Raw genomic sequence first — 72,089 nt, forward strand, 5'->3', positions numbered from 1 at the left:
TCCAAGCATTCTGGATGCATAAATCATATGGAGCTAGTTAAGAAAATACATCTAAGGTGGTACTTAACGCCATCCAGGTTTTCCCACTTTGGGGGGGGGGGGGTGCGTAGCTCTAATCGGGCGTAACTAGGAAAGACTGGGCCCCATAGCAAACTTTTGACTGGGGCCCCCCCCTCCACTGGGTGTCACACAACCCCCCCTTGTAGATAGTAGATAGTGCCTTTTTTACAGCCCCCCCCTGTAGATAACGCCATACAGCCCCCTCTGTAGATAACGCCATACAGCCCCCTCTATAGATAACGCCATACAGCCTCCCCTGTAGATGACGCCATACAACCCCCCCTGTAGATAACGCCATACAGCCCCCTCTGTAGATAACGCAATACATCCCCCCTGTAGAGAACGCCATACATCCCCCTGTAGAGAACGCCATACAACCCCCCCCTGTAGATAACGCCATACAACCCCCCCTGTAGATAACGCCATACAGCCCCCTCTCTAGATAACGCCATACAGCCCCCTTGTTAGGGATCTGCCAGGTACTACGTCTAGGTATACTCCTGGGATTAATCAATCCACACCTGAGGCCAGACCTGTTCGACTGACACCATCTCCCACCAACCAGGGTGGCAGGCTCAGGAGTGGGAGAGCCTATCGCGGCCTGGTCAGTCGGAGTTAGCTCCGCCCCCTGTCCTTTATTACCTGCTGTGTTCTCTTCCTCAGTGCTTGTAATTCTTCTGAATTCCTGGCCTCACTGCTGCTTGCTCCAGCCTGCTTCTGCCGTGCTTCTGCCTTGCTGCAGTTCCGCTTAACCTGCTTTGCTTTGCCCCTGGCTTGCTTCCTTCTCCGTGCTCACTTTGGTATACTCCACTTCATCCTGGTCCTGACTACTCATTCACCGCTCCGTTTCCTCGCGGCGTTCCGTGGCTACTGCCCCTTCCCTTGCGTGTTCCCTGTTTGTTCTCCCGTGCACTTAGACAGCGTAGGGACCGCCGCCCAGTTGTACCCCGTCGCCTAGGGCGAGTCGTTGCAAGTAGGCAGGGACAGGGCGGTGGGTAGATTAGGGCTCACTTTCCCTTCACCTCCTTCCTGCCATTACACCCCTCTATAGATAATGCCATACAGCCCCCCTGTAGATAACGCCATACAACCCCCCCTGTAGATAACGCCATACAGCCCCTTCTGTAGATAACGCCATACATCCCCACCTGTAGAGAACGCCATACAGTCCCCTCTGTAGATAACGCCATACAGCCCCCTCTGTAGATAGCGCCATACAGTCCCCCTGTAGATAACGCCATACAGCCCCCTGTAGATAACGCCATACAGACCCCCCTGTAGATAACGCCATACAGACCCCCTGTAGATAACGCCATACAGCCCCCTTTGTAGATATCTACAGAGGGGGCTGTATGGTGTTATCTACAAGGGGGTCTGTATGGCGTTATCTACAGGGGGGGCTGTATGGCGTTATCTATAGAGGGGGCTGTATGGCATTATCTACAGAGGGGGCTGTATGGCGTTATCTACAGAGGGGGCTGTATGGCGTTATCTACAGGGGGGTCTGTATGGCGTTATCTACAGAGGGGACTGTATGGCGCTATCTACAGGGGGGGGTCTGTATGGCGTTCTCTACAGGGGGCTGTATGGCGTTATATACAGGGGGGACTGTATGGGGTTATCTACAGGGGGGGCTGTATGGCGTTATCTACAGGGGGGCTGTATGGCGTTATCTACAGGGGGGTCTGAATGGCGTTATCTACAGGGGGGTCTGTATGGTGTTCCCTAGAGGGGGGCTGTATGGGGTTCCCTAGAGGGGGGGCTGTATGGCGTTCCCTACAGGTTGAAGACTAATTTTCAAACCGTGTTGTTTACTGATGAGTGCCATGCAACCCTGGATGGTCCAGATGGATGGAGTAGTGGATGGTTGGTGAATGGCCACCATGTCCCAACAAGGCTGCGACGTCAGCAAGGAGGTGGCGGAGTCATGTTTTGGGCTGGAATCATGGGGAGAGAGCTGGTAGGCCCCTTTAGGATCCCTGATGGTGTGAAAATGACCTCTGCAAAGTACGTAGAGTTTATGACTGACCACTTTCTTCCATGGTACAAAAAGAAGAACCGTGCCTTCCGTAGCAAAATTATCTTCATGCATGACAATGCACCATCTCATGCTGCAAAGAATACCTCTGTGTCATTGGCTGCTATGGGCATAAAAGGAGAGAAACTCATGGTGTGGCCTCCATGTTCCCCTGACCTCAACCCTATTGAGAACCTTTGGAGCATCCTCAAGCAAAATATCTATGAGGGTGGGAGGCAGTTGACATCAAAACAGAAGCTCTGGGAGGCTATTCTGACATCCTGCAAAGATATTCAAGCAGAAACTGTCCAAATACTCACAAATTCAATGGATGCAAGAATTGTGAAGGTGATATCAAAGAAGGGGTCCTATGTTAACATGTAACCTGGCCTGTTAAGTTTTTTTTGATTGAAAGAGCTTTTGATTTCTGTAAATATTACCTCCTGATGCTGCAAATTCAACAAATTACCATTTTAGTTCTCTTTACAACCTTTAAAATGTTTTGATCATAATAATTTGAAACAGTGCATTTTGAGTTTTTTACTTCTAAAAAAAAAATCTGTTGTCATTAGGAGATTTGTTCAATAAAATTTGCATTATACTCCAACGGTTGATGGCTTGAAGATTATACTGACTGTCATTTGTATCAACTATTTAGGAAAATCAGCAAAAAATAACATTTGCATAATAATTTGGAATGCGGTGTATATATATATATTAATAAATATGCATTACTGCTACATTTACTTACAAAAGTGAGGTTCTTTGCGCACACACATTATGGCACATGCTATATTTGCGCAATAGATTGTGACTTTTTGCTGTTTTATGCCACCCGTACCACAAAAGTGGGTGGGCTTAGTGTAAAGGGCAGGGCCACCTGCTTCACAACATATCCACTATAACTTACATCAGAAACTCGTGTTAATTATAGGGCATGTCTACATCGACAGTTCATACCTGGCGTAGATTTCCCTTTTTGGCACATGGATATCAAAAGATGAAACAAAATGATTGAGGCGTGTGCCTCTTATTAAATTAGTTGCATCTTACTCCTTCATACAACACTCTTGGTGTATACACACCGCACCAATTTATTAGTGTGGTTTTTGTCCACACAGAAAAAAACACTGCAAAACCACACCGCGTGAATACACCCTAAGGCCCCATGCACACGACCGTATTTTTTCCATCCCCTAAAAACTGTCCGTAAATACAGGTCCTTTGTCACACGTTTTTAACCCCTATTTACGGACCAGTGCCAGTAAATACGGGTTTGTTGTCACCCGTAAAAAAATGGGGGCTGGAAATTATGTCACAATCAGGTCCAAACCCCTTAAAAGGGTCACATGAGCGCTCAGACGCCATTTTATCTGCTTCTCTTTATTAAAAAATTGAAATCCCCAGACATCGCCTAGCAACGCTCCCGTAATTAGGGGTGCACACACGTAGCCACCCATAATTACGGGAGCCCCGTAGACTTCTATGGGCATGCCCGTGCCGCAATTACGGCTTGATATAGGACATGTTCTATATTTTTCAACGGCCCGGGCACCTTCCTGTACGCAAACGGGAACGTCCCCGTGGCCAATAGAAGTCTATGGGCCCGTAATTACGGGCGTTTTTACGTCGTGTGCATGGGGCCTTAGTAAATCTGCCCCAATATGTTTCAAAGTAAGGTAGAAGTTAACACTTTACAGATGGCTCAGTTTAGAAGGAATTCAATGCAGCTAAATTTCACATACTCTAGATCAGTGGTACCATACAGTTTATCTACCGCTAAACCTCAGAGCAGGGACTGGTATATTTTGCTGTTAGGTCCCCAGGCTATTGTCTTTTTAGTTTTGGCACAGAAGTAGGAAAAACGGCCTCCTTGCAGGTTTGTGTTCCACCCTCTAATGAATTGTGACTTACGAGTTTCGACCAGTGCTATTAGCTAATTCTTGGCCACGCTATGATGGCTATTATACACTAGCAAAGAACAGGACAGAGAGGAGGAGCAGCACATTTATGTATAAAAAAATGGCTTTGGGGCAACTGCTATAAGTAACTGACTGTGGTTTTGACCATTGATTTCCCCAACGGCAGATTTTGGCCGTCAATAGCCCTCCCTTTACTGTCTGCTTAATTTTACTCTTTGACTCCCTGCCTCTTTTGCTGAACGCCCACACAGTGATGTCATCTACAATATGGCACACACTCAAAAGAATATGAAGTCCATTGACTAATTGCTGTTTTCTAACAATAGAACAGAAAGAGATCCTCCATTTTCAACTCCCTAAAAGGCGGACTGAACACCACTAATTAAAGTTGATCTGTTTCTGGCAGAAGAATAAAGCTAAAAACTTATAGGAGTTGTCCTACTATTAAATTCCTCTGTTAGATCACAGAAAATATAACAATTTATTTCAATTGGATAAAAAAAATAAGAAAAAGATCCTTTGTCTTGATATTGCTTTTTTTTTATACTTGTTATGGCGCCCCCTGGTGTTGTTTTGATTCTCTTTCATCAGTGTTCAGTTGTCACAATCTGGTGGCAGCAGGTTGATAGACTGTTGCAATCCTTACATGTATGCTACTGTAGACAATAAAAAGAGAGAAAATGGACTAAACTAGATCTGTCACTTTTAATTTTAAAGAAAACCTGTCACGTGAAACATGCAGTCCGATCTGCAGGCAGAAAGTTATAGAGCAGGAGGAGCTGAACAGATTGACACATAGATGTGTGCGAAAAGATACAGGATAACCTGTAATTTATTCATAAATCCCTCCTAAACCTGTTCTTGAGTCCAGTGGGCGATCCTACTCAGTGATTGACAACTATTTATGTGTTTACGCTCATACAGGGAAGGCTGCCTGTCAATGGTTGAGACCGCACACTAGAATATTTAACTGACTGTAAGCAGGAATTTAAATGAATAAATTACAGGTAATCCTGAATCTTTTTGTACCAATGTATATATTAATTTGCTCAGCTCCTTCTTCTCGATTACATGATGTGACGGGTTCCCTTTAACCCCTTAGCGCACCAGGACGCACAGGTACGTCCTGGTGCGGGGCGTGATATTTGGAGCGCGCTCCATATGCTGAGGGTGTCAGCTGTGTTTTACAGCCGACACCCAGGACTAACAGCCAGGAGCAGCGGTCGCACTGTTTCTGGCTGTTTAACCCCTCAAATGCTGGGGTCAATCGCGACCGCAGCATCTGAGGCGTTGAAGAGGGGGTGGCCCGCTCCAACAGCTCATCGCCACACCTGCAATGAGATCAGGGGGGGGGGCTGACGACGGCTGTTACTGCAGCCCAGAGGCCTAATGAAGGCACCCAGGGCTGCCTTCACTCTGCCTCTGTTAAGCCCTTACATTAATATTGCAGTATAATGTACCAGCGATCTAATTATCGGTGGTTCAAGTCCCCTAGGGGATTAATAAAATTAGTAAAAAGAAGTGAAATAAAGTTTTTAGTCAGCGGACAACAATAGATAACCTCGCCCCAGACAAGTCATATTTAAGCTGCTGGATTATAATGACAAGGTGGCACTCATGAAGGCATATCGCCGTAGATCTCGACCCTTGGAGATTATGGGAATGAGGGTGCTGCTTTTCGAGGACTATTCTATGGAGGTCGCGAAACGACACCGCTCTTTTAGTAAGATCTGCACTGCCTTATTCCAAGCTAAAGTACGCTTTAACCTACAATACCCAGCCATCCTACGGGTGTTTCAAGCGAACGGACGTACCAAGGCGTTTACTTCAGCGAACGAAGCCGAGGAAGCACTTGCGGAGTTATGTAGGGGCGCCCCCCACAGGATGGGCAACGTAGTCCAGAGCACAGTCAACGTCGCAAGTCAAGAGATGTCGGAAGGAGTCGTTCGGATTTGGAGCGGACCTGGTCGGAAGCTCTCCCTTCCACACCTGGAAGGGATAATGGAGGAAGATCAAGGAACAAAGCGGACTCTCCGAAACTGCAGAGACGGCCGCGAGACCGGACTCGTTCTCCTGATTGAAGATCCAACAGGGCCATTCTATCTTACGGGGTAGTTCTGTGGACGCTGTAGGCCAACTACTCGGTTAAGTCTTTTACAGGTACCTCTGGGTCGTTATCTATGTGTGCCTTGTAGCGATGCACTTTTTCTATTTTCATATGATCTAATTCTATACTGTCTGCTTTATGATATAATATCGTATATCTACTGCAAGGGGTCCTTGATATGGTCTGTTATATCTCTATTTATATTCCTGATTGAAGATTCTACAGGGCCATTCTATCTTACGGGGTAGTTCTGAGGACGCTGTAGGCCAACTACTCGGTTAACTCCTTTACAGGTACCTCTGGGTCGTTATCCACGTGTGCCCTGTAGCGATGCACTTTTCCTATTTTCATATGATCTAATTCTATACTGTCTGCTTTATGATATGATGTCATATATCTACTGCAAGAGGTCCTTGATATGGTCTGTTATATCTCTATTTATATACGTAGTATATATTTTGTTCTGCAGGTCTGGGAGGGAGGGGGAGAGAGGGATATGTTTTGCACGCCAGAAAAAAGTGAAGTCCATTATGCCAATGGGTACTAGGGTTATGAATGCCCTTTACACCGGCGTTCTTTTTCTTTATTTCTGTCAAAGTCTGTTGATTTTGTGTTTGTTCTTGTTCTTCATGCCTGATTTGGGTATGTATTTAGTGTTTAGCCCTAGCTTTTATGTAAAGATGGATCCGACTTCCCGAACCGCTCACGGCTTTTTGACACCTTATCTCATCTTATGCATAGTCCAATTACATGAAAAAAGTTGCATGGAATGTCAAAGGGCTTAGATCCCCACAGAAAAGGACCAAACTGTTGAGGCACATGAAAAGATTACACCCGGATGTAGTCCTGTTGCAGGAAACTCACCTTACTGAACCAGAATTTAAATATTTACAAAAGTTCTGGGTGGGTCAAGTTTTTGGCTCGGCTGCTAGAGATGGTAAGGCGGGAGTCATAATACTGATGCACAAAAATGTTGCCTTTACGGTAGTGACCCAGGAACGTGACGGTGAGGGCCGTTGGATTAATCTAGTGGTGGAACATGCAGTAGAAACTTTCAGTATCTATAATGTTTATGGTCCTAATACGGCCAATGCCCGTTTTTTCCGTCAGTTGGAAACTCAGCTTCAATAAGATCGTAACAAATTGTTAGTGCTAGGGGGAGAACTCAATACTGTAAGGTCGCCTAGGGAGGATAGGTGTGTAATATCTATTTTGCATAGGCATAGGGATTTGATCTTGCCAGTATTTTTGGGACACACTGGCCTTACAGACGCTTGGAGGTGTTTACATCTTGATGCGCGGAAATTCACACATTATTCACACGTCCATCAATCGTGGTCTCGTATTGAACTTATTGGTGAGCGATACCTTTTCCCTCCGTTTACGTGACACGACAATTGAGGACCTAGTCATTTCTGATCACTCCCCGGCTACAATTACACTAGCCGACACAGTTGCTAAGGGGACAGACTTCATATGGAGATTCCCTTCTTTTCTGGTGAAGGATGAGGGTTTCTTACAGAAGCCAAGGGGTTGGTGGACAGAATTTGATGGGGATAATGCGGTGCATCGTTCGGACCCAACGTTGTATTGGCGTACCGCTAAAATGATGATTCGTGGGAAAATTACGCAATTTATGTCTCTCCTTAAACGTAAGACTACTGAAGGGTATCAGAATGCGAGCGAGAGATTGAGGTGTGCATACACCGCATTCCTACAATCCCCGACAACGACTCTGGGGGATGAATGGAGGGAAGCCAAGCTGCAATTTGACGAGTGGCTAGATAAAAGAGAAAATATTTATCGGTCCCAATTTGACGCTGATCTTATGCGGTTCGGCAATAAAGCGGGCAAATTACTGGCACAACTAGCTAGGGGCAGGTATACACCGTCACACATTTTAACCCTTAAAGACAAAAACAGAGTTCCTACATCGGATCCCAAAAAAATGAACACTATTTTACGCGCATATTACCAAGCTCTTTATTCAGACACGCCCATTGACTTACAAAAAGGTAGGGAATTCCTGGAGAAGGTAAACTTGCCTAGACTCACTCAGGAGCAGAGCGATTTCTTGAACGCAGAGGTCACATTGGAGGAAATTACGAGTACCATTCGGACCCTATTTAATGGGAAAGCCCCAGGACCGGATGGGTTTACGGGAGAATTTTTTAAGTCCTTGAGAGAGGAAGTTAGCCCCATCTTGGTGGAATACTATAAGGGTATGTGCACACACACTAATCACGTCCGTAATTGACGGACGTATTTCGGCCGCAAGTACCGGACCGAACACAGTGCAGGGAGCCGGGCTCCTAGCATCATACTTATGTACGATGCTAGGAGTCCCTGCCTCGCTGCAGGACAACTGTCCCGTACTGTAATCATGTTTTCAGTACTAGACAGTTGTCCTGCAGCGAGGCAGGGACTCCTAGCATCGTACATAAGTATGATGCTAGGAGCCCGGCTCCCTGCACTGTGTTCGGTCCGGTACTTGCGGCCGAAATACGTCCGTCAATTACGGACGTAATTAGTGTGTGTGCACATACCCTTACGCTTTACTTAGGACAGGGCTTTTCCCAGCTGAGGCCAAAATAGCGGATATAAAAGGTGTTGCCCAAGAAAGGGAAGGATCCCCTTGACCCGGGCTCATATCGCCCTATATCATTGATAGACCAAGACCAGAAGTTACTCTCAAAAATTTTAGCAAATCGCTTGGCTTTATATTTACCTACATTGGTGGAAAGATCCCAAGTGGGCTTTGTCAGGGGTAGAGCAGCAGTGGCAAATCTGCGAAAGTTGTTGACGGTATTAGAAACAGTCAGGCATGATCCCCAGCCAGGTACCTGACCGGCGCTCCTGGCGTTGGACGCAGAGAAAGCTTTCGATAACATACAGTGGGAATGGCTGGGGATGGTGCTGGATAGGATGCATATCCAGGAAGCCTTTAAGATCTTTCTGAAGGGGGTTTACGCTAATCCGCAAGCTCGAATCCATTCCTCAGGATTTCTTTTGGCCCCCTTTCAACTGTATAAAGGGACCTGTCAGGGATGTCCCTTGTTGCCACTATTATTTAATTTAGCACTGGAACCTATGGCGAGGTTTCTGGAGGAGACCGCAGTGTTTAAAGGTATTCAGGTGGGGTCCTCGGCAGTCAAGATAGCCTTGTTTGCTGACGATGTTATACTTTTTATGTCAAATCCTCAGGAGCATTTATTGCCTGTTTTTCATTTTTTACATGACTTTGGGCAATGCCCGGGGTACAGAGTCTATGTCGCTAAAAGTGAACTGCTGGAGTTAGGTTAACCATTACCTAGGGCCTTCTGGCAATCCTTTGGGTGCGGGATATACCCAGTTAAACAATGTATTACTTATTTAGGCATTAAGATAGGGAAGGTACCTGAGACCCTGTACGGCCTGAATTATCCGCCGCTCCTTACAAAAATACAGGCGGAACTCATGATGTGGCGTCAGTTGCCCTTATCCCTTCTGGGGAGATGCCATTTGATCAAGATGGTCGGTTTCCCTAGACTTTTATACCCCTTCCAAACGCTCCCGCTTTTGCTTAAGCATGTTGATGTGTCCAAATTGAATTCCGCATTTACAAAATTCATATGGGCAGGCAAGAGGCATCGCATTGCACTCCCTAAGCTTATGCTAGGTAAACATGAGGGGGGGCTGAAGTTCCCTAATGTCAGGAGTTATAATGTGATATGTCTCTTTCGCCATGTAGTAGATTGGCTCCATGACTCTAGTCCTTATTCCAATTTAGACCTGGAAGGGGCGTATGCCTCACCCTGGAATTTGAAAGTCTTGCTGAATTGTAGAGTTGCTTCACTTCCGTGCCGCCTCAAAATCTCCATTGTCTTAAGAGATACAGTCCTAGCCTGGAAAGTGGTTCGTAAATTCTTTGATCTGCCTCACTTACTTTCTAAACATATGCCTTTGTGGGGACATCTGGAATTCTTACCAGGAGTAGAAAGAGGGGGTAGTTTTACCTCTTGGGGGGATGCAGGGATTAAATGCGCAGGTTACATTATGCAAGAAGAGGACAGTAGATGGCTGACCGCGTCGGAAATCAAAACCAAACTCAGGCCCTCAGAGGGTAATTTTCTCCAAGTGCGTTCATTTTGTACATTTCGGTTAAGGGATTTGAATAAAGAAGCCACCACACATACCCTGGATGAGGTCATTGGTCCATTGTCTCATAGGGTGTCTATTTCGATGTTGTATAGAGCACTTGGGGAACGTTTTATTCTAACGCGTCCTCGATCTATGTTCAAAGTTTGGGAAAGGTGGACTCAGGATCCGGATATAGGGGAGACCATATTGGAAGGTTGGGAGACGGTACGGAAGGTTATCTTGAGTGAGAGCTGGAGGGAAACCTATTTTAAGTTAATGCATGCAATACATGGCTTTAATATTTTACCTTCACAGTCCTTCCCCGATCGTATCACTGTTTGTCCCAAGTGTAGCATCCCATTGACGAATCTTTGGTATGGAGTATGGAGTTCTGCTCATACTAAACGTTACTGGTTGGTGGTACACAAATATATTTTAGATCATTGGAAGGCGAAACTTCCAATGACACCTCAGGCGCTGCTGTTCCACCAGGCGCGACCGCCAGAGGAGGAAAGTAGTCGGGAGACGAGATCTCCTCCCCCCTTGATACACACAATTTTACTGGTGGCCTTAAGGTGCCTTCTCTGTAGATGGCTGGAAGCGGACACGCCGGGTCTTGACATGATCGTGTTATATTTGAAAAAGTTATTAGCTCTTGAACGAGTGGAGGTGGAAAGACGGAAAGAAGCGGGAGCTAAGAAGCTATTTGCTAAATGGCGAATCTTTATTGAATCGCAATACACAGCTGCCGAGGTGGCGGAGATTGTTACGCCTTTTCGGCACACTGCTTGGTATCATACACAGCTTCTGGCAGGCACTTTAGGTGGTTTACAAATCCGGTCTTGATAGAAAATGGTAAGGGGGAAATCTCTGGCTCTCGTAAGCTCTGGCTTATTATAATTATATTCTCTGCACTGTTTACTGTTGCTAACCCAAGTCGTGATCGGGGGTAGGGGAAGTACTGTTTTTTCATTTACTATGTGAACCTGGTCATATGCCATGATTGTATTGTATTTTATTTTATTCTGTTTTGCAAATTGCGTGTTGTTCAATTATGACGCAAATACTATGTGATATGTTTAAAACAAAATGTGAAAAATTGTCAATAAAAATGATGTTTAAAAAAAAAAAAAAATCACCCTTGGGCAGAATGGGATGAGTGCAAAACCAAAAATGGAGGCAGTCACCACCCCCATATACAACATGTAATACAAAAATGGCCAGCACATTCTATCAAAATGGAAAATGTGAAGGTGCAAGTACGCTGTGACTGCAGACATTACACATACCTCCCAGCCATCCTGGATTCAGCAGGACAGTCCCGGGTTCCAGCCGGTGTCCCGCTGCCCCGGGTGGCAGGTGGTATGTCCCGGTGTCAACTACACCGTGTTCCAAATTATTATGCACATTGGATTTAAGTGTCATAAACATTTAATTAAACTCATGGATGGTATTGTGTCTTAGGGCTCTTTGGATCATTGTAATCAATCTCAGACACCTGTGATAATTAGTTTGCCAGGTGTGCCCAATCAAAGGAAAACTACTTAAGAAGGACGTTCCACCTTATTAAGCAGGCCACAGGTGTCAAGCAATATGGGAAAGAAAAAGGATCTCTCTGCTGCCGAAAAGCGTGAAATAGTGCAATACCTTGGACAAGGTATGAAAACATTGGATATTTCAAGAAAACTTAAGCGTGATCATCATACATGAAAAGATTTGTGGCTGATTAAGAGCACAGACGGGTTCGTTCAGATAAAGGCATAATGAGGAAGGTTTCTGCCAGACAAATTAATAGGATTAGGAGAGCAGCTGCTAAAATGCCATTGCAAAGCAGCAAACAGGTATTTGAAGCCGCTGGTGCCTCTGGAGTCCCGCGAACCTCAAGGTGTAGGATCCTCCAGAGGTTTGCAAGTGTGCATAAAGCTATTGTTCGGCCACCCCTCAACAATGCTCACAAGCAGAAACGGTTGCAGTGGGCTCAGAAATACATGAAGACTAATTTTCAAACCGTGTTGTTTACTGATGAGTGCTGTGCAACCCTGGATGGTCCAGATGGATGGAGTAGTGCATGGTTGGTGAATGGCCACCATGTCCCAACAAGGCTGCGACATCAGCAAGGAGGTAGCAGAGTTATGTTTTGCGCTGGAATCATGGGGAGAGAGCTGGTAGGCTCCTTTAGGGTCCCTGACGGTGTGAAAATGACCTCTGCAAAGTACGTAGAGTTTATGACTGACCACTTTCTTCCGTGGTACAAAAAGAAGAACCGTGCCTTCCGTAGCAAAATTATCTTCATGCATGACAATGCACCATCTCATGCTGCAAAGAATACCTCTGTGTCATTGGCTGCTATGGGCATAAAAGGAGAGAAACTCATGGTGTGGCCCCCATGTTCCCCTGACCTCAACCCTATTGAGAACTTTTGGAGCATCCTCAAGCAAAATATCTATGAGGGTGGGAGGCAGTTGACATCAAAACAGAAGCTCTGGGAGGCTATTCTGACATCCTGCAAAAATATTGAAGCAGAAACTGTCCAAATACTCACAAATTCAATGGATGCAAGAATTGTGAAGGTGATATCAAAGAAGGGGTCCTATGTTAACATGTAACTTGGCCTGCTAAGTTTTTTTTGATTGAAAGAGCTTTTGATTTCTGTAAATATGTCCTCCTGATGCTGCAAATTCAACAAATTACCATTTTAGTTCTCTTTACAACCTTTAAAATGTTTTGAGCTCTGTTGTGAATAATAATTTGAAATAGTGCATTTTGAGTTTTTTACTTCTAAAAAAAACCATCAGTTATCATTAGGAGATTTGTTCAATAAAATTTGCATTATACTCCAACGGTTGATGGCTTGAAGATTATACTGACTGTCATTTGCATCGACTATTTAGGAAAATCAGCAAAAAATAACATTTGCATAATAATTTGGAATGCGGTATATATATATATATATATATATATATATATATATATATATATATATTAATAAATATGCATTACTGCTACATTTACTTACAAAAGTGAGGTTCTTTGCGCACACACATTATGGCACATGCTATATTTGCGCAATGGATTGTGACTTTTTGCTGTTTTATGCCATCCGTACCACAAAAGTGGGTGGGGCTTAGTGTAAAGGGCAGGGCCACCCGCATCACAACATATTCACTATAGCTTACATCAGAACCTCGTGTTAATTATAGGACATGTCTACATCGACAGTTCATACCCGGCGTAGATTTCCCTTTTTGGCACATGGATATCAAAAGATGAGACAAAATTATTGAGGCGTGTGCCTCTTATTAAATTAGTTGCGTCTTACTCCTTCATACAACACTCTTGGTGTATACACACCGCACCAATTTATTAGTGTGGTTTTTGTCCACGCAGAAAAAAACACTGCAAAACCACACCGTGTGAATACACCCTAAGGCCCCATGAACACGACCGTATTTTTTCCATCCCGTAAAAATTGGCCGTAAATACAGGTCCTTTGTCACACGTTTTTAACCCCTATTTAACCCGTATTTACGGACCTCTGCCCGTAAATACGGTTTTGTTGTCATCCGTATTCCACCCGTATTTACGGACCCGTAAGAAAAGTGGGTCTGGAAATGATGTCACAATCATGTACAAACCCCTTAAAAGGGTCACATGATCGCTCAGACGCCATTTTCTCTGCTTCTCTTTATAAAAAAATTGAAATCCCTGGACGTCGCCTAGCAACGCTCCCGTAATTACGGGTGCACACATGTAGCCACCCATAATTACGGGAGCCCCGTAGACTTCTATGGGCCTGCCCGTGTCGTAATTACGGCCTGAAATAGGACATGTTCTATATTTTTCAATGGCCCGGGCACCTTCCTGTACGCAAACGGGAATGTCCCCGTGGCCAAAAGAAGCCTATGGGCCCGTAATTACAGGCGTTTTTACGGTCGTGTGCATGGGGCCTTAGTAAATCTGCCCCAATATGTTTCAAAGTAAGGTTAACACTTTACAGATGGCTCAGTTTAGAAGGAATTCAATGCAGCTAAATTTCACATACTCTAGATCAGTGGTACCATACAGTTTATCTACCGGTAAACCTCAGAGCAGGGACTGGTATATTTTGCTGTTAGGTCCCCAGGCTATTGTCTTTTTAGTTTTGGCACAGAAGTAGGAAAAACGGCCTCCTTGCAGGTTTGTGTTCCACCCTCTAATGAATTGTGACTTACGAGTTTCGACCAGTGCTATTAGCTAATTCTTGGCCACGCTATGATGGCTAATATACACTAGCAAAGAACAGGACAGAGAGGAGGAGCAGCACATTTATGTATAAAAAAATGGCTTTGGGGCAACTGCAATAAGTAACTGACTGTGGTTTTGACCATTGATTTCCCCAACGGCAGATTTTGGCCGTCAATAGCCCTCCCTTTACTGTCTGCTTAATTTTACTCTTTGACTCCCTGCCTCTTTTGCTGAACGCCCACACAGTGATGTCATCTACAATATGGCACACACTCAAAAGAATATGAAGTCAATTGACTAATTGCTGTTTTCTAACAATAGAACAGAAAGAGATCCTCCATTTTCAACTCCCGAAAAGGCGGACTGAACACCACTAATTAAAGTTGATCTGTTTCTGGCAGAAGAATAAAGCTAAAAACTTATAGGAGTTGTCCTACTATTAAATTCCTCTGTTAGATCACAGAAAATATAACAATTTATTTCAATTGGATAAAAAAAATAAGAAAAAGATCCTTTGTCTTGATATTGCTTTTTTTATACTTGTTATGGCGCCCCCTGGTGTTGTTTTGATTCTCTCTCATCAGTGTTCAGTTGTCACAATCTGGTGGCAGCAGGTTGATAGACTGTTGCAATCCTGACATGTATGCTACTGTAGACAATAAAAAGAGAGAAAATGGACTAAACTAGATCTGTCACTTTTAATTTTAAAGAAAACCTGTCACGTGAAACATGCAGTCCGATCTGCAGGCAGAAAGTTATAGAGCAGGAGGAGCTGAACAGATTGACACATAGATGTGTGCGAAAAGATACAGGATAACCTGTAATTTATTCATAAATCCCTCCTAAACCTGTTCTTGAGTCCAGTGGACGATCCTACTCAGTGATTGACAACTATTTATGTATTTACGCTCATACAGGGAACGCTGCCTGTCAATGGTTGAGACCGCACACTAGAATATTTAACTGACTGTAAGCAGGAATTTAAATGAATAAATTACAGGTAATCCTGAATCTTTTTGTACCAATCTATATATTAATCTGCTCAGCTCCTTCTTCTCGATTACATGATGTGACCGGTTCCCTTTAACCCCTTAGCGCACCAGGACGCACAGGTACGTCCTGGTGCGGGGCGTGATGTTTGGAGCGCGCTCCATATGTTTTACAGCCGACACCCAGGACTAACAGCCAGGAGCAGCGGTCGCACTGTTTCTGGCCGTTTAACCCCTCAAATGCTGTGGTCAATCGCGACCGCAGCATCTGAGGCGTTGAAAAGAGGGGGTGGCCCGCTCCAACAGCTCATCGGCCCATCTGCAATGAGATCGGGGGGTGACGATGGCTGTTATGGCAGCCCAGGGGCCTAATGAAGGCACCCAGGGTTGCCTTCACTCTGCCTCAGTTAAGCCCTTACATTAATATTGCAGTATATTGTACCAGCGATCTAACGATCAGTGGTTCAAGTCCCCTAGGGGGACTAATAAAATGAGTAAAAAGAAGTGAAATAAAGTTTTTAGTAGTGCAAAAAAAAAAAAAGTTCAAAAAAAAACATTTTTCCTCTAAAGTAATGTAAAAAAGAAAAAAGTAAAACAAAATTGGTATTGCTGCGTCCGTAAGTCTGACCTATTACAATATAGCATTATTTAATGCGCACAGTGAACGCCGTGAAAAATAAAAATTGTAAACCGCCAAAATTGCAGTTTTTTTGTCATATTAGCTCCCAAAAAAAATTCCATAAAAAGTGATCAAAAAGTCATATGTACCAGCTAAAAAACGTGCCTGCAGTAGTATACAATTTAAATTGTCATTTGTTTTATGCAATTGTCATTCATATTATTTTTTGTTACTCTGTGCAAATATCTGTATGTACCAAGCTTTTGAATAAATAGAAAGAGTTTATACGAAAAAAAGTCATATGTACCAACAAATGTTGCCAATAAAAACTACAGCTCATCGCGCAAAAAATAAGCCCTCACACCGCTTAATGCACGGAAAAATAAAAAAGTTATGGCTCTCAGAATGTGGTGAAACAAAACAATTTATTTTTTAACAAAAAGTTTTTTGTTTTTTTCAAGTAGTAAAATACAAAAAAAAAAATATAAATGTGATATCACCGTAATCATATTGAGCCACAGAATAAAGTTAAGTTGTTGTTTTTACCACACGGTGAAAGACGTAAAAACAGAACACAAAAAATAAGAGAGGAATCGCAGTTTTTTGCAATTTCAGCCCGCAAAATTTTTTTTTCAGCTTCCGAGTACATTATATGGTACTTTAAATGCTACCAATAGAAACTACAACTCCCCCCGCAAAATATAAGCCCTCACACCACTCTATTGACGGAAACATAAAGACATTATGGCTCTTGGAATGCGGGAAGTGAAAAACGAAAATGAAAAATCAAAAAATGTCTGTGTCCGTAAGGGGTTAAGTTAGCCATGTCTTAGGCTGTACTAATGTTGAATGTTGCAGGACAAGTATGCTGTAATATGAGGCACATACTTTTTCTATACCCCTGATAATTCACATGTTAGGCTCTGTTAACACTGCAGTAAGAGGTCCCATTAGGCCTCAAGCACACTTCAGTGATTTTCTTCATTGTGCTTTCTGTTTTTATAACGGATAAAACACTGACCCTTTCATTACTATGGGGCTATGCACACTCCCGTTATTTTTTGCGGATCCTTGTGTCCATTCCGCAAATTATAGAACAGGTCCTATTCCTGTCTGTTTTTGCGGTTCGGTCTTGCCCATTGTAGCCCATGGGTCTGTCAAAACAACGGACTGCACACGGAAGGACATTTTTTGCGGATCCGTTGCCAAGCAACGTTGGGGCGGGCCAATTTTCCTAACATTCAATACAACATGGATTTAGAGAGGCTGGTCAGTATTGTGCATGACCATCCTGAATTGTGGGATACATGCTCAGAATCTCCTACCATGACCGCTACAAAAAGGATGCTGCGTGGGAGGAAATAGCAAAGGAGCTATTGCAGCTTCATTGGGAGCAGGGGAACCGTGCACAGAGTTTAACTGACAACGATCAGAAATGTATGGCCTAGTCTCTGGATAGTCCATATACTCTCCAGATTAATAACACTCTTTTTTTTTTATTTGTAGTTCGAGAAATAAACTATGTAATTCTAGTCGTGACCAACTCCGACGTGAGCAATCCCAGCTTGGAAAAAGCGGTGAGGGTCCATCTAAAAAGCGGGCCCATATGTTTACACAGCAGCTCATGTTCCTCAATGATGTTATGGAACTTCGTTCGTATTATTATTTTTTTTATTTTTGTGCATTTTTTTTCATAAATTCTTTTATTTTCATTTTGAACATTGGCAGAAGATAATGAAATGCATACAGGAGAAAGCACACACATCGGCACGCAGACCAACATAAAGCATCAGTGCAAAAAGTGAATAACAGCGTCGAGCAACTGAAAAAAGTACAAGAAAATTTGCCAGTTACACACTGGCACCCGCAGACTTTTAATCGTTTTTTAACAGTATTGTAATTCCATTACTATTAAAAAATGTAAAAACAATGTAACAGTGACTGCAATATCCAAATTAACCATATCAAACTATGGTCATGATGTATTGCAGGCCTAGTAGAATTATGTTAAAATATTTTAAATACAAAAGAATGTTATGATCATTACCACATTTCCTGATCCAACTATAGACAAGGGATTGTCCAGTCATAAGAAATGGATGGCCTATCCTCTGCAGATTTCCTTTTTTTTAGCGGATGTGGCGCTTGTACGAGGCCTGCTTTCCCTTCATTCTTTTTACCTGCTCGTAATGTCAATCGCACACACACTTGTAGCCACGATTCACAGTACAGCCTTCTTGTATTCAAGTGAACAGGAGAATACTGTGAACCGCCACTTCCAAGTGTGTGTCAGCGATTCACAGTAGAAGAAGGTAAAAACAATGAATGGGAAGGGGGAAGAAGCGGAAGCAGCATTCGTACGACCGTCGCGGCACCTTCGATACAGCTAATCGGTGTTGATGCATGTAGTTCCATCGCCACCAATCGGATATGGATGGCCTATCCTGAGGATATCAATTTCTTATGACGCCTAGTATGTTCAACATATTTTTATTGTACAAAATCTAATTTCATATTTTATTTTCTGAACCAAGACAAGGGACAATTTAGAAGAGGCAAGGGCATTGGACTCTGATGCCACCCAACTTGAGGAGCCAGAAGCAGAGACTCAATCGAATACAAGTAGCATCTCTCCTCAGATGACAACCGAGGACACTACGCAGCCATCCGCTTCGGCCAGGGTTGCATCGTATGTAGCTCCAAGAACCACTTCCTGTTGCAGCCGCGTGGCTGCTGCTCCCACTGCGCTACAGGACAACATGGTTCTAATTGATTCTCGAGTGCTGGAGTACCGCAACAGGAGCACGACTGAGAATACAGAAGAGACCTTCCTACATAGCCTCACCCCGCATCTGACCAGGCAACCTCCAGAACGTCGCATTCGGGTTCAGGGAGCCATAATAGTGATGCTGCAGGCAGCAATGCCACCGAATGATCCAAGGGCCATCATCCGGGCAGTTGACTTGTGGCATCTACACAATGAAGAGCCCCTAGATAGTGGAGCGCCACAACCTACCCCGGTCACTCCTGGTCTTCCACCTACCCAGGCACCACAATACAGGCAGCAATAGGAGTCATCACCTAACCTTTCCAGCCAGGATAGGGGGATGAATGTTCATCCTGATTATTATGGCCCCTCAGCAAGCGGGCTATGTTATCCGGGGCAGATGGCACACCCCTACCAAGGACATTGGCAGGGACACAATCCGGCTGACAGACCTTCCACAGGTCCACCTCCTCAGTAGGACCATAAGTTTATGATATGTTTGATCTGTACTTCTTTCAATTTATTATTGTATTTTTCTTAACTTTTTTTGGGCACATATTTCAGCAGACCATGTTGGATTTTTGATATTTTCCAATAAATATTTTATTGAGTAAAACTGATTGTGTTAGGGTGCTTGGGTGTTTATTACTTTAGAAGTCAGATGGCTTGATTTGGGTAGTGTTGATATCCTATGACCACATGGTCCGAGTACCGACACAATATGGCCGATCATCTGTTGTTTATTAGCTCTGTTGTCTACTAAACAGTGGACGTAACTATGTAGTTATGGTACCTGTATCTGACACCATAGCTACTTGGTCAGACCCCCCCCCCCCCCATGTGAGATTGATAAATTCATGTCATTTAAATTGAAACTACACTTTTATCAAACTTTTGATATATCATAGAGACAAAGCAAAAGCTTGTCAGGGAACGTCGATAATAGTTGACGGTATATGGTGCTTATCTAACACAAGGTATTTGTTTGTATTTTTGCAAAGATGTGTTTTTTGCTGTACCAAAATAGGCAGTCAAAACCACGTACTATATTTTTTTAACAAATAAATGACCAACAAAGCATAGATAATTTTGACAAAAATATATAAGCTCGCAAGCCCTCGTCGAGGGTCCTCATTCTCTTGTGAGTCCCTACACTAACTAACAAAACAGGAATAACTAATTAACTGAATCAAATAAAAACTATAAACATTTCCAGAAAATAAAATATTCAATGAGCAGCACGCATAGAGTCCTGCTTCCATGGTAGTGCTCCCTCAGGGGTCTGGAAACAGTCTGCATAAAGTTCCCGGATTGCCAGTCCTAACGATCCAGGTCTTCAGTGTAGTGTCTGATCGAGAGAGACCGCTGCAGTACTGTATTGTTCTGAGACCCGTTTCCAAAAAGCATTGTGAATCCTGGTGAAATTGTGTAGCATCGGACACTCTTGGGTCACATTGTCTGGATGGCAGACATAAGCACTCTCCATTTATGTGATAAAATCCCAAAGGCGCGCTGTACATACCGACGTGCACGTGTGAGCCGATAATTAAAAATGCGCCTCGCCTGGGGAATGGACGGATGAAGTGGGGTGAGAGTGCAAAGCCTTAGTCAGCCCCAATGACAAATGGAGCTGGCGGTCCAGATGATCCTGTTAGTGGTCTGTGTTCCCGGGAGGGAGAGCTGATTGGATTGAAGTCGTTCACCCATTCTGGAAGCCCTGAAGATGCAAACATGCGCAGTGCTCCAATACGCCCCAATATCCACGATTTTAAACCTGTAGTTGCTGTCAGACAAGGCTAACAGCACTACAGAGAAAAACTGCTTATAATTTATAGTAGCGGGACCCTGAGCGAGGCGGCTTCCTTACACGAATGTGCTTTCCATCTGGTGCCCCGATGCAGTTTGGAAACTGTGTAGAATCCAGATAGCCGTCAGTAAATTTGAGCCAGTTTTCTGCCAATGGCTGTGGCATCACCATCTCTCTGAGTAGACGCCAGATTGCCTCGCAGGTCACCCGGATAATCCGTGAGATGGTGGTGCTCCCCAGCAGGAACTCAAAGCGGGGAGACGCAAAGGAGTTCCCTGTTGTCAGGAAGTAAAAAATAAAACTAAGAAAAAAAGACATGGCGAGGATTTTGCAAAGGGGGCATTTACGTTTATGCTAGCTCTATCAGGGTGACATGGCGGGATTTTGCAAAGGGGGCATTTCCGTTTATGCTCGCTCTATCTTGGTGACATGGCGAGATTTTGCAAAGGGGGCATTTAAGTTTATGCTAGTTCTATCCGACTGACATGGCGGGATTTTGCAAAGGAGGCATTTATTCTAGCTCTATCAGGGGGCTCTAGGTGTTCTTACCTTATGGTGACGATCAGTCGTTCCTACGGAGAAATGCAGCCCCTCATATATTTGTCCTGGAAAGTAATCCCAGGATGAACTGCCACCAGCAGATAGTCGAACGTGTTGATGGACATACGGCAAAATATTTGAAATTTTTCAGGGGCTGCCGCAGGTCATGATAGAGGGTATGGAAATGCCCTTTAGAAGCCCCTTGAGAGACAATAGCTTGAACTCAATACCCCCTCCTCCTCGGTTTGTCTTCAAGCATAGCAGATTGCGGTCTAAAGCACCGAGAAATAAGCCAGGATAAAAGGACACGGTCCACAGGTTTGGAGCACATCTTTTCAATCAACAAGTCGCAAGAACCCTAAGCTAGCCAAGCAGAGGAATCTCAAACTGTTCCCTATGATCTGAAATCGACAGAAAACAGCGCCAGAACGATCATGTGAAATTCCAATGGGTGTTCCTAGTTACATGGGAAAAGATGAGCTATATGAGCTAAATTTTACTTCCTTCCATTTTTTTTGCAGAGCGTGAAATATGGACGACATACGGAAGCAATACAGACGCAAAATTTGGAGGAACGGATGCGGAGTAAACATGAAAACCATATGGACGTCAAAACGAACACATGGATCCTTTTTACGGCCGTAAAAACGGTGACGGACGTGTGCATGAGGCCATAGATTTTGAACTTCAAAACTACAGAACCCATTGTAAGTCAATGTAATTGTTAGGCGCCCATTATATCCATCGTACAATGGATTCGACAGAGCATTGTGGCTTCCATTATAAACAGAATGTCACAAACAGCACATAGCTCGCTGTTACTCACTTGTCCACGCTCCAGCATCCTTCCCTAAAAAAAGATTAAACCTTCTCCACTGCTATCACACAGCTTTCCCAGGCTTAGTAACTTCACTCTTTGCCAGAACAATTTGGTTTTGTTCCTTGTGTTGTGCATTGGAGTACTTCTGTGTTTGATTTCCTGACATTGATCAAGCCTGTTTCCTATGTTTATTGTCTACTGTCTGACCTTCTGCCAGCCTAACCGCGGTGACCGTACTCTACCTACCTAAACACTTGCCCGTCTGTCCACGATTACCATCTACTTCCAAGTTACCATGAATTGGAATTTCCATCTCTACACGTCAGCTGTTGCTAACTAAGACTACTCTGGAGGTATCGAACCTGGGATTTTCAGTAGCGAAGTTCCTGTATAGGGGTTAAAGGGTAAAAACCTGTGAATTACTTAGGCCTAATGCACACAACTGTGTTTTTTGTTTGTGTGCTATCCACAATTTTGCGGACCTATTCATTTGTATAGCCCCATGCACATGACCGTGATGTTCACAGATCTGTGTGTGGGGTGCGAGTCCGAGCCGCAAAAACTCATGACATGTCATTTTCCTTATCGTATTTATGGCACAGACTCATCCATAGAAGTCTATGGGATCGGGAAAATTGCGTACGGAATATGGGTTGCCATCTATGTGTCATCCGCAATTGCGGATACGTTGTCAAGCAACGGCAGGCAATACCCCAGTTGTCGTGCTGCTGAGGGGGTTTGGGACAAACTGGTGACATCAATTCCAGCCTCTTTTTTTTTTGCGGATCTGTGAATACAGATGACTCACCGATGCACAAATGGACCACAAATACAGACAACGGATTTGTGGCTTAGTGGACCACAAAATCACCATGGTTGTGTCCATTAGGCCTTATTCACACGAGCGTATCCGATTCACGCGCATTCACGTGGTCTGATTTTAATCATTTTCAACTGAATTGATGCGCTAATCACACACTGCACATGCATGTGCGGTGCGTGGTTTTCAAAGGCAATGGGCGCGTAGGTGCGTGATAATGCACCAATATAGGACATGCAGTGAGCTTCACGCAGCGGACTCTCGCTGCGTGAAAAATCACGCATGTGTGAATGGCCCCATTGAAATCAATGGGTCCGTGTGCTGTGCGTTGTTTAAACGCACAGCACACGGACATGATTCATGCTCGTGTGAATGGAGCCTTAGACTCCGCTCCCTGGATTAGCCCAAGGCAAACCTGATAGTGACAGGGTAGGTTCACATCTCCCTCCTTTGGCTCTGTGACACAGAAGTCACAATGCAAGTGTGATTAAATGTATCTAGGGGTTTGTTCTCTCTCTTGATATGGCAGTGTTCAAATAATTTCTTCCCTGGAATGTGTCTGCTATAGAGCGATCACATACAAAGTAAATCTTGGGCTCACATGTATTTCTTCATAAAAACTATTTGTACCTTAATAACTTATCAGTTACTACTGTGTTACATTTTTCAGCAAATTTTTTTTTTTTTTTTTAGAGTTTAACTACACAGTGATATGCATTTTTTTTCACAGCATTCACTAGAGGAAGTAATATTTTTTTCAACAAGGTATCCAAGGCATCTAGTGGCCAATATGAAAACTGCATTCATTTGTCCAGGGACACAACAATCAAGTTAAATCCATCTAACACTAAAATGCTACGGGGTTTATAATATTCATTGATTTTGTTTAACCACTCCTACCAAGCTGAAAAGCCACTTACCATTACCTGGAAGCTGTTCGTTTTTTTTTCCTCAGCATTATCTTCTCACATGTTGATATCCCCCCCCCCCATACCAGGAATAATTTCAGGTACCTTTTTCTCCTTCGGACAACCCCTTACACCAGGGGAGCGTCTGGCCCGCGGGATCATTTGGTCCAGCCCGACCTCACTATGACCGCCGCCGTGATTCCAACCTACTCACTCACATTTAGGAGCCAAGCATGGCGGCGGCGGCAGCAGCAGCGGTGGTCTGAGTGAGGTCGCTGCGTGCTGGCCCAAGAGTGGATCCGTCCGGTCACCTGACCTGAGGCCCCCATTGCCACACAACGCTGACTGCGCCGGTCTAGTTTCCAACTGAATCTGCATCTGCAGCACGTACATTCAGTTGGGTTCAATGCTGGAGCCTTGCTCCAGCATTTACTGTGCCTCGAGTGGCTCAGCACAAGCAGGCGCAATGTAGTGACATCATCGCGCCTGTCTGCGCTGAGTCACTCACAGCACAGTGCAGAGGAGAAGGATCCTCCACCCCATTGTGCGAACGGGGATAGGTAAGTAGTTACGTTATTGGTTTTCTATTAGGTACATACCTATGGGGGCATTATACTGGGTATGGAAGGATGGGGCTCATATGGTAGCTGCTGAGGGGGCATTATACTGGGTATGGGACAGCTACGGGGGCATTATACTGTGTGGAAAAGTTATGGGGGCATTATACTGTATGGGGCAGCTATGGGGGGCATTATATGGCATGGGGGGGCATTATACTGTATGAGACAGCTATGGAGGGCATTATACTGTATGGGGCAGCTATGGGGGGCATTATACTGTATGGGGCAGAAATGGGGGGGCATTACAGTGTATGGGGCAGCTTTGGGGCATTATAGTGTATGGGGAATTATAGTGTATGGGGCAGCTATGGGGGGCATTATACTGTATGGGGCAGCTATGGAGGCATACTGTATGTGGCAGCTATGGGTGGAAATATACTGTGGTGGCAGCTATAGGGGAATTATACTGTGGGACAGCTATGTGGGCATTATACTGTGGGGGGCAGCTATGGGGGGGCATTATTAAGTTGATAATTTTGTACGGCCCGCGAATGATGTTATAAATATCCAAATGGCCCTTGGCAGAAAAAAGGTTCCCCACCCCTGCCTAAGGCCCCATGCACACGAACGTATTTTTTTCCTCCCATAAATACAGGTCCTTTGTTACACGTATTCGACCCGTATTCCACCAGTATTTGCGTCCCTCTTTTGACATCCAGTCCAACCTCCCTGGATGACGCGGCAGTCCATGTGACTGCTGCAGTCTGTGATTGGCTGCAGCGGTCACATGGGCTGAAACGTCATCTCGGGAGGCCGGACTGGAGGAGGAAGCAGGGAGTTCTGGGTAAGTTAACTTTGAACTCCTGCGGTAGTCACTGTCCCGGGTGCTGAAAGAGTTACTGCCGATCAGTTAACTACTTCAGCACCCTGGACAGTGACTATCCCCTGATGTCGCCTAGCAACGGCCTGAAATAGGACATGTTCCATATTTTTCAATGGCCCGGGCACCTTCCTGTAAGCAAATGGGAAGGTACCCGTGGCCAATAGAAGTCTATGGGCCCGTAATTACGGGCGTTTTTAAGTTCGTGTGCATGGGGCCTTACACCTTTCGCTGCAAGGACAATTTTCACATATTAGGCAAACACAAATACAATCTAAATTATAAAAATCCTATTATTCCCCCATACCCATACATATTTTTTTGAAAGTAAACACCTGGCACATTGTGGAAATACCACACAGAACTTTACAATTATGGGTGCTTTCTTGCAAATTTGCATCAAAACTGAAGAGCACAAAAATCTCTGCAATTCTCATGGGGGAAAAATCGTCATGGAGTAAATGGTCTGATTAATTGCAGGGGTGATTGGATGTGTACCTGCTCATATTCTCACCACTGTAGTAGGGAAGAACGGAGCACATGTACTCTCTCAGTGGTCATACCTCCCAACTTTTGAATTCGGAAAAGAGGGAAATGTTTAAGCCACGCCCCCTAACCACGCCGCATATCCCGAATAAGCACATTAAATCACGGCCAGATCCTTCTTCAAATAACAAGAGCACATTCTCACTGCGGATCTCTAGACTTACAAAAAAAGGCTGAGAACAATGAAAGTCAATAGGGAGAACCTGTGGTAGCTGTTCCTGCGGTATATACTGACTTATACCAGCCTGACAAAGGCCAAGAGGACACTTTTTGGCTCGTACACTGGGAGCCTTTCTGGTGGACATGGTAAACGTACATCACAAACGTAATGTGAACAGGACCTAACATTAATTATGTGCGAAAATTCTGCAGCAAGTACAGCAGCAGCAAAGTGGATGAGATTTGAACAAATGTCATGAACGCGCTGCACAAACAAATCTGCAGCGGAAACGTTCATAAATAAGCTGCGGATTTGTTGCGGCTATTTCCCATTGAATTCAATAGGGAGGTAAAATCCACAACAAATAGCAGATGTTGAGACTTTTGCGGCGGAAATGCTGTGATTCCGCCGCAAAAATTGAAAATAAAAAAATAAAAAACGTATTTGTTCAAAAATATTAACAAGGTTAATACTTACCCCATGTGACTGCTGTGGCGGTCACATGGGCTGCAGCGCCATCCCAGGAGCCTGGGCTGCATGGAGTACAGGGGGACGCGTCGCTAAGACAAGGGCCGAGGGTATTCGTTTTTTCAACTACTGTTTTCCACAGCGCAGATTCTGCCCGAAAACCTGCACCAGAATTTGATGTGGATTTCTTTGCAGGTTCTTGGTCGGAACATGTGTAGTGCGAAAACAAAATGATCACGTCGCTTGCGACATAGCAGCTAATGTCTATACCGTTGCACTATGACCTAACGCAACTACGACCATCGCAAAAATCCAAACTTGTAGAATTTTGGGTCACAAGTTGCATTCTTGTGCGACAAGTCTTACTTTATAAGTTCATGGGGAAAAAATGCATGTCGCAGATGAATGCGGCTCGCACACAAATTCATGTGACATCAAATCACATACGGTTTTTGACGCGTAGCCTTAGGCTTCGTTTACATCTGCGTCAGGGGAACCCAAGAACGGAAACCATAACTTTTGCATTTCAATGGTAATGCTTTCGTTGCAAACGGTTTCCGTTTGTCTCTGTTCTGTAAGGTTTCTGTTTTTTGGAGGAATCAATAGCGTAGTCGACTGCGCTATTGATTCCGCCTAAAAAAAACGGAAACCTTGCAGAACGGAGACAAATGGAAACCACTTGCAACGGAAGCATTACTATTGAAATGAATGGTAATGCAAATGGAAGCTATGGTTTACGTTCACGGGTTCCCCTGACGGAAAGCTCTGATGGTACCGATGAACAGATGTGAACGAAGCCTTATACTTGTTTGAAATTGAGGAAAAAAAATTGACGCAAAAATACAAATTTGCGTGACATGCTTGTATTGTTCGATAGGTCACATTCTCTAATGGTTGCAGGTCGTCTACGATTTACACAGGTTCGCTATAGAAATTTCGCCCCGATCTACAGAGAACTTTTGTCCACATTACCCTACCATGTATTATTCGCTATAGGGCTCTTTCACACTGCAGTATTTAGGTCAGGATTTTGTATTAGCATGTTGAAGCCGAAAAAAACTGAATACGTAAAGAGGTACAAATCTTTCCATGATACTCTGCTGTGTTTATGTTTTACTCCTGCCTTCGGATAAAAATACTGCCGTGTGAAAGAGGCCATAATCTAGGGGAGGTTTTAGCGTAACCATGAAATAAAGGTCGAGTCAACCCATCACGCAGAAGAGACAGCGCAGCCATGACAACTCTGTGCTGCCCTCCTCCTGGCGGCCGTTAGTGGAGGGGCCGCACAGTCTCCCGCGCTCCTCCCCTGTAGTCTTTTGTGTTGCCGCGAGAATATGCGCGCTTCCTCCCTCTCAGAATGAGGCCAGGGACAGTCTCCACCCACCACCGGTGACGTCACGCAGCAGGCCCGGGAGAGCTGGAGGAGGAGCTAAGCGGCGTGTGGCGGACACGACGAGAGAAGCAGCGTGGAGCGGAAAGCCGGGAGAAGCGCAGCAACATGTGAGTATCCAGACGGAAGGAGGTCGCATAGGCATGCGATGCCGGAGGGGCACGATATCTTCGTCGCTGGTAGGCGGGTACCGTATCTGAGAACCGGTCGGAGTTCAGCCCGTTTTCGCGTGAATTTAGGAAACCTCCACCAGCATGGCGGATCTTCCTCTCCAGACCTAACTCGTTTCCCCCGTTTGTAGCGGTCAGAGTTCGGTTATTGGAGGAGGAGCCACTCCCAGGCACCCCGGCCCATCTCTCCAGAAGCTTCTGTGAGCCCGTGTCCGCTGAGTGTGTAATCCGCTTACTCGTCCATTCATTACAGCGCGCATCTCCATTTTCTGCTCAGTCACCTGTGGGTGCAGCTTTTGTGTTCGCACCTGACCTGATCCTCCGGCTTCATGCGTCCTCCTGGTGCTTACACCCTGCATTCCCCTTGTCTCTATGTAGTCGGCTGTGTAGGCATGCTTTGCGGCAGGGGCGGTACCGGCTCTTCTCCCGGGGGCCACGTCAGACTGCACCACCTGAGGGCCACGATCGCATCTCATAGTTTGAGGTTTATTTCTATAGAACCACCAGGCAATTCAATTCTGCCTTTGTTTGGTGTCTCTTGATGCAGCATTTTTGCTCCCTGATGATTACCCCCCTTATAAGGGCCTGTTCACACGGAGTATTTTGACAAGCTTTTTGTAGCGGAAACTGCTCCTCAAAAACCGGCTGAAAATGCCTCCCATTGATTTCAATGGGAGGCGGGGGTGGTTTTCTCCCGCGAGCGGTAAAACCGCCTTGCGGGAGTAAGGGACATGCCCTATCTTCTCGCGTTTATGCCTCTGACCTCCCATTGACATCAATGGGAGGCAGAGAGAGCGTGTTTCGCTGAGTTTTTTGCCCGTAGCACTCTGGCCGCGGGCGAAAAACGCGGCAAATGACTTGCAGGAAGGACAAAATCTTCCTCAAAATCCCAAATGGAATTTTGAGGCAGAATTTTCCTCCTGCATAAAACTCTGTGTGAACACAGCCTATTGAGTATTTTGGTGCTGTTTTTGATGTGGAAACGGGGCCAAAAAACGCCCGAAATCGCCTTCCGTTAATTTCAACGGGAGGCAGAGGCATTTTTTTCCCTGTGAGTGGTAAAAACGCTTGCAGGAAAAAGCGGCATGCCCTTTGCCCGGGCGTTTCTGTCCTTGACCTCCCATTGAAGTCAATGGGAGGCAGAGAAAGTGGTTTTTTTTCACGGTTCTCAATGGCCACGGCCCAAAAAAAATGCAAAGCGTGCAGGCAGGTCAAAATCTGCCTCCAAATTCCTGAAGGAATTGAGTCAGATTTTTCCGCCTGCAAAAATAACAACCTGTGTGAACAGGGCCTAAATACATCTAAAAAAAAATATCTGTTTGCGTTGGAGGTAAATTCTGTCAGGTTTGAGGTGAAAAAAAGCGATAAACGAGCCTATTCTAAATCAATGGCGTCTGGTGGTAACTGCCTTATGAAATATGTGGGTCTGTTGTGGTTTCTGCTATAAATGGGAGCCACGATGCAGATGTAAACGAAGCCTTAGATACACCCGATGATTCTGTAAGGCCTCATGCGCACGATCTTAAGTGTTTTTACTGTCCGCAAATTTGGATCCTACGAATACACATCCGTTGCTGTCCACAATTGCGTAAGTGCCCATAGACTTCTATGGACGAGTCTGCCGCAATTGCGGGTAAGAATAAGACATGTTCTATATTTTGCAGATCATTTCTACGGCACGGACACGCATCCGTAAATATGCAGAAAGGTGGCCAATAGAAACGAATGGGTCCGCAATTTCATCCGTAATTACGGATGAAAATTACGGTTGTGTGCATGGGGCCTTACTTGACGTTTCTAACGTATCAATATAAAATGTATATAGGTGGAAAGTAGAGCTGCTGATAGTGAGTACCTCATAATTTTTTAGTCTGAATAAAGTTTGGCAGCAGTTTCAGACAAGATTGCCAGTATTTGTGAAAACCTATTGTCCATACTGACAGCAGGTCTGACTGATTTCCAATGAGACAATCGGGTTAGGGCTTAGCATGCCATAGTCAATAAAGACTTGTCAATGGATTTGATATTCAGACTATGAGGGATGTCTGACTTCGGCTTGATAGAGCTCGACCCTTTGTTCCGCAGGAGATAAGCGCTACTTGGAGGATCCAGGAGTGCATGTTCAGTCACCCGCTATCTGGAGTTTATGGCCAGGTTTACTTTGGAGTTTTTATTTGCTGACAGATTTTATCCCTCCCGCCCCCCCCCCCCCCCAAGAAAAGCAGAATCAGATGTTGGTCATTAGCCGCTCTTCTACAATTAACATGTATGTTCGTGGCTGTCAGGGACTGATTTAGGTCCTAAGTGTAGAGTAGTCAGAATTTGGTCTTCGATACTTGGAGTAGTATTGTGATACTCCATACCAAAACGATACTTTGCCAACAATAGAAAAAAAACCTCAAAAATATTAGGGCCCTGTTCACACAGAGTTTTTTGGCGCGGAAACCGCTCCGAAAAACTCGTCAAACGCCCGAAAATGGCTCCCATTGATTTCAATGGGAGTTGGACGAGTTTTTTTACCGCGAGTAAAAAGAAGCGACATGACCCATCTTGAGGCGGTTTCCGCCTCCAAAACCCCATTTCAATCAGTCAGAAAGGGTAAAAAAAACACCTTGAGTGTTTTGACGCGTTTTTGTCAAACCACTGCAAAAAAAAGTCTGGAGCAGTTTTTGCAGGAGGAATTTTCCTCCTGCAAAAAACTGTGTGAACACAGCCTAAGTCCTTCCATTTTCTAATGTGAGGCACAGGGTGTTATCAACTTTGAACCTCTATGTGCCTCAAATTAATAGTAATTAACCCCATCATGTACCTCACATCAACACAATGTTGCCTATTACAACTGAGTGAGGTACTTGATGGAATCACTTACTATAATGATTATAGTGGGCCTTATTGGATTAATGTTAGGGAAATTATGTGGTTAATTCACACGGCTGTGTAAGGTTCGTGAGATACAGACCGTGTCACACACTTTTCTTGGATCCAACATAGTTCAGAAAGCCGGGCTCCTGTACTGAAAACATGATCACACTATGGGACAGTATTTCCGGGGAGGCAGTGACTCACAGTATCATGGATGCCTATGATGCTAGGAGCCCGGCTTTCTGAACTATGTTGGATCCAGGAAAAGCCAGCGCCATACGGTCTGTATCTCGCGCACCGAACACAGACGTGTGAATTAACCACGTCATTTCCCTCACACTTTAACCTAATGGAGCCCATTCTAATCTTTATAGTAAGTGATTCCATCAAGTACCTCGCTCACAGTTGTAATTGGCAACATTAGGTTAATGTGTGAGGTACATGATGGGGTTAATTACTATTAATGTGAGGCACATGGAGGTACTAAATTCATAACACCATTTGCCTCACATTAATAAGTGACTTCATAATTCCCCTCACATAATGGCAACATTGGGGTTAATGTGGGTCACGTTAACCCCGATGTTCCTCAATGCTGGCTGCCTTTATTTCAAGCTTGTACTCTGCTTTAATACCTGCCTGGGGCCGATCTGTCATTACACTGCAGCGTGAGCGACACAGGCACATCATCAGGAAACCTGTGCCACTTGTGACAGTCCCTTCCCTGCCCCTTACTCATGTTCTCAGATTATCAATGGTGGCAGTAGAGAAAGGAAGGAGCGTTCCTTCCTCCTACTGTGACATGGCCATCACCAATGACGAGCGGGGCGTCACAGTAGGATGGAGGAACGCACCGCCTTCCTTGCTCTACTGCCACCAATGCTAATGTGAGAAAGGGTCACTGTAAGAAGAGAACATCGTGGGCGCTCTACACTGCATGCTCGCCATTTTCTCCATTTATTTCAATACTAAGCTGTGCGGCCACACAGCTTAGTATTGAAACACATAAATTGACGGTATTGAACAGTTTGCCCCTGCACAGCATCGAAATTTCGATGCATCGTGCATCCCTATAAGAGTGATCGGTGGGGTCTGACCTCTGGCTTCGGTGTAATTCTGAGTCTATGGGATTAAAGGGTAACTGAACGTTCAACCAACTTCTGACATGTCAGTAATTTTGATCGTTGGGGGTGTAAGCTGCACAGAGCGATCTCCCGAGATCACACTACTGCTGTCATTCATAGTGTGATCTCGCGAGATCAAGCTGTGCAGCGATTAAGTCCCGCACAAACTTTACCAAAGTGTCGGGAGTGTAAATAGACATCGCATCCTGGCTGAAGGTGATGTCTAGTCACTGTCAAGACACTTCAGTAAAGTTAATGTGGATGTATGTGACAGCACAGCGTGATCTCGCGAGATCACGCTGTGCTCAGTACAAATGGACATGAATGGAGAGAAGTGTATGACGCTGATTGGTCAGCGTCATACGCTTCTCTCCACTACGCCCACTTGGTCAAAAGTTAAACGCCCAGTTGGGCATGTTGACCTGATGATAATGCTTACTGATCATAGGACCTTGTGAAAGGAGTAAACCAGCGCTGATCAAAAAGCGGTCACGTTGATCGCCATTCATTGTTACGGCCAATATTTGCTGGTGTAAAAGGACCCTTACTGATTAGATCAGGTGGCGGTGCTATGTTGGAATGTTGTCTGTTGGTGGTCTTCTTTTATAAACCAATTCATCAGAAATGAAGATTTGACGCAGATGTAAACTGAGCCTCAAGCCACGTTCACACACTACAGTTTTTCTAGCCCAAACCATAATTTGATTATATTTCATTTTTAAACTGTTATTCATTCTGCATTAAAAAAAAACACATTTTAAAACTAATCAACAAGTTGTATTGTGTGAACAAGGCTTTACTTTTGTAATTTTCCAGCCAGATCTGTGTTGCTTAATTAAATGGATTCTCATTTTGACAACCCTTTTCAATCTGCCCTAAGTGTTTATGTACGTCGTATATGTAGGTCCCACACTCGGGACACCCATCTATGAACCAGAGTGAAGAGCCGCTAACATGGTGGCCCTATGTATTACACGTAAAGCTGTTCATTTGAATAGCTGTGTGCAATACTATATTTCACCTGTAGATCTCCTGCAGGTGGAAATGTGTAGTAGACTGCATCTTCCCCTGCCAAAACTAGCAGGAGCCTCATATAAAAATGTTTGCATTTTGAATTGCAATGGGCTTATGAATAAAACACCTTATGTAGCACAGTACTTCTGTGGGGTGGATTTCTGGTTATCTGACATGAAGCAGCAGTCTTAAGATGTATTAATGGTTGGTATCTGAAAGCCCTAAGAAAAGGCACCCACGGTCGCTGTGCATAGCACAGCTTCAAACATCAAGTGATCGAGAAGTTTCACTTTCTGGATAATTCTAGATGTTATGGTATTCTGACATTAGGTCTTACAAGCCCAAAGCAGATTTCGGGCCAGGGTAGGTAAGCAGTGTTTGATCTTAATTCCTACGTTTTACCATGAACGTTAAAAGAATTCTAGGCTAATTAAAGCGGTCTGTATATTCCTCAATATGCTCAGTTGGTCGTATATTGCTAGTAATGACATGATTTATTCATTCTAATGGGTGAAGGAAACACTGCTTGGGAAACCAATATGAATGACCAAGGAGAAGGATGAATGTAGTTACAACCCAGCCATTCATCTATTACATAGTTGGCCATTCATTTGAGTGGTCCTGGTCTTCTCTGTGTAGACCTTCCATAGCTGCAGTATAAGGAGAATGAGGTCTTGTGAAATTTTAAGTCAAATTTTGGTGACCTTTTCAGAAAATATTAGAAAATGACATGTCTAAATACAAATTCTGTAATGTAAAGTTGTTGCTGGAACTGCTCCCTTTACACATGTGAACAGCCCGATAACATGATCGGCTGTGGGGAAATTCTAATTCCTGGCATCTTTCCTGCAGACCCATCTGTGCCAATTAAGATTACCCATGCAGCCCATCATGTTGTTGGAACTGTCCTTCATATAAAGTGAATAAGTCTGTTGCCATTTAAAGCGGAGCTCTAGTCCTCTGCACTGGAGCTCTGCTTCACACTGCTAATCATTCAACTACGTTCTACATGCAAAGTGCCAGATCTCTGTGACTCTTTGCTGAAATCATCCACTTCACACTGCAGCTCTGGAGTGAAGAGCAGCAAAGTCCTTCGAAGTGGTTTAAGACCGATATGTCTAAAAGGGGTAGACTGAAGTTAAGACTTTTTTTTTTTTCCTGCTGTTACGGTTTTCATACATACAATGTCATGGCTGAATACGGCTACTCACCGCCTGACAGTCCTACTGCTGCTTTATGTATACTGTAAAGCTGATCTGTCACAGCATATTGAGGTGATGGATCCGCAATAAAACATCAGGAATGATCCGTGTATTTCCGGGCCATCAGGTTTGGATCATTCTGTCTTGCCATTCAACTTATTCACCATGTTTTCAGCACATGTTCTCTGGTTTCCACCAGCAGGCAATTTTATAATGTCACTTTGCTCAATAAATTTCACCAGCTTTGTTGTGGAAGATTTCTTCGTTTCATATGGCAATATTTAATTCTGCAAATTTTGAAGAATTTAGTAATTAACCCTCTCCCGGTCCTAGACTGGCTATTTACGTCTGGAGAGGGTTATTTAAAAATGGCACCCGCTCAGAGGAAGAGCGGGCACCATAGCCGCTGGGTCTCCTATGTTATACATCAGGAACCCATGTCTGATCGCAAGCATTTAACCCCTCAGATGCCGTGGTCAGGTGTGACCACCTGCATCTGAGGGATTTTTTGCTTTTGCTTTCAATATCTGGCCGGTCACTGGCTGGCTCCTGCGGGAGTTGTTGTGTTCCTATGGCAACCGGCAGCCTTCTGAACGCTCCCATGCCTTCTATAGGAATATTGCTATTGAAAATTAAATCGCCCCCCTTTCCCCTAGATCACATATAAACATAAATACATCCCGCGTCCGAAAATGCCCGAACTATAAAAATATTTCTCCAATAAGGTGAACGCCATAGCGGGAAAAAAAGATCAAAATGTCCGAATCGCAGCGTTGGTTATTTATTCTTGCCACTCCAACACCCCCCCCCCCCTCCCCCCCAAAAAGAAAATGAATTAATGAAATGCCAGACATTCCCCAAACGGTATAGATAAAACCTACATCTTTCCCTGTAAAAAATGACACCTTACACAGCTCTATAAATATATATTAAAAATATTAGGGTGGTCACAAAGTGGCCATTAATTTTTTTTATTTTATTTTTTTTAAAAATTAACTTTTTCTTGAAGGTACTAAAACACAACAAAAACCATATAAATTTGTTATCACCGTTATCGTACTGACCTTCAGAATAAAGGTAACGTGTCATTTTCACCGTACATTGAACACCGTAAAAATTAAACCCGTAAGAAAACACCACCCCATTCTGAATTATTATTTTTTTCCCCAGTACATCAGACATTAAATGTGCCATTAGAAAGTACAATTTGTCCCATAAAAATGAAGCCCTCATATGGCTGCCTCAACAAAATATAAAACTTTACTTGAAGGTCGGGAGGATAAAAATGAAAATTAGTCTGGTCCTGAAAGGGTTAAATGTGTGTTTGGCTTGCCCGTAATAAATCTATATTGCTTAAAAATGTGCTTAATTAATCTGTAAATAATGGTGTAAGTTTTTGTCCTAATTCCATAAAAGACCACATATTTATTTGGAATAGAAGTAGTCCTTTTGATGAGCACATTTCGTTCAGTAAAATTAGCCTTAGAGGCTGTGTTACCACAAATTTTTATGGCATATCCATTGGATATGCCATAAATGTCTGATGTGGGTCCCACTTCTGGAACCCACACCTATAGTCAACACGGGTGAGGTGGCCGCAGCATCCGGGCAGAGTAATATGTGCGTAACTGGATGAGAATCTGGGAACAGCATATCTCGCTTTTCTACGCTTTTTCTGTAATTCCCTTTTCACTCCTATGGGAGTTATGGAAATAGCACTGCGAACTACTCCAGATTCCCATCCTGTTGTGCACCTATGCTTTGTCTGGATGCAGCAGCCAGCATGTCTGGGACACCTATCTTCAGTAGATAAGTGCGGGCCCCAGAGGTATATACCAGAAATGTCTGGTGACTCAACCCCTTTTTAATTTTTAATAAAGCACCCACATAAAATATTACACTTAAATGAGATCTCCAGCAGAGGGGCTCTCCTCCCGGAACATGGATTTATTCTATACTTTGCTTAGGTCCCCTACAGATAATATTTCTGCCCTACGTTTAAGGTGCACATCGTGAAAGCTCCCACCGTACACCATAAACGTGTCTATACAAAAAAGTATACAGTGTGGTATACGCTTTTCAACATGGCAGCCTATGGGTGACTAGTGCCACTGTATGACATTTGTCACCGGTATGCGTTAAACATGTACGTTGGGAAGCTCCAGTGAAGTAACTGTCCATATGTGGATAGTTAAATGAATACTAACTTTTCAAACAGCTTCTGCTAATCTGAAAGTATTCCTGATATATATGAACTTTGTATTTTACTTTTAAAATGTAGCTGTTTTAGCAATGCTTAAAGGGGTTTTCACACGAGGGACGTTTATGACATATCCACAGAATGTCATAAATGTCAGATGTGAGCCCCACCTCTGGGACTTGCACCTATCTCTAGAACGGGGCCCCTAAACCCCGTTCTACCTGTGTTTGTGTGTGTGTGTGTGTGTGTGTGTCGGCTGATTTCCGACCATGAAGGTGAAAACAGCATAGCTCGCTGAGCTATGCTGTTTTCGTAAGCCCCATATAACTGAATGGTAGTTATGTAAATGGCGTAGCTCGCATGCTACGCTGCTTCTGTTACTGCTATTCACTACTATGGGAGTTAGGGAAACAGCGTAGCTCAGTGAGCTATGCTGTTTTAGTAACTCCCGACCATAAAGTCAGCAAGTGTACGGGAGTCAACGATAGACAAAGCTAGTACGCGGTTTAGGGGGGCCCCGTTCTAGAGATAGGTGGGACCCGAATCTATCTGTCATTTATGACATACCCTTTGGATATGTCATAAACATCCCTCGTGGGAATACCCCTTTAATTCTGTGCAGTAACTGCCACTAGGTGTCCCCCTTCCTATAATCTGCTGTCCACCCCCTGTTTTCATGTAGTCCGTCCCTGATTACAGAGACTGACTTGAGAAGGTGGGGTTGTCTCATGACTGCTTTTCTATACAACTCTATGGAGAGGAGGGGGGAGCAGAAGGAGGAAGCATAGTGAGTCAGACACGCTGCATACAAGTCTATGGAGAGTGAATGGGGGAGGAGGAAGCAGGGGCAGAGTGAGTTAGACCCAGAGACATGCTACAGCTGCTGGTAAGATTGTCACACCAGTGCTGGATTTTTAGCTACAATGCTCAGTACTGCTGTAAAATCTCGATGTTGCTGCAGCTTCTATCTATCTTGTAAATAGAGATAGAAGAGAATACTGTGTTCGTTGTATAGAAGACAAGATAGCCGTTAAGCTCCACCCATCAGCTCGCTGACAACTGAGAATTAAAAAAAATAGCCTGCAAAGCAAAGGGGAAATCTGCTAAATCATGCCATATACAAGTCACCCATTAGCCTTAAAGAGGCTCTGTCACCAGATTTTGCAACCCCTATCTGCTATTGCAGCAGATAGGCGCTGCAATGTAGATTACAGTAACGTTTTTATTTTTAAAAAACAAGCATTTTTGGCCAAGTTATGACCATTTTTGTATTTATGCAAATGAGGCTTGCAAAAGTACAACTGGGCGTGTATTATGTGCGTACATCGGGCGTTTTTACTTCTTTTACTAGCTGGGCATTCTGACGAGAAGTATCATCCACTTCTCTTCAGAACACCCAGCTTCTGGCAGATCACGCTGTGACGTCACTTCCCCAGGTCCTGCATCGTGTCAGACGAGCGAGGACACATCGGCACCAGAGGCTACAGATGATTCTGCAGCAGCATCAGCGTTTGCAGGTAAGTAGCTACATCGACTTACCTGCAAACGCCGATGCTGCTGCAGAATCAACTGTAGCCTCTGGTGCCGATGTGTCCTCGCTCGTCCGACACGATGCAGGACCTGTGAGTGACGTCACAGCGTGATCTCTCGAACACGCTGTGTGTCTGTGCACTGCCAGAAGCTGGGCGTTCTGAAGAGAAGTGGATGATACTTCTCGTCAGAACGCCCAGCTAGTAAAAGGTAAAAACGCCCCGATGTACGCACATAATACACGCCCAGTTGTACTTTTACTTTTAAACACGCTGTTTTGGTGAAGCATCCCAGTGTATGGATATACAGTGGCATACGTTGTGGCTTTCATTTGGAGGTATGTTTTTGTTTTTAATTCATTTCTTTGTCTACAGGCAAGCTGTATCTGCAAAGTGGTACGATAGGAGGGATTATGTCTTTATCGAATTCTGTGTTGAGGACAGCAAAGAAGTGAAAGTAGACTTTGGAAAAGATAAATTCACCTTCCGGTAAGTGCCATAGGTGCAAACCAGTTAAAAGACTATAATTATGTTTGAGTGTTGTGACAAGGACCTATTAGTAGTAAATTCCTTATTTAACTGCAGGTATCCCATTATTGTCCTTTAACCCCTTAAGACGCCGCCAGTTTTGACCTTTCTGACAGAGCCCTATTTTTTTAATTCTGATGTGTCCCTTTTACTTTTAATGCCTTTATTTTTCCAAGCATTTCAGAGATGGTTTTGTCTTTGCTGTTTATTTGTGAAAAACACCAAAATGTATCTAATATTTAGAAAAACTTGCATATTTTTTAAAATTGTAATTTCTCTTCTTGTATCAACATAAAATAGTTACTAATCAATATTTATCACATTTACTTTTATGTTGGCATTTTTTTTTTTTAATACAGAAGCTGTTAACCGAGGAAAAATTTTCTATTTATTACCTTTAATTCTGAAGTTTTTCGAAATATCCCATATGTGGCCCTAGCCTGCTACTTGACATAGGCCTCAGAAATAATGGCGCACCTTGTGGATATTGACATTTATGTGGATATGCTGTAAATGTCTTAGTTGGGAATACCCCTTTAACCTGCATTCCCCTATGGCTGCCTTTTGTAGGCTGCACTAAACTAAAATCTGGTCATGAGTGTATGAAGTATAAAAAAAACTCTTGAATAAAGGAAATTTGTAATTTTTTTTGTTCTTACTATTCGGTTGTATTTCTTTTGTATCCCCCCCCCCCCTTTTTGCAGTTGTCTGGGAGGAGCCGATAACATTAAATACTTAAATGAAGTCGAACTGTATCGGTCCATTGAGCCCAACGTGAGTTCTATTTTTGTTCTACTATTTAACCTCATACACATGCCAAAAGTCAGAATAAAACGTATAAACTGGTAGATATTTGTGAAAAAGTAGTTTTGTAATGTTAATATTCTTGTATTGTAGCTAGGACATGGATCCATGAACGATTATGCAGAATACTAATCTCTGTTATCCATCAGTTTGTTAACAGTGGGAGTGAAATCGTTAATTTGCTCAGCTCACGTTTTTCTTTTTTCCTTATAGGAGTCTAAACATAAAAGGACAGACAGATCTGTCTTGTGTTGTTTACGAAAAGCAGAAGCTAGCCAGTCTTGGCCGAGACTGACAAAAGAAAAAGCAAAAGTAACTATTCATTCAATATCATTTTTTAACCTTAAATATCTTCTAGGCAGCTCCTCATGTTTCTTGTTTTGTAATTAAACCTGTAATAAAACACCAGTTCCTACTTTAGAGTTGACACTTTGGGACACATTTTTATTTTATTTTTTTATTTTATTTCTTACAGCTCAATTGGCTTAGTGTGGACTTTAACAACTGGAAAGATTGGGAAGACGACTCTGATGAAGACCTGTCCAATTTTGACCGCTTCTCAGAGGTTCGTGACACTTGACCCCTTTTGTTTGTTTGGTTTTTTTTTTCTTTTCTTTTTCGCATTGTAAGATTGCAGACCAGCTCCAATACATGGGCTACCCTTATGACTGTTTATTTTACAGATGATGAACAATATGGGAGGAGATGATGTAGACTTACCAGAAGTAGATGGTGCAGATGATGTAAGTTGCAACCTGCTGAAAATGTTAAGATTTCTCAAGATTTGCCATGTAATAAAAGGCATAGTTATGCACCACATTTTTCTGATTTTTATAATTATCTATAACAATGTTGTGCCATTCCTGTAAGGCAAGAACTCCTACAGCATCTTGTGTTTACCGTAAAATCAGGACCAGCATGCAACATAAATGTTCTGGGAGACTTGTGAAAATTCCAACATGGTTGGAAATCTTATCACAATTGTCATGCAACTTTTCCACCCCCCTAGGAAAACTGTCATGTCACGTAAGCAAAGGACACCGTGAACCCCTAGGCTAAAGTGCATTTTTAGAATGTTCTGTACATTACCATGTGAATGAGCTATGGTTCTAGCCTTGCTAAGACAAAAATAATTCCCAATTTGTTAAACTGCCTTAATTGTGTTTCCCTCCCTATATGGCACAGGTAAGTTAGTTCAGCATTTCTTGGCTGTAACGTTTTAGGATGTGGTTCTTTAAACTCGCTAGTAGATACATTTCCTTTTTAACGTGTATCATAATTCATAGTACAACTGTCCGTGGCAGCACTGAGATTGCTGCCTGACATAAGGATGAGATTATAAATGTTTTTTGTAAGACTTCATACATTTGTTATCCTGCAAGGATAATGTTTAATGCTCCTTTGTGTAACATTTCCTCGACCTGATGATCTGAGCACTATTGAAGCCAAAGGATGATTAATCTATCACAAGTGTTAAACCGCTTCTTTCTTTTCTCCTTAAGGATTCACCAGACAGTGATGATGAAAGTAAGTTCTAGTCTTGTAATTCGACACACACTGCATTTGAGTTGTCGAATGACTGTATTAAATTTTCTCTACCATTTAAAAATGAAACATTAGTATGAGATTTTTTTTATTTATTTTTTTACACAACTATCTTTCCTTCTAGAAATGCCTGACCTGGAATAAGAAGATACAGCATCCTAAATATGTGGGAGGAGGGTGGGAGAATGGGTGGAAAGAATATTTCAACACACTCTGCAACAGTTGCCGTTACCCAAGTTGTATATACAGAGTACTTCCAGTCAGCTTTGTACGTGTATCGCCACCAAATGGCGCTTACCACGGGTTAGACGTTACAATTATACAGGACATCCTTGAAACCTTAATACTAAGGAGCTGCTATTTTAAATCCTAACCATGGCACATTTGAGTATATTGTGTATCCCTTGTCTGGTTATCACAAGGTTTATAATAGGTTTTCGTTTACTTGTGGTTTACATGAGAACATGTGTGCTCCAAAATGTAATTTTAAATTGAAAACTTCAAAAAGAGAACCACTACAACATGACTAAATCATTTGATTCTCTAAAGTATATATTATAGCCAGCTATCATGTCCTGAGCTTTGTGCTGCTCCGCTTAAGAAGTCCTTTTTTTTTTGTTTATATTGTTCCTGACAAAGGCTGATCTGCAGAACAAAAATCTTTAACTTCAGATGAGTTGGAATTAATATTTATTGGGGAATTTATTAATTTTAACACTGACATCAAGAGTGCTCCCAGTAATGGTTACATATGTCATTAATAAAAGCAGTAGACTTAAGTCATGGGTGTCCTGTTGTAGTTGTACTTCTATATACAAATATTTAGGGTTTCTGGATACCAAGTATGGATGATGAAACTATCCGGTTTCTAGCCATGAGTCCTGTACAATTGTTCTGACCCTTTGCATTTCCACCTTGGAAGAGTGTAGACAGCTGTACATTGTTTCTCTCATCAGTCTGTACATTTAGACCAAATTGTATTTGCACTGTCACAGTATATATTAAAAAGGAAAGAGTAACAATGTTAATACACTATACTGTTTTGTTTGTTTTATTTCTTTAATTGGGTGAAAAGCCCACGTTGTATTGGAATTGATGGGGATTTTTTTAATTGTCTGCATTATTTCTAATAAACTATTAAGAGACTTAATTATGATTTTTTTCTTTATGTATTAAAGAGAGCCTATCACCTGGTCTTAGACTTTTTTCCTTTGTCTAAAAAAATAAATTGTAAGGCGTGCATAGTGAAAGTTAGTCTAGACCAGGGGTCTCAAACTCGGCCGGGTAAATGCCACGTAGAAAAAAGTTGACGGGCCCGCATTACTTTAAAATTTGATACAATACGAAATTAATAATTATTTTAACTACTATTATACTAAATTACTATAATACCGCTAGGTTTAAATTTACCAGAATCTAGCGATTTTTACTCCACGTGCTTATTTAACCCCTTAAGGACACGGCCAATTTTAGCCTTGAGGACAGAGCAATTTTTTTTACATTTCCCTCTTTGCATCCCGACGCTCATAACGCTTTTATTTTTTGTACGACATAGTTGTATGAGACATTGTTTTTTGCGGCACGAGTTGTACTTTATGTACGTACCATTTTTTGGTACAAATACATTATCGTTTAATTTCTATAAATTTTTAATTAGATTAAAATGAAGAAAAAAAGCAGTTGCGCAGCAGTTTTAATATTTTTTTTTTTACACCATACACCGATCATCATAAATAATGGTATACATTTGTTGTACACGTTGTTACGGTCGTGGCGATACCAAATATGTCTATATTATTTCATGTTTTGGGACTTATATTTTAAAAAGTTTATTTATTATAAAAAATGTGTGTTTCTCTGTATTTTTTTGACTTTTTATTTATTTATTTACCATTATTTTTTTTTTACATTCATTTAACTTTTTTTGTTAATCCCATAAAGGGATTTATCATTTTGATTTTTATTTTGTAACTGCAATGTACTGGCATAGATCTATATGCCAGTACATTAGCCTGTTACTGATCGTACACAGGCAGTTGTTAGGACATACCTCAGTATGCCCTAACAACAGGAAATATGTTCAGACAGCCCTGGGGTCCTTCACTGGACCCTGGGCTGTCTGGCCATACGAGTTGTGGGCTTTGATCGCGTCACAGTTATTTTCTGTGACGCGATCAATGTGCAGTCCCCTCTCTTTGAACGCCGCGATCAGCTGTCATCGCGGCGTTCAAAGGGTTAACAGCGGAGAGAAGATGTTTCTCTCCTCTCCGCTGTCAGAGCGGGGCCGTGGCTGTGTATTACAGCCGTTGCCCCGCTCTCGATCGCACACACAGAGACGGCAGGGACGGCTGTCACACAGGACGAGTATGCTCGTCCTAATGCGCGAAGTGCTCGCCGCTCAGGACGAGCATACTCGTCCTGTGTCGGCAACCAGTTAAACAATCAAGTTGTCTGTGTCGTTACATGCAGCCTGGCTCATATATGGACAGTGATGTCCAGGGGATCCTCCCAGACCGGATTCTCTGGCCAGAGCATTGTCAACAGGGTGGGGTGCTATCTACAGGGGGATGTGTGGCTATTGCTCACGTACCACCAAAGATCCAGCAGCGCGTGAAAGGGACTGCTCCATGACGTCATGAAGGCGTGCTGGTGCGCTCCTCCTTCGGCCTCCTTTGCGATGGTGTGTTTGAGGGCGCCCCCCCCCCCCCCCCCCTGATTCTAACAATTTAAATGCTGTGGTTGTGATTGACCGCGGCATTTAAGGTGTTAAACGGGCGGAATCAAAGTGATCTTTGATTCTGCCTGTTGCAGCGATGTGTCTGCAGTATAACCTGATGAATATGGAGCGAGCTCAGCCTGTCGCGTACTAGTATCTGACATGTCATTAAGTGGTTAGAAGAACACTAACCTTAGGAATAATGATAATAGACTCAACATAAACTTGCCCACAGTGTTTGACAGTCTGCAGGATTTCGGGCAGCTTTTGTACCAAACAGCCTTGTAATATCTTGCAGAGAACATGTTAACCCCCCTCCTGCAAAACAATGTAACTGTACATTGGAATTGTAAGTTACATTACATTCACAGGGTTTTGGGCTGGATTTCAGAGCATTGCTGTCTGTGACCAGCATTTGTTTCAGGGAGCTTGTGAAAGCCATCTGTGTCGGAAAAGATGCCTGTCAGAAGTGATGTGTGTAAAAATGATAGATTGTCCCCCAAATCACTTACCCACTGACTGCTACAGTGACCTGATCAACTGTTGTCTTTAGTCAGGCTGCTCCTATATTGGTTCTTTTGGAGCACTGTTATTGTTTAATTTGTTATAAAATAAATGTGTGTGTGTGTGTGTGTATATATATATATATAATTAGTTTTTTTTTCTCTTTAAGATAAATTAAATTAGTTAAAGATGTTCTGTCACCAGATTATAAGTGCCCTATCTCCTACATAATGCGATCGGCGCTGTAATGTAGATAAGTGTTTTTTTTTATTTTGAAAAACTCAATTTTGAGCAAGTTATGCACAATTTTAGATTTCTGCTAATGCGTTTCTTAATAGATAAATGGGTGGTTTTTTTTTTGGTTTTTTTTTTAACCAACTGGGCGTTTGGTCAGCGTCATACACTTCTCTCCATTAGTTTTTAGCAGTACTCGCAACAGTGTGATCTCGCGAGATCACGCTGTGCGGTCCCATACTACCACATTAACTTTACCGAAGTGTCTTGAGAGTGAATAGACATTGCCTCCAGCCAGGACGCGATGTCTATTCACACTCCCAACACTTCGGTAAAGTTTCTTGGGATCTTACTCACACAGCATGGCGTGATCTTGCGAGATCACGCTGTGCTGTCATTCACAGAAACTTTACTGAAGTGTCGTGAGTGTGAATAGACACCGCATCCTGGCTGAAAGCGGTCTATTCACTCTCGACACTTCGGTAAAGTTAATGGGGGAGTATGTGACTGCACAGCGTGATCACGCTGTGTTGTGAGGACAGCTAATAATGGAGAGAAGTATGTGATTTTGATTGGTTAGCATCATACACTTAAGACCCAGTTGGTAAAGTAAAAACACGCCCAGTTGTCTATTAAGAAACTAGCATAAATCTAAAATTGTGCATAACTTGCTCAAAATTGATCGTTTTTCTAAATAAAAATCACTTCTCCATTACAGCGCCGATCACATTATGTAGGAGTTAGAGGCTCTGTCACCACATTATAAGTGCACTAACTTTAGATTTTAGGAATATTTTAAGTTTGCTAAAATATAAGATACAAGGGGAGTATGGCTGCCTGAGATCCTGCTGCGGCATCCTGTTAATGTTCCTGCCATCGATAGTTGTCAGGCCTCGCCCTTTCAGCGGGAACTGATAGTTTGGAGTTTTGCTGCCTTTACCTACACTCCCTCCACCAAGGTGGGAAAGGTTGGGACGTCTTCACGAATGCGCCGCTCCATGGACCATCTTGCCACCAGTGTGTGACCCGTTCCAACACAGTTAAGCTACCCTGGGACTCCATCAGACCCCTGTGTGCGCTGGGAATATTCGCCTCCCTCGGTGCCATCCTTTACTCTTCCTGCCCCATTCCCGCTTGGGATGCCAGTAGATGCTGACTGATTCCTGGAGTGCGTCTTACTCATTAACCCGCATGCTATGTTGGACTAATTGCACATTTATGCAATTCTAAAACTCCAAGGGCCATATATTTGCTAAAACTGATGCTAGACTGTATTAGGGTTTTAAACTGCTCCTCATGCTGTGTGTTTGTTTATGCGCTATTTAAAGGGCCAGTATGCATACTAATTATGTTACACTCCAGTTATTCCATATGCTAGCCTCCAACAGACTACTTTGTTTCCAGAAACTAATCTTCCAGCAGGCTAGACTGAATTACTTCAACTGTCTTGTATACTTCCCCCTGCAGACCTCTGAGTACACTTGGCTGGGAGACTTATTTGTGGTCAATGGCCAACAGCGGAAGAAATGACTTTCCATAATGACAAGATCCCAAAATATAATAGATTCGGTAGCCCCAGCTTCTCTCTGTCACATGTGCCTAGATATGATCATGAAGCAGGCCCATCAGACCTGTTGTCTCAGGTCCTCTCCAATGCAGCCAAGCATCTGGAACAGTTCTCCAGAACTCAATTCCTTGATAGGGGTGATTCACCAACGCTATCACTTTGCTTTTTTAATGACTCCCATTCTATAAACTCCACAGAAACTGATCGTACACAGGCGGCAGTTAGGACATACCTCAGTAGGCCCCAACAACAAGGAAATCTGGTCAGACATTCCTGAGGTCCTTCAATGGACCCTGGGCTGTCTGCCCATATATGGTATGTCCCTTGATCGTGTCACAGGGGTTCCCTGTGATGCGATACAAAGGAAATCCCTGCTTCTCATTTACCCTTCGAATGCTGCGGTCAGCTTTGATCTCAGCATTCAGGGGAATAGCGGCGGAGTTGAGAGGTTTCGTAAGAGCAGAGCTGCGGCTGTGTAATACAGCCATTGCCCTGCTCCTGACAACAAGTGTGCACGCGCGGTCAGCATGAGGTGATGCGGCCAGCGCTGCTCTAGTGAGTGCCGGCAATCATTAGTGCAGCGCTGGTCATATCACATCATGCTGACCACGCGCGCTTGCCAGGACTCGGGAGCGGGGAAAAACTGTATAACACAACCGCAGCCCCGCTCTCATACATTTATGTGTTACAATGCTAAGCTGTGTGGCCGCACAGGTTAGTATCGAAATACATGAAATAACGGTATCTAACCGTTTCAGGGTGCACAGTATCGAAGCTCACATGCATCATGCAACCCTACACTGCCCCAATTGTTTACTAGTTTTGGGACTCGGTCTGCACATGTTTAGTGTTAGACAGAGACTGCAACTGTTTTGTATTTTAATGTTTTTAGGCTGTTTCTCTCTTAGGGTATGTTCACATGGAGTGTTTCCAGCTGTTTTTTTGGGCCGTAAACGTCGAAAGCAGAAAGCCTTCAAACATCTGCCCATTGCTTTCAATGAGAAAAACGGCATTCTGTTCCGACGGGATGTTTTTTACGTGGCCATTATTCAAAACGGCCGCGAAAAAGTAGTGCATGTCACTTCTGGGGACCATTTTGGAGCCGTTTTTCATACTTTATAGAAAAACGGCCGTAAAAAACGCTGCGTAAAACATGATTACAGTACGGGACAGTTGTCCGGCAGTGAGGCAGGGACTCCTAGCATCGTACATAACTATGATGCTAGGAGCCCGGCTCCCTGCACTGTGTTCGGTCCGGGACTTGCAGCCGAAATACGGTCCGTCCATTACGGACGTAATGTGCTCTTGTGAATCCAGCCTTAAAGGTAATGGCTTGGAATGTCTGTGGCCTGGACTCTAAAATTAAGAGAGAAATAGTTATTGATTACGCTTTAGAAACTTCCCCCAACGTTATTTGTTTGTAAGAAATACAACTGACTGGACTGGATAGCAAAATATTACCATGCCATGTACTCTAATTACTCTAGGGGGTGGGGTTTCAGTAGTTTTACCCAAATTCATGCCTTTTGAGACTGTCCAGGTCGTGTGGGATTAGAAGGTATGTTATTGTACATACTCTTGTTTCACACTTTACAATAACCATTGTTGGATTATATGTCGTCCCCCCTCCCTTTTAATTTAGACTTTCTGGAGCAACTCGCTATTTACCATTGTTAGGGCCTGTTCACATCAGCGTTGGCTTTCCGTTGAGGGGTTCCGTCTGAGGTTTTCGTCGTGGAACCCCTGAACAGAAAGTGAAACGGAAACCTTAGCTTCAGTTTGCATCACCATTGATATCAATGGTGACGGAAACATTGCTAATGGTTTCTGTTTGTCACCGTCCCAGCAGGTTTCCGTTTTTTCGACGGAATCAATAGCGCAGTCGACTTTGCTATTGATTCAGTCTAAAAAAAACTGAAACAATTAGCAATCTTTCCGTCACCATTGATATCAATGGTGATACAAACGGAAGCTAAGGTTTCCGTTTGACTTTCCATTAAGGGGTTGCACGATGGAAACCTCAGACGGAACCCCTGAATGGAAAGCGAACGCTGATGTGAACCGGCCGTGAATTGGGGACTTTAAGGCTGGGTTCACACGACCATGTTACGTCCGTAATGTACGGAACGTATTTCGGCCGGAAGACCCGGACCGAACACAGTGCAGGGAGCCGGGCTCCTAGCATCATAGTGATGTATGACGCTAGGAGTCCCTGCCTCTGCGTGGAACTACTGTCCCGTACTGTAATCATGATTACAGGACAGCTGTCCTGCAGCGAGGCAGGGACTCCTAGCATCGTACATCACTATGATGCTAGGAGCCCGGCTCCCTGCACTGTGTTCGGTCCGGGTCTTCCGGCCGAAATACGTTCCGTACATTACGGACGTAACATGGTCGTGTGAACCCAGCCTAATACAGGGCTCAATTCATTATTAGGGTATGTGCACACACACTATTTACGTCCGTAATTGACGGACGTATTTCGGCCGCAAGTAGTGGACCGAACACAGTGCAGGGAGCCGGGCTCCTAGCATCATACTTATGTACGATGCTAGGAGTCCCTGCCTCTCCGTGGAACTACTGTCCCGTACTGAAAACATGATTACAGTACGGGACAGTTGTCCTGCAGCGAGGCAGGGACTCCTAGCATCGTACATAACTATGATGCTAGGAGCCCGGCTCCCTGCACTGAGTTCGGTCCACTACTTGCGGCCGAAATACGTCCGTCAATTACGGACGTAATTAGTGTGTGTGCACATACCCTTAGACCGCATCAGTTCCTCTGATACTGGGAGTAGGCCATTCAACTTTTGGTGTTTCTATTTTAATTATACTGACATTTGGGACTGAAAGTTTCCCTAAGAACATGTTGTCTCCTGCTACTCGGCCTCTCATAAAGCGCTATTACACATTAATTTTGCCTATGCTTCTCAAGATCACCTTTCTTTAGTTACGGAGATTAGTTTTACTACTCAGGGCATATATGATCATTCTGCTATTTTAGCAATTAGGCTGGGTTCACACAACCTATTTTCAGACGTAATAGAGGTGTTTTACGCCTCGAATTACGTCGGAAAAAACGGCTCCAATACGTCGGTAAACATCTGCCCATTACTTTCAATGGGCTTTACGATGTACTGTGCCAACGATCTGTCGTTATACGTGTCGCTGTCAAAAGACGGCGTGTAAAATGACAGCCTCGTCAAAAGAAGTGCAGGACACTTCTTGGGACGTAATTGGAGCCGTTTTTCATTGACTCCAATGAAGAACAGCTTCAAATTACGTCCGTAAAAGACGCCCCGCAAAACACGAGTACATGCAATTACGTCTGAAATTTAGGAGCTGTTTTCTCCTGAAAACAGCTCCGTAATTTCAGACGTAATTGCAGCTATCGTGTGCACATACCCTTAGGGTATGTTCACACGCTTATCAAAAAACGTCTGAAAATACGGAGCGGTTTTCAGAGAAAACAGCCTCTGATTTTCAGGTGTTTTTGAAGCTGAAAATGAAGCTCCTTAATATGTTCACACTGAGTTTTTTTGCAGGCGGAATTTCTACATCAAAATTCCGTTTGGAAGTTTGAGGCAGATTTTCCTCTCCCTGTACGCCGATTTTTGCTGCGTTTTTTTGCCCGCGGCCATTGAGCGCCGCGGGCATAAAACGCAGCGAAATGCGCTTTCTCTGCCTCCCATTGATGTCAATGGGAGGTCAGAGGTGTAAACGCCCGAAGATAGGGCATGTCGCTTCTTTTTCCGCCTAGCAGGAGAAAACCGCCTCTCATTGAAATCAATGGGAGGCATTTTAGGGCCATTTTTGATGAGTTTGGCGGCGCGGTTTCCGTGTTAAAAAGCTCCGTGTGAACCCAGCCTTAAGGCTTCTTTTGAGGCGTTTTTCATAGTGTTCAATGGAAAATCAGCTACAAAAAGTGACAATGACTCTTCTTTATATGGAGCATCTTTTTACGCTCCGTTTTTTAAAACAGGCGTAAGAAGACGCCTCGTGTGAACTAAATGCTGTTTTTCCCATTGATTTCAATGGGCAGATCTTTGTAGGCGTTCAGCTTCCGTTTGTCTTTCATGTCCGAGGTTGCCAACGCTCGTCTGAATGTAGCCTTAGGGTGCGTTCACATTTATTAGTTGCATCAGCATCAGTTTTTTTGTCTCTCAAGTGATTATAACTTATGCAAAAATGTATCAGTTGCCATAAGGCTTTTTCACAATTTTTTACTAGAAAACCATCAGTTGTCGTTAGCTGTCATCAGTTTTTACCATAATGGTCCACCAAAAAGGGACTGAAAATGTGCCAATTTTATCAGAGTGGTGCATAGTTTGTGATAGATGTTGTGTACTTGTCATTTCACAAAACTTCTAACATGATCTTGGCATGTCAGGGCTTTCCTTCTCTGCTCCGGACTGAAATCTGACACACACATTGTAATGTCACGTGTCATATTCAGTGCAGCGTTGAGGCCGGCGCCGAGAAATAGCGCCCAGAAGGCAGCTGCTATCCACACAGATCAGCTCTTCGAAGCAGCCTTGTGAAATTGAAAAGACGCCAAACACTAGCCCTAACTTCAGGGAGGAGCTAGTTTTTGGCGACTCCACAGCTACCCAATCCCGCATCTCATATCAACCGTACAGCACGACGGGATTTCTGTTGTTTCTACTCACTCAACAGGGCCGGGTGTCGGCTGTTAAAAATGGCAGTCTTGGTCCATTTTTGCAGGCCGTTTTCATTCCCTGTTTTTGACGGCTGATTGTGACCTGCTTTGCATCCGTTTTTTTTACTGTCCGTTTTAAACAAAACAGATTAATTTCCTTTGTAGATAATGCCACCATGCCGTCTGCAGATAGTGCCACACACCCCCTTTAGATAATGCCCCCCTGTGTACACATGCCCTCTGTAGATAGTGCCACACACACACACACACACACACACACACACACACACACACACACACACACACACACACACACACACACACACACACCCTGTAGATATCTCTACACAGCCCTCTGTAGATAATGGCACAGTGCCCTCTGTAGATAATGCCACAGTGCCCTCTTCAAATAATGCCATAGTGCCACCTGTAGATGGCACTACACAGACCCCTGCAGATAGCGCCACACAGCACCCTGAAGTTAGCACCACACCACCCCCTGCAGATAGCGCCACACAGCCCCCTGCAGATAGCATCCTCCCCCCGCCACCCCTGTTGATAGTATCACCCTCGCCCTCCCTGTGCATAGTGCCACTCACGCCCCCTAGGAATGGAATCCCCAGCCGGAGCATTTCCAACGCCTTGGCCGGGGATTCCGCTCTCGGAGGAGCTTCTGACTTTTTTTTTAAAATCAGTTCAAGTTTATTAAACAAATAACCACATCTTTACAGGTCATTATACAATCTGACATGCTATTACATCAGAGCTTCAAAGACCCAAGAATGTATTTCCAACAAAACAATGCACCCAACCCCCAACTCCCCCCCCCCCCCCGCAACCCCCAGCCGGCCTTCTCGCTACAGGCTTCCATATCCTATCTCCTTCTCCTCCGTATTTCAACTCCCCGCCTCCCTCCAACTCCCCATATGCACACCTCAGTCAATACAACCAATCCCTAATGTGGAACCCGTCCACCCCTGCTGGAACTCTACAGTGCCCCATGTGCCAGTGTTATCCCCTGGAACCTCAGGACAGTTTAAACTGGAACAACCGAGCGGAGTGCCAGGAGTTCCGAGGAAGCACACCCAGAGTGATCGATCCACCTAGCCCATTGTTTTTCAAATTTGTTCCTGGACCCCCTCTTGGAATATATCCTGTATTCCATCAGAACCTGAAAGTTAAGTGCACCTATAATTTCTTGCTTCGAGGGTGGTTCCGCATCCAGCCAGTGTTTTGCAATACCCTTCCTAACTTGGTATAATATTTTCGCAATTGCCAAAGAGGACAACCGATCCCCCTCCAGATCACCAACATATCCCAGCAACATTACCATGGGATCCAACGGGATCTGTACCTCAAACACTCGTCCCATTAACCCCTTAGTGACCAGCCCATTTTAAGCCCTAATGACCAAGCTATTTTATTCGTTTTTCTATAGTCGCATTCAAAGAGCTATAACTTTTTTATTTTTTCGTTTACATAGCTGTATGAGGACTTGTTTTTTGCGGGATTAGTTGTACTTTTTAATAGCACCATTTTTGGGTACATATAATTTTTTTATTAACTTTTTTTGTGGGGATTATAAAAAAAAACTGAAATTCCGCCATTGTTCTATGCGTTTTTAAATTGACGCCGTTCACTGTGTGACGTAAATAACATGTTACCTTTATTCTACAATTACGGCGATACCACATATGTAGAGGTTTCTTATGTTTTACAACTTTTGCACAATAAAAACACGTTGCTTTCCAAGAGCCATAACTTTTTTATTTTTCCATCAATGTAGTGATTTTTTTGGGCTTGTTTTTTGTGGGACGAGACGTAGTTTTTATTGGTACTGTTTTGGGGTGCATGGGACTTATTGATTCATTTTTATTATGACTTTTTTGGGGGGCAATGGAAAAAAATTGCAATTTCACCATTGTTTTTTGCGTTTTTTTGTTACGGTGTTCACCTTGCGGTTTAAATTACATATTAACTTTATTAATGGAGTCATTACGGTCACGGCGATACCATATATGTGTCAAAAAGAAAAAAACAAAAAATATTTTCCAAAACATACCAGGCACTCTTTGGGATAAGAATAATTTTGTATACATTTTTATTGAATTCCATATAAAAATATATTTTAAAGATTTTTCATATATAAATATATCTCTTTCCTCTTTTATCCATAATACACATTTGTTTCAAACTAGATGTACATAATTTAAAAAAATGTCTCCTGGCCAGGATACCAACACAGACTTTTATAACATTACTTCCATTAATTTATCCCCCTCTAAACACAATGACATGTCATGATGAGATATCTAGGTAATAGGTGTTCTATACATAAGCCATAATCAGACCCATATAAGAGATTAGCTATAAGAACCGGTTCTGGAGATTTTTTATCCAGACACCATTGGTCTCCGTTCACACTTGCGCTTTTTTCTTTTTTTCTTCTTTCTTTTCCCTCCTTCTTTTCTAATTTTGATCCGAAACCAACAGCGACAGTTCCTCTTGTATGATAACAATGCAATTATATATAGGGAGTTAAATATTCATCTTTAAATCTTCCTATACTCGGGGGCAGCCGAGATTTCACCCAAAGGTGAGCAAATTTAAGCAATGGAGCACGCTCCTACATTTCAGAGTCGGAATCCTGCTATGCTGGTATCCACGTTCAATTTTTATTCAGACACCATTGGTCTCAGTTCACACTTGCATTTTTTGCTTTTTCCTCCTTCCTTTAGAATTTTGGTCCTAAACCAACAGGAGCAATTCCTCTTATATAATAGCTATGCAAATATAGATAAAGAGTTGAATACTCATCTTTATGTTGATCTCGCAACTCAAGGTGGACTGAAAGTTCACTCTTTTTCACTATGTTCCTCCTCCTGGAGCAATTGTAGAGTTAAGGCAGATTTTAGAAATATATCAATCGGGTTTTTCACCCCTTCAATCTCATCATTGGCAGATCACAATTCCCACATGGAAAGTTCTCCTTATATCCACTCCATCCACTCCATCCACGGTCAATCCTTATGAATCCATATATGTGTACTGTTATTTCACATTGATTACTTCTTTTATTAGTCCCACTAGGGGACTTTACTGTGCGATCTTCAGATACTTCGTATACCAGAGCATTATTGCTTGTCAGTGTAAATCTGACATGCAATCTGTTAGGACGTGCCTCCGGCGCGTCCTAACAGGCATATGTCCAGGGCAGACCTGGGGGCTTTCATCAAGCCCCTGGCTGCCATGACACCCCATCGGAGACCCGCGATTGCATTTGCGGGCCGCCGATGGGTGACAGAGGGAGCTCACTCCCTCTGTAAATAAAGTTAAATTCCGCGGTCGCTATTGACGGCGGCATTTAACGGGTTAAACGGCCGCGATCGAAGTAAACTTCGATCGCGGGCGTTGGAGCAGGAGCTCAGCTGTCATCAGACAGCTGAGCACCGGCTCCAGCCTGCACGGGAGACCCGTGCAGGACTTAGACTAGGCTCATGTGAAAAGGCGTCAGCCTAGCCTAAGGCCCCTTAGTGACGAACGTAAAAAGGCGTATTGTTGGTCACTAAGGGGTTAACTCTGACATTTCTTTCCATAGGGTCCCCAAAATCCTGCAGGACCAAAACATGTGAAAAATGTCCACCTTTTCTTCCAGACACCGAGGACACCTGGCATCCGCTCATAATCCCATACTTTTCAGAACCCAGGGGGTCCTATACACCCTATGTATCAGAAATAATTGTGACCTCCTTTGCGCTACATTAAGAGACAGAGTACATGATGACGCCAAGACAGCCTCCCAGTGGTCTTTGGGAATAAGACCCACATCTCTTTCCCATTTAGCTTTGACTGGTGCCATAAGATCGCCCAGATGTTCCGACAGTAACCTGCGATAGACCAACGAGATCAACCCTCTTGATGTAACTGCTTTCGCAATATGTTCCAACACTCCCGTTGCATGAATCGTCAAGTCCACCCTAGCAGCTTGTGTCTGCACAGCATGCCGAATCTGCAGATACTGATAGAACATGTGGGAATCCAGCTGAAACCCATTCCTTAGTTGCTGAAAGGAGTTGAATATGTCCCCCTCGTACAACTGACTCAGTCTTATAATGCCTCGCTGCTCCCACCCCTGCATCCCTTCCAATTTGTACAATTCCCACAGATATGGATTCCGCCAAAGTGGAGTATATTTATTGCATTCCCCTATCTCCAACAATTGCTTACACTGCCACCACACCTTATGTATGAGAAGCAGGGTGGGTCAATTACTCGCTAGCCTCTTATAACTGTGTGCTTCCAGTCCTGCCAGCGGATTATCCCCACACCCGAGATATGATAGAATACGTGCACAGGAACCCCAGGTTTCCTCCCGCTCCCACCCCCAAATGTGCTGGCACTGAGCAGCCAAGTAATACACCCATGCATTGGGCAGAGCCAAGCCCCCTCATCAGGCAATTGCAGCTTCTCCAGTTTAATCCTGGGCACCCACCGCTTCCACACTAGGTCTCTAAAAAGGTTATGCAGCCTCCTAAACCAATATTTGGGGATCCACACCGGGAAATTATGGATGACGTACAACACTTGAGGCATAAGGATCATTTTGATCAAAATTGTCCTACCCAGAGCAGATAGCGTGAGCTTGTTCCAAGCCTCCACTTTGGCCTTTAGCTTTGTTAACATTGGCACCACATTCAGGGACATATAATCCTGCACTTTCGCCGTCACCTGAACTCCCAGATATTTAAACTCCGCGACCACCGATATCGCAACTTCCCCCTCCCCAGGCTGAATAACCCCCGGATCCAGGAACATAAGAGCAGATTTCGACCAATTGATTAGTAATCCAGAATATTTCCCAAAGCGTTTAATCAGGGCCATGACTAACGGCAGGGTGTGCTCGGTATCCGCCATGAACAACAGCATATCATCCGCATATAGTGCAATTCGCTCCTCCACTCCCCCATATCTCAACCCCTGTATGTCTTCATGTTGACGGACCGCACATGCAAATGGTTCCACCACCAGCGCAAATAACAATGGTGACAAGGGACAACCCTGGCGTGTTCCCCGCACCAGCGCAAACCGATCAGAGAAGGCACCATTCACCCTTATTCTTTCAGTTGGGGCTACATATAACAGCCTTACCCATTTTATAAAATTACGACCGAATCCCATTTTATCCAGGACTGACCACAAATAACCCAACTCCACGCAATTGAACGCTTTAGCAGCATCTAATGAAAGAATGGTTCTCCCACTAGGATTTTCCGGAAGCACCTGCAAATTCAAGAACAGCCGTCTCAGATTCACTGCCGTTGACTTAGATGGCATAAAGCCGGCCTGGTCTCCATGTACCACCCCAGCCACTACTCTAGAAAGTCTAAGCGCCAAGACCTTCGCTATGATTTTAATATCCGCCGTCAATAGGGACACTGGTCTATAGGATTCCGGCAGCTGAATATCCTTACCCTCCTTAGGCAGAACCACTATAGTAGCCTCATACATTGAATCCGGGAGCTGCCCCCTATCAAAACTTTCCAGCAGAGTACCTAGTAACTGAGGTGTGAGCTCCTCCCCATATTCCTTAAAAACCTCTACCGGAAGACCATCCGGCCCCGGAGCCTTTTAATTTGCTAGTATCCCTATGGCTGCCTGGAGCTCCTCCAGAGAAATAGGCTCCTCCAGTGTCGTTCTCTCCTCCCCTCCCAATCTGAGAAGACAAACCTCCCCTAGATACTCCTCCAACAGTTGAGTTGTGTGCTCTGCTCTCGAGGCATATAAATCTGAATAAAATTGCTGAAAGACTTTCAATATCCTTCCTGTATCAGTCTCTGGCCTTCCCCCTTCCCCCTTCTGGTATGTATATAATTATTCTCCCTCTGGGCCTGTGCTATTCTGGCTAACAACCTTCCTGTGGTTTCCCCTTCCTCATAATATTAGCGACTCAGAAACATCCTTTTGTTATCCGCCCTCTCCAACTGGTGGTATTAACAACCTCTGTGCCTCCACCCAATGCCTCAAAGTGGCCGGCGTATTATCCGCAATATGCAATCGTTCTGTCTCCGCCACCCTTTCCAACAATGTGTCCCCCAACTGTCTAGACCTTGTTTTTACTGCTGTAATGTGCTGGATAAACACCCGTCTCAACCATGCCTTCATTGCGTCCCACAGTATCTCCTGTGGCACTGTCCCAGAGTTGAACTGAAAATATTCCTTTATTAGGTCTAGAATCTTTTCTCATCTATCAAATTCAGCCAAAATGCATTGAGCTTCCAGCACCCCTGACCCCGCCCTGTCCTCCCATCCATCTCTACCTTCATTAACAAAGGAGAATGGTCCGATAAAGCTCTCTGTAGGTACTCTATCTGGGCAACAAAGGGCACCGCTGTATTCGAGGACAAAACTAAGTCGATCCTGGAGAGAGACTGATACGTTGAAGAAGCACAAGAGTACTGATACCGACTTGGGTGCTTATCCCTCCATATATCCCGCCAACCCATCTCAGCAATAAGACGACAAAACGCTGTTATCCCTCCCCCCACCGTACCAAAGTTATCCATACCAGTATCCATCACAGCATTAAATTCCCCCATAAAAAGTAAAGGCACCTCCGGGAATCTAAACAGTTCTTCCACTACTTTCCTAATACACCCACTTGAAAAGGGAGGAGGAACATACAGCACCACCAACACACATTCCCAATGATAGAGAGAAAAGTGTACCCCAACATACCGCCCCTCCCCATCCTGAAAGGAAGAATGACAAATAAATGGTACTGCCCTATGTATGAGAAGACTCACCCCCCTGGAATAAGTAGTGTGGTAGGAATGAAAGCTATGGCCTATCCAGGCCCTATGTATCATTGAGGCCGAGTCCCTAGTCATATGCGTCTCCTGTAATCCAATCACCCGTGCCTCCTGTTGCTTGAGAAGTTCAAACACCGCCTGCCTTTTCCTGGTGTTACGCAAGCCCCGAACATACAAGGACAGACAATTAAGTGATCCCATCAACCCTCAACATAACCCAATACTTCTTACCCTGTAGCTGTAATTGTGCATATCTGCCCGGCTGACTCCCCCCCACCCCCCCCCCCTAACAACCCCAATAAACCTACCCCCGTCAAAGGGTCGGGGCGACAGATAGTGTCTGTCATAGCCCATAATGACAAGCGTCGGCAGGCCAACACCGCCCACCGCACAATCAGTGATACCATATCCTGCATTCCACTCACCATACTCACCTGACCATTACTCCCACTGCCCTTTGCAAATAATCAGCCATCCCTTCAACATATGATTTCCCCTCAATGTCCATAGACAAACCCCCCCTCCCCCAGTCCTCAGTAGTTACTGCAGAAAGGCCCGCAGAAGCAACCAGGAATCCCACCAGGAAACCAAACACAGCCATGGGCCGTCAGTGCCAGTTCTTGCAATAGTCTACGGCACCTGCCATATTCCCGTATCACCGGCCTCGTCGTCCCAGCCGATCCACTCCAGATCAGCGCCGTCTCACCGCATCCTCCAGTCTCAATTGACTTTCATGGCTGTCCAACCATCTAACCGCTTCTCTCGGTGTCTCGAAAAATGAAGTCGTTCCCAGGGCCACCACTCTAAGCCGGGCAGGATACATCATGGAGTATTGCACTTGCAACGCCCTGAGGCGCCTCTTTATATCCAGAAATTGCGATCTTTTCCTTTGTACTTCCATAGAGAAATCAGGGAAGAAGGATACTCTCACCCCATTGAAGGAGATATTTTGACGTTCTCTCGCTTTCCTCAGGATCTTATCTCTATCCTTGTAGTGTAGAATCTTTATGAGAACGGGTCTCGGTGGTCTCGGCGGAGGACCGGGTCTGGTCGGCACCCAGTGGGCTCTCTCCACTGCAAACAGGGGTGTCAATTCCTCTCTGCCAAATGTGTCGATCAGCCATTTTTCAAAGAAATCATCCGGATTAGTACCCTCCACTCGTTCCGGAACCCCCACTAGGCGAACATTGTTCCGTCTCAGCCGATTTTCCATATCATCTGTCTTTGCTAGTAAGGTAGCCATAGCCTGAGAATGTGCTTGTACATCCAGCCGTATGTTAGGAATATCATCCTCCATATCTGATACTCTCCCCTCCACAGCAGTGGTGCGATCCGCTACTTTTTGCAGATCATTTCAAAGCAACAAAATGTCCTCCTTCAATCCACCCATCTGGCATGATAAAGCAGTGAGGACCATGGAATTCTGTTTTACTGCAGCAAAAATGTCCTTTAATGAGGGTTCCCCCTTCCTTGCTCCACTCTGCCCTCCAGCACCCGGCTGACCCCGCATGGCACTGCACACCTCCTCCTCCTCCTCCTCATCCTCACTCCTCGTGTCCCCTGAGGAGTATGAGGAGCCTCCAGCAGCCTGATCACCTGCCGATGTTCCCTGTAGTGCAGCCGCGCCCACTGCTCTCGGCGTGTTCGGGCAAACCGCTCCAGCTTCTCTGCTGCTTCCTGCCTGAGGCCTCTAGTCCGGCCGTCCTTCTCGCCGGTGCCATCTTGGGAGCGGGACCCGGGACTCGCCGGCGGCGATTTCTGTTTCTTAGAGCGAGTCATCACGGCCGGGCACTCTGACACCACCACCTCCAGATCGAGGTAAGGCACAGGGCAGAAAGTTTTCCCCGAATTCAGCAGGATATATAGGGCTGACAGGATGGGCACAGCAGGAGCTCCGGTCACACACGTCCTCTCACATTCACCGCTAGGCCTGGAGCCTCTGACTTTAATGTCCATATATGGACAGTGATGTCAGGGGCTCCCTCTAGGAGCGGAATAACCGACGAGAGCGTCGGCAGTGCATTGGACGGGGATTCTGCTACAGGAGGAGCCACTGATGTCACTATCCATATATGCGCTATCTACAAGGGGGGTGACGCTATCTACAGGGGAGTGTGGGTGGCACTATCTACAGAGGGGGCGTGGGTGGCTGCATCTACAGGGGGCTGTGTGGCATTATCTTCTACAGGAGCGGAATCCCGGCCAGAGCATCGGAAACGATGAAGAGCTCAATAAACATCCGCCTGGCCCACTGCCTGTACACTTAATTGATGACAAGCCGTGCCTTAGCTCAGCCGGAAGAGCAGGCTGGGCTGATGCACAGAACGTCAAAGGAAGTTCAAAATTCACAGCAGGTGCGGTCACGTGACCACTTTAAAGTGCTCAGAGACACAGGCACAGTGAAACATAGTATATTACAAAATTATTTGTAAATGGCAAATTGAGTCAAAATAAAAATTATTCCTGGCCAACCCTTTAAGTATTTGGAACAAGTGATTTCTAGAATCGTCCTGCTTTCCATCTTTTTTTGAAATCGCAAAGCACATGCCATTTATCTGATACTGGGTACCTACTGTACCGGCATGCCCTCTTGGCAGGGTTTGGTTCCTTGCAATTCTCCCTAGCCCACTTTAAATTAGAGACTTTCCTCCGTACTCCAGATCTAGCTAACCCCTCACTAGTCTCCATACTTTCCTACAATCAAATGGTAACAAACCCTTTGATAAGGCCATACAAAAGTGGTCTGCAGATATCCCGGAGCTCTCCACGGATATCTGGGAGGACGTGATTGTTTTCTTTCTTCTGTTGTCAGTGCTATAGCTATGCTGATCCAATATTAGTTTATCCATAGTGTATATTATACTCCAGCCATACTGAAAACCCTAGGTGTTTCTGATGATGATGCCGGCTTTAGATGTCAAACTGAACAGGGCACATTTCTGCATACAGTGTGGCCCTGTGAAATGGCATCCCCCTTCTGGTCGACTGTCCTATAATTTATGAATAGCCGCGTTAACTTTCCTAGAGTCCTTTCTCCACAGGTATGTCTTTTGGGCATCCTAGACAGTTTTATTTCTGGCTTGTATAGGAGGCGGTTTTTCCAGTTCCTGTTGCTCTGTGCCCGCAAAATCATAATCATGGCCAGATTATGTAAGTCTACCGATACTCCCCCTTAGCACTATGGATCAATCTTTTTAAATGAAATAGTTTTTATTGGTACATTTTCCAAAATATACAAACATTTAATACAAAAGACAATAACATCCCCCCTCCCCCCAACACAGCCCTCTCCATGTCAAGAGCACCATGCACTTCAACAATCTACTCGAAACAGCATATCACCCCTCCCCCTTCCAAGTACACATATAACCCCTTTCAAAGCTGCACCAAATAATAAGGAAGATGTTATATAAGACAGGTAGCAAAGCAGTCATAAGGGAGGCTGACGGCAGCCCCGATGTCCCTACCCAATTTGACCATTGACCCTCAAATTTTCTGGGAGCATTATGCTTGAGATATATTCCCCTTTCCATTAGAATCACACTATTCATACGATTAATCAGCTTCCTATGGGACAGCGCACAGGAATCCAGCCAGCCCATAGCTATCAACTTACGAGCCTGATATAAAATCTTCGGAACTGCCAGTTTTTGTAGAGCAGACACCTCAATCTCAGTTACATACCCGAGGACACCCACTAACGGGACCCGTGGCACCTGAATAACAAACACCTTATCCACCAGCACAAATACCACTTCCAGTACCCCTGTAAAACGGGACACCCCCATATCATATGAAGAAGATCTGCCTGTTCCTCCGGACATCGTGGACAACCCCCATCAGAGCGAAGACCCATCTTTTGCAACAACGCTGGAGTACCGTAGACTCTATGAAGCAAGAATAATTGAGATCTACGGTGTGCCACATTAAGAGAAATCAACGGAACGTCTGCCAATATGGTTTTCCAAACCTCCACAGAAAGACTGCCTACATTTCTTGACCCTTTTTACCTCATCCGCTCAAGAGGGGACTCTGACACAGACCCTAACAATTGTCCATAGATGAATGAAATAACACCCTTCACATTACTGCCAATTTCAAAACAACAGAAGCCTGTATGTCCGGTGGGGACTCTCCATACTGCACCGTCAAAGCATGCCGCAACTGCAAATACTGATAAAAGAAAGTGTTAGGCAAAGCAAACTCCTCCTTCAACGGTTGAAAAGACTTAAGTACAACATTCTTATATACATGCGAAATGGAAATAACTGGCAGACTCCCATTGCTCAAACCTCTGCAATTGATATAACTCCCACGCCTGGACATTCCGCCATAAAGGAGTGAGCCGAGTAATCCCTGTGATACCTTGGATTTCTCTGGACTTCCACCAGACTCTATGCATTAAAGAAAGAGTCGGCATCGGAACAGGCGGGAGTCTAAATCGCTGTGCCTCCAGCAAGGAAAGCAAAGGACCATTACCCAACAAATACGTTAATATTTTACCAGTGGAACCTCCACAGTCTGACATCCCCCAACCCATAAAATGTTGCAACTGCGCCGCTAAAAAGTATATCTGAGGGTTAGGAACTGCCAAAACCCCCTCGTCAGTAGGCAGCTGTATTGTTTCTAGCTTAATTATGGGCGTACCTCGTCCCCATATAAATCCACGAAAAATTTGATCAATTCTGCAGAAAAGAGATTTAGGGAGCCAGACCGGCGAATTATGAAGTACATAGAGTAATTGCGGCATTAAAGTCATTTTCAACAAACTGATTCTGCCCACCAATCCCAACGGCAATTTACCCCAGGCTTCCGTCTTCATTTTGAACTTTTCCAGAAGCGCCAACATGTTCAGAGGAATAAAATCTAAAACCCGGCGAGTAATCTGCACCCCTATGTATTTGAATTGCGATGTATCAGGAACCATAGCCAGACTAGATGGCAGAGAATCTATTAACGGATCCACAGGAAGCAGAGCCAACTTATTCCAATTAATAGTGAGACCGGAGTATTCACCAGAGTGATAGTAAGGACAGCCTGAGACAAGGATTCTCCCGCATCTCCCAAAAACCAAAGAATATCATCAGCATACAAGACCACTTTCTCCTCCAACCCTCCATACTTAAACCCCACTATTTCTGAAGTCATCCTAAGTTTAATTGGCAAAGGTTCTAGGGCCAGAGTAAAGGGGGTAAAGGACACCTCTGCCTTGTGCCTCTTTCCAGAACATGGCATAAAGCCCACTTGATCATCGTGCGCCAGGGAAGTAACAACCCCCCCCCCCCCCGCCCAAACCGAAGGGCAAAGACTTTAGCCAGCAGTTTAATATCCGTGGGAAGTAAGGAAATTGGACGGTAAGATTTCGTGCACCCGGGTCTTTATCCGGTTTCAGAAGAACAACAATGAGTGCCTCCATCATAGAAGCCGGCAGTCTCCCCCTCTCCTCTGCCTCCTGAAACACCGACAACATATGTGGCAATAACAAATCACTATACTGTTGTAGTACAACTCCACGGGAAACCCATTAGTCCCAGGGGCCTTATCATTAGACATTTGGTTTAATACCATCGTTAGCTCCTCAAGCGTGATAGGCGCTTCCAACAAATCACACTGCTCCGCCGACAAAGACGGTAAAGAAATACCATCCAGGTAAGCAGCCAGACCCTCAGCGGTGACCCCAATTCGAGAAGTATACAGTGATCTATAATAGTCACAAAATTGAGTCAGTATACTTTCCGAATCCGTGACTAGAGAACCCTGCCCATTCCGAATACCTGCCACGAAGTGTGCATCCTGTTGCGCTCTAGCCACAGTAGCCAATAGATGACCAGTACGCTCCCCCTCCTCAATATATCTCTGCCTCATAAACATGCTTTTATTTTCCGCTCGCTGTCTATCATGAGCTGAAAGTGCTTCCTGTGTTTCCTTACAGTGTTTCAAATTTTCCTGTGTAGGGTCTACTACATACCTCCCCTCCGTGTCCTGCAGTCTAGATCGTTTCAATTCTCCCAACTCTCTATTTTTCCGTTTAACGCTAGATATCTCTTGTATACATATACCTCTAAAAAAGGCCTTCATATCATCCCAAACAACTAGCAAAGAGGTGGATCCCACATTCTGTTGAAATTATTCCTCCAGTCTAACCAATACCCCCTCCCACCCATCAATTTGAACCAAAATAGATTAAGCTTCCAGCCCGGAAGTCTATTACAAGCCACCCTCTGCAAACCCAATGTCAGCAAAACAGGAGTATGATCAGACAGAGAACAATGTAAGTATCTTACATCTTTAACATATGATAACAATCGATTATTTCCCAAACATAAATCAATTCGAGACAAGGAATTATGTGAAGCAGAGTAACATGAATATTGTCGCAGGTTTGGCTCCCGGAGCCTCCAAAGGTCTTGCAGGTCCAACTCCCTCAGAAACTGACAAAATCTGGTAAGACCTAGAGAAAGAGTCGTAGCAGCTAATGGAAATTTATCTAATGTCGGGTCAAGATAATTATTAAAATCACCCATGATGACCAATGGGGCCTCCGGATCATGAACCAAAAACTCCAGAGCCAACCTAAACACTGTACTAGAGAAGGGAGGCGGAACATAAATTGCAATGACAATACATAAAATACCATACAGTTTACAATACAAGCATACATATCATCCCTCTTTGTCTATGTCTGACTTAATACATTCAAATGGCAGACTTCTATGAACCAGAATACTAACACCTCTAGAATAAGAGGAGAACGTGGAATGAAACGCATATGCAATCCATGCCCGTTTAAGTAAGTGAACAGAATCAGGTAATAATTGCATTTCCTACAGGCACACTAAAGCAGGTAAATGATCCTGCAAGGCATTAACCCTTTCAGGACCGAGCTCATTTTGGCCTTCAGGACCAGCCCCATTTTTTCAAATCTGACGTGTTAATTTATGTAGTAATAACTCTGGAATGCTTTTGCCTATCCAAGCGATTCTGAGATTGTTTTCTCGTGACATATTGTACTTTTTGTTAGTGGAAAAATTTGGTCAATAAATTCATTGCTTATTTGTGGAAAAACACCAAAATTTAGAGAAAATTTGCAAAAATTATGATGTTTCTAATTTTAAATACATCTGCTTGTAAAACAGATAGTAATACCACACAAAATAGTTACTATTTCACATATTCCATATGTCTACTTTATATTTGCATAGGTTTTTGAACATTATTTTATTTTTCTAGGACGTTACACGGCTTAGAACTTTAGCAGAAATTTCTCACATTTTCAAGAAAATGTCAAAAGGCTATTTTTACAGGGACCAGTTCAGTTCTGAAGCGGCTTTGAGGGCTTTATGTACTAGATAGACCCCATAAATCACCCCATATTAAAACTGCACTCCTCAAAGTATTCAAAACAGCATTCAGAAAGTTTCTTAACCCTTTAGGCGCCTCACAGGAATTAAAGCAAAGTAGAGGGGAAATTGACATATTTTATTTTTTTGCTGAAATTATTTGAAATACATATTTTTCTGTAACACAGAAGGTTTTACCAGAGAAATGCAACTCAATATTTATTGCCCAGATTCTGCAGTTTTTAGAAATATCCCACATGTGGCTCTAGTATGATAATGGACTGAAACACAGGTCTCCGAAGCAAAAGAGCACCTAGTGGATTTTGGGGCCTCCTTTTTTTAGAATATATTTTAGGCACCATGTCAGGTTTGAAGAGGTCTTGTAGTGCCAAAACAGTAGAAATCCCCCAAAAGTGACACGGTTTTAGAAACTACACACCTCAAGGAATTTATCTAGGGGCACAGTTAGCATCGTGACCTCACAGGTCTTTTGCTATATTTATTGGAGTTTGTCTGTGAAAGTGAAAATCTACTTTTTTTCTGAAAAAATATAAAAAAAAATAATATTTGCAAGGAATAAAGAATAAAAAGCACCCCAAAACTTGTAAAGCTACTTCTCCCGATTACGGCAATACCCCATATGTGGTACTAAACTGCTGTTTGGACCCACGGCAGAGCTCAGAATGGAAGGAGCGCCATTTGGATTTTGAAGCGCAGATTTTGCTGGATGGGTTTTCAGTGCCATGTCGCGTTTGCAACGCCCTGGAGGGAGCAAAACAGTGGAAAACCCCCGAAAGTGACCCCATTTTGAAGACCACACCCCTCAAGGAATTTTTCTAGGGGTATGGTTAGTATTTTGACCCCACAGTTTTTTGGGGTAAATTTAGTGGAATTAGGCCGTGAAAATGAAATGTTTAATTTTCACAATGAATAAAGGAGAAAAATCACCCCAAAATTTGTAAAGCAATTTGTCCTGATTACAGCAATACGCCATATGTGGTAATAAACTGCTGTTTGGACCCACGGCAGGACTCAGAAAGGAAGGAACAATATTTGGCTTTTGGAGCTCAAATTTAGCTGGAATGGTTTTCGGGTGTCATGTTGCATTTGCAAAGCCCCTGAGGTACCAAAACAGTGGAAACCTCCCAAAAGTCCCTTTAGGGGACTGGAATAAGTGATCATTTGGTCGCTGGTACAATACACTGCCATACTAATGTATTGCAGTAGAATATCATTTTTACAGGCTCCTGTAACAGCGCGATCGCTGTTCCTGTCCGTTAGTCCTGGGTGTCAGCTGTAATACACAGCTGACACCTGCAGAATATGGAGCGGGCACAGCGCATAAGCCCGCTCCATATATAACCCCCCGCACCACGACATGCTATTAGGTTGTGGTGTGCGAAGGCGTTAATGCGCAGCGGATGGTGCAAAGTGAAAATGAAGACAAATACCTCATACAATGTTGATCGGGTTCTTCCGGGTATAAAATATCATATATGTGGACGTAAGCTGGTGTTTTGGCACGCTGTGGGGCTCAGAAGAGAGGGAGCGCCATTTGGCTTTTGGAGCGCAGATTTTGCTTGGTAACTGTTCTGTTTGGGGTTTTGCTGGTATTTAAGTTTATAATGTGGGGGTATGTGTAAACTGGACAGAGTACATCAGGACATAATAAGAGGTTATAATAATGGGGTAAATAAATAATAATCCGCAGATATGTGGCCGATGTCGCACTGATAAATGGTGCCCGATCTTATCCGCTTTTGGACACAGCACAATTTCTGTCGCTATATTCTGAGAGCCAGAACTTTTTTTATTTTTTCTTCACTGGTGCTGTTTGAGGGCTTATTTGTTGCGGAACAATCTGTAGTTTTCATTGGTACCATTTTAGGGTACATGTGATTTTTTAAATCACTTTTTATTAGATTTTTTTGGCAAGCAAAGTCACAAAAAATGAACTCTGACAATGTTTTTTGTCTTTTTTTTTTTTTTGCAGTGTTCACCGTGCCCTATAAATGACATTTTACTTTATTCTACGGGTCAATACGATTACGGCGATACCATATGTATATCGTTTTTTTATGTTTTGTAGCGCAATAAAATCACTTTGATAAAATAATTTATTTTCTGTGTCACCATATTCTGAGAGCCATAACTTTTTTATTTTTCAGTCAAAAAAGCTGTGTAAGGGCTTGTTTTTTGCAGGACGGGTAGTAGTTTTTATTGGTACTATTTTGGGGTACATGCGACTTTTTGATCACTTTTTATTCTATATTTTGGGAGGGTTGATGACCAAAAAATAGTGATTCTGACATTGTTTTTTAATTATTTTTTTTTGTGGTTTTCACCGTGCGGGAAAAATAATATTATAGTTTTATAGTTTGGGTCGTTACGAACGCGGTGATACCAGATATGTGTACTTTTTTTTAACATTTTCATTTTTTTCCTATAATAAAAGACTTACAGTGAAGGAAATAAGTATTTGATCCCTTGCTGATTTTGTAAGTTTGCCCACTGTCAAAGTCATGAACAGTCTAGAATTTTTAGGATAGGTTAATTTTACCAGTGAGAGATAGATTATATTAAAAAAAAACTGAAAATCACATTGTCAAAATTATATATATTTATTTGCATTGTGCACAGAGAAATAAATATTTGATCCCCTACCAACCATTAAGAGTTCAGCCTCCTCCAGACCAGTTACACGCTCCAAATCAACTTGGTGCCTGCATTAAAGACAGCTGTCTTAAATGGTCACCTGTATAAAAGACTCCTGTCCACAGACTCAATTAATCAGCCTGACTCTAACCTCTACAACATGGGCAAGACCAAAGAGCTTTCTAAGGATGTCAGGGACAAGATCATAGACCTGCACAAGGCTGGAATGGGCTACAAAACCATAAGTAAGACGCTGTGTGAGAAGGAGACAACTGTTGGTGCAATAGTAAGAAAATGGAAGACATACAAAATGACTGTCAATCGACATCGATCTGGGGCTCCATGCAAAATCTCACCTCGTGGGGTATCCTTGATCCTGAGGAAGGTGAGAGCTCAGCCGAAAACTACACGGGGGGAACTTGTTAATGATCTCAAGGCAGCTGGGACCACAGTCACCAAGAAAACCATTGGTAACACATTACGCCGTAATGGATTAAAATCCTGCAGTGCTCCTGTTCAGAGTTCGGTTGTCTGAACAGGAGAAGCAGCGCAGACGCTCCTCTGGACTATGTATGTATTGTGGGCTTAAGGGTCATTTTGTGCGCCAATGCCCACAGAAATCGGGAAACTCCAGTACCCAGGGTTGGTTAGAGAGGTAACTCTAGGTGAAACGTCTCCAAATGTTAAAATCTCTCCCAAATTATCGATTCCTGTGGCCATTGTCTCCGGAGAGACGTCACATCCCTCCTCCGCCTATCTTGACTCGAGCGGCTGCCAATTTCATCCAGCAGGATCTAGTGGATGGTTTACATCTACCCACAGTTCTTCTGGAGAGACCCCTGGCTGTTGCCTCTGTGAATGGTGTACCATTGCCCGATCTGATTTTGTTCATCACGGAGCTGTTGACACTACGGGTCGGAGCCCTTCACTCGGAGCAGATCACTTTCTTTGTGCTACCTAAGGCTATCAATCGCCTACACGCCCCGGTTCTTGACTGGAGTTCCGGAGAAGCTCTTCAATGGGGTTCCAGATGCCATAGCCATTTCCTGTCACAAGGTCCGTCCTGTTATGCCCCCTCTGCCTCATTCACTCCCCGGTCTACCATCTCAGTATGCCAGTTTTGCAGATGTCTTCTGCAAGCGAGAGACTGAGACGTTGCCTCCACATCGGAATTATGACTGTCCCATTGACCTGGTTCCAAATGCTTCTCTTCCCCGTGGACAGGTATATCCTCTCTCCTTGCGAGAAGGAGAATTTAGAGAGGGGTTTTATACAAAAATATTTCTCCCTGGCTGGGGCCAGCTTCTTCTTTGTTAAGAAGAGAGATGGATCTCGTCGACCCTGCATTGACTACCGTGGTTTCAACCAGATGATGGTCAAGAAGAAATACCCATTTCCACTTATATCCGAGCTGTTTGATCGCATACGAGGAGCCGAAATTTTTTCTAAGCTAGACCTGCGGGGGGATTATAACCTAATTTGGATTCGCTGGGGTGACGAATGGAAGACCGCATTTAACACCCGTGATGCGCACTATGAATACCTAATGACTGTGTAACGCTCCCGCAGTATTTCAGGAATTCGTCAATTATATTTTCCGAGATCTCCTCTATATGTGTGTTGTAGTTTATCTCGATGATATTTTGATTTTCTCCCCAGATCTGATGACCCATCGGAGGCATGTCCATCAGGTTCTTCTGCGACTAAGGGAGAATCGCTTATATGCCTAGTTGGAGAAGTGCGTCTTTGAAAAGAGGTCTGTAAAGGATCTGCCAGACACAACTTCTGTGTCGACGCCCATAGGTAATCAGTCTGCACCTGCTTCTATGTCTGTGAAACTGACTCCATCTTCCACCACCCAGGATGGCAGGCTTAGGAGTGGGAGAGCCTATCACAGCCTGGCCAGACGGAGCTAGCTCCCGCCCTCTGTCTATTTATACCTGCCTTTCCTGTTCCTCCTTTGCTTGTGATTCTTCTCTGCTGGTTTCCTGGTCCTTCTGCAGCTTCTTGAACTACTTATCCTCTGCTTGTGATTGACCTTGGCTTTACTGACCACTCTTCTGCTCTGCGTTTTTGTACCTCGCTCATCTCCTGGTTTTACTCGGCTCGTTCACTTCGCTTGTTGCTCACGGTGTTCACGTGGGCAACTTCCCCATTTCCCTGGCTTCTTTGTACCCTTGTCTGTTTGTCTGTCGTGCACCTATTGAGTGTAGGGACCGTCGCCCAGTTGTACCCCATCGCCTAGGGCGGGTCGTTGCAAGTAGGCAGGGACTGAGTGGCGGGTAGATTAGGGCTCACCTGTCTGTCTCCCTACCCCGACATTACATAATCACAAGCCCATATACCTAGTCTACCCTGGTCCCTGACACTACTATGGACCCCCTTGAGACCCTGGCTCAGCAAATGCAGGGCCTCTCCCTACAGGTCCAGGCCCTGGCTCAGAGGGACAACCAGCCTGATGCTACCCTGGTAGTGCCCCTCACCTCTTGAACCCCACCTCAAGTTGCCTGACCGGTTCTCAGGGGACCGGAAGACCTTTTTCTCCTTTCGGGAGAGTTGTAGGCTCTATTTTCGCTTAAAGCCCCACTCCTCTGGTTCTGAGAGCCAGCGGGTGGGTATAATTATGTCCCGGCTCCAGGACGGTCCCCAAGAATGGGCCTTCTCCTTGGCTCCTGACGCCCCTGAACTTTCCTCCGTTGATCTTTTCTTTTCTGCTCTCGGGCTCATTTATGACGAGACTGACAAGACTGCCTTTGCCGAGAGTCAGCTAGTGACCTTACGTCAGGGTAAGAGACCTGTTGAGGAGTATTGTTCTGACTTTAGGAAGTGGTGCGTAGCTTCTCGGTGGAATGACCCTGCCTTAAGGTGACAGTTTAGATTGGGTCTGTCGAACGCCCTGAAAGACCTGCTAGTTAGCTATCCCTCTTCTGACTCCCTAGATCAGGTTATGGCTTTAGCGGTACGACTTGACCGACGTCTCAGGGAACGACGACTTGAACGTGTTTGTGTTTTCTCCTCTGACTCCCCCATGATGCCTCCCGAGGTTCCGTTGCTTCATTTTTCCACGGAAGACTCGGAGGTACCTATGCAACTCGGGGCCTCCGTGTCCCCCCAACAACGTAGGGAGTTCCGCAGGAAGAATGGTCTCTGCTTCTACTGTGGGGATGACAAGCATCAAGTTAACAACTGTCCTAGGCGTAAGAATAAGCAGCCGGAAGAACTTCCGTGCCCAAGTGAACATCGGGGAGGTCACTTGGGCGCACAGGTATTTCCCGTAAATATGAAACGTAATAAAATCTTGCTTCCCTTTCAGGTCTCTTTTGGTGGTAGGTCTGCTACCGGCAGTGCCTTCGTGGATTCAGGGTCTTCTGCTAATATCATGTCTGTGGAATTTGCTATGTCTCTAGCTATGCCATTGATTGATTTGCCTAAACCTGTCCCGGTAGTGGGTATCGACTCCACTCCTCTTGCTAATGGTTATTTTACACAGCATACCCCTGTTTTTGAACTCCTTGTGGGCTCCATGCATTTCGAGCAGTGCTCTGTACTGGTTATGCAGGGATTATCGTCCGATTTGGTTTTAGGCCTTCCCTGGTTGCAGTTGCATAATCCCACTTTTGACTGGAATACTGGGGATCTTACCAAATGGGGTAATGAATGCATGACGTCATGTTTTCCTGTTAATTCTATTTCTCTCCCTGAGGAGGTGAACACTCTACCTGAGTTTGTTCAGGACTTCGCTGATGTTTTCTCTAAAGAGGCCTCCGAAGTGTTACCACCTCATAGAGAATACGATTGTGCAATTGATTTGGTACCAGGAGCTAAGCTCCCTAAGGGTAGGATATTTAATCTCTCTTGTCCCGAACGTGAAGCCATGAGAGAGTATATCCAGGAATGCCTGGCAAAGGGTTACATTCGCCCCTTTACTTCTCCGGTAGGTGCTGGCTTCTTCTTCGTAGGGAAGAAGGATGGTGGTCTTAGGCCATGCATTGACTACTGAAACTTGAATAAGGTCACTGTAAGGAACCAGTATTCCCTTCCTTTGATTCCTGATCTCTTCAATCAGGTTCAGGGGGCCCAATGGTTCTCTAAGTTTTATCTACGGGGGGCTTATAACCTTATCCGCATCAAAGAGGGGGATGAGTGGAAGACTGCGTTTAACACGCCCGAAGGTCATTTCGAATACCTCATCATGCCCTTTGGGTTATGTAATGCTCCCGAGGTCTTCCAGAATTTCATAAATTAGATTTTAAGAGATACCTGGGGGTATTTCTTGTAGTGTACCTTGATGACATACTTGTGTTTTCCAAGGACTGGTCCTCCCACATTGAGCATGTCAGGAAAGTGCTCCAGGCCCTTCGGGAAAACAAACTGTTTGCTAAGACCGAAAAATGTGTGTTTGGGGTGCAGGAGATACCGTTTTTGGGTCATATCCTCACTCCTCATGAATTCCGCATGGACCCCGCCAAGGTCCAGGCTGTGGCGGAATGGGTCCAACCTGCCTCCCTGAAGGCGTTACAGTGCTTCCTGGGGTTCGCTAATTATTACAGGAGATTTATTGCTAACTTCTCGGTCATCGCTAAGCCTCTTACGGATCTCACTCGCAAAGGTGCTGATCTCCTCCACTGGCCTCCTGAGGCTGTCCAGGCTTTTGAGGTCCTTAAGGAGTGCTTTATCTCGGCCCCAGTGCTGGTTCAGCCCAACGAAATGGAGCCATTTATCGTGGAGGTTGACGCGTCCGAGGTGGGAGTGGGGCTGTCTTGTCCCAGGGTACCAGGTCCCTCACCCATCTCCGCCCCGGTGCCTACTTCTCCAGGAAGTTTTCGCCCACTGAGAGTAACTATGATATTGGCAAATGCGAACTCTTAGCCATTAAATGGGCATCTGAAGAGTGGCGCCACTT

The 72,089-nt window shown here is 44.2% G+C and overlaps 1 protein-coding gene across 2 annotated transcripts; it reads left to right on the forward strand.

The window, feature by feature from the left end:
* The first annotated feature begins 27,690 nt into the window (after positions 1-27,690).
* Positions 27,691-41,851, forward strand: PTGES3 (prostaglandin E synthase 3). 2 transcript variants are annotated; one of them, XM_075852082.1, is made up of 8 exons: positions 27,691-27,833; positions 38,200-38,313; positions 39,057-39,126; positions 39,370-39,468; positions 39,632-39,721; positions 39,840-39,899; positions 40,659-40,683; positions 40,826-41,851. In XM_075852082.1, coding segments are annotated over exons 1-8 (480 nt in total). In that variant the 5' UTR covers positions 27,691-27,831; the 3' UTR covers positions 40,846-41,851. The 2 variants fall into 2 exon arrangements, with proteins under 2 accessions (XP_075708197.1, XP_075708196.1); XM_075852081.1 differs by lacking the exon at positions 27,691-27,833 and adding an exon at positions 27,840-27,910.
* Positions 41,852-72,089: the final 30,238 nt, after the last annotated feature.

Source organism: Rhinoderma darwinii, chromosome 2, assembly GCF_050947455.1.
Source record: "Rhinoderma darwinii isolate aRhiDar2 chromosome 2, aRhiDar2.hap1, whole genome shotgun sequence".
Classification (NCBI taxonomy): domain Eukaryota; kingdom Metazoa; phylum Chordata; class Amphibia; order Anura; family Rhinodermatidae; genus Rhinoderma; species Rhinoderma darwinii.

Bases quoted from the DNA above. Each gene is read 5' to 3' on its own strand.
- PTGES3 (XM_075852081.1), top strand. From the start codon at position 27,867: ATGCGATGCCGGAGGGGCACGATATCTTCGTCGCTGGTAGGCGG. The intron at 38,314-39,056 runs GTAAGTGCCATA...CCCTTTTTGCAG, and splicing joins AAAGATAAATTCACCTTCCG to TTGTCTGGGAGGAGCCGATA. The intron at 39,900-40,658 runs GTAAGTTGCAAC...TTTCTCCTTAAG, and splicing joins AAGTAGATGGTGCAGATGAT to GATTCACCAGACAGTGATGA.